This window comes from Myotis myotis, unplaced genomic scaffold (assembly GCF_014108235.1).
Source record: "Myotis myotis isolate mMyoMyo1 unplaced genomic scaffold, mMyoMyo1.p scaffold_m19_p_3, whole genome shotgun sequence".
Classification (NCBI taxonomy): domain Eukaryota; kingdom Metazoa; phylum Chordata; class Mammalia; order Chiroptera; family Vespertilionidae; genus Myotis; species Myotis myotis.
In genome coordinates, this window is record NW_023416335.1 from 141,885,544 (window position 1) to 141,948,964 (window position 63,421).

The 63,421-nt window shown below is 40.8% G+C and overlaps 1 protein-coding gene and 1 long non-coding RNA gene across 4 annotated transcripts; one reads left to right on the top strand and one right to left on the bottom strand.

The window, feature by feature from the left end:
- The first annotated feature begins 19,697 nt into the window (after nt 1-19,697).
- On the top strand, nt 19,698-26,106 carry LOC118651469. 3 transcript variants are annotated; one of them, XR_004966250.1, is made up of 6 exons: nt 19,698-19,853; nt 21,480-21,640; nt 23,007-23,137; nt 23,325-23,445; nt 23,541-23,624; nt 25,771-26,106. It is a non-coding gene; the product is annotated as an uncharacterized LOC118651469 (long non-coding RNA). The 3 variants fall into 3 exon arrangements; XR_004966252.1 differs by having other exon boundaries at nt 21,480-21,603; XR_004966251.1 differs by lacking the exon at nt 21,480-21,640 and having other exon boundaries at nt 19,711-19,853.
- Nucleotides 26,107-27,470: 1,364 nt separating this feature from the next.
- Nucleotides 27,471-45,730, bottom strand: GLIPR1 (GLI pathogenesis related 1). The gene is made up of 6 exons (XM_036299414.1): nt 45,455-45,730; nt 44,014-44,259; nt 33,121-33,230; nt 29,910-29,995; nt 27,876-27,902; nt 27,471-27,774 (listed from the first exon to the last, which is right to left on the bottom strand). The coding sequence occupies exons 1-6, from the start codon at nt 45,626-45,628 to the stop codon at nt 27,533-27,535; spliced, it is 885 nt and encodes a 294-aa protein (XP_036155307.1). The 5' UTR covers nt 45,629-45,730; the 3' UTR covers nt 27,471-27,532.
- Between the last annotated feature and the right edge of the window lie 17,691 nt (nt 45,731-63,421).

The following is a 63,421-nucleotide window of genomic DNA, read 5'->3' on the forward strand; positions in this document are numbered from 1 at the left end:
CACAACCAAGGTACATGCCCTTGACCTGAATCCAACCTGGGACCCTTGAGTCCTCAGGCTGACCCTCTATCCACTGAGCCAAGCCGGTTAGGGCTCCTTTCCTCTCCCTTTAAATAAAAACTGGAAAAGAGATCCTTGGCTACAAACTTAACCACAGTTTTGCAACTGACCACCTCAAAACTTGAGCTGGGTCTTTGCGCAGGTGAAAGAGCAATCACAGGAAGCCTGTAATTCAGACTCAGGATGTTTAGTTTCCAGTCTCTCACTTCTAACTCTTCTAATCCTAGTCTATGTGATATCCCGTGTCTGTTTCATTTTGTTTAAAAAGGGATTGTCCATACATAAGAAGCATCTCACTTAAATATGAAGGAAAAGAAAGCCACCTTAAAATACCCTTCATTGTTGTTGTTGTTTTACTAAAAGGAACATGTAAGTCAGAAAATAATTTTTATCAACATTTGGTGTCTTTTTTGGTATTATCAATAAATGCTTCAAGTAGAAAAGAAATAACCTATAAAACATTTGGGGAATACAACAAGGGATTAAGTTGACCTCTGGTATCTAGTTGAATTCCATAAATAATAGTTTCTAAAATGTGAAACCTGGGAATATTTTTAGAAAGGAGTATGCGAGAGGAATTCTGAACCACTGAAGATCATGAGCATGTCCCATGTATGGGAAACTTTGATCTATTTATGAAAACAAAGTTTCAGCTCAGCTTTTTCTTGCTGTCTCCCTGACAGTAGAACCATGAACTCTGCTAGAATCTGTTCTTATTTTATACATTTTAAACTTATTTTATATTTTTTTCTTAAAGAAAAAAATTCCCCTTCCCTTATTAAGTCATGCTAACCTGATCTGTTTCACGGCACAGGAGTATGTGCAACAGGACAATGTTGCCCTCACCAGACCAACTCTGAGCAGCAGGCTCTACTACGGGCCTCTTTCAAATGAGTCATCGGTTTCCTCTCAACAGATCATAAATTTGCTAAATTCCTTGTCGTCATGTGTGTCATTGGTTTAAGTAACTTCAGCTCATTTCTTTGACTTCTTGTCTGACTTCTCTGTTTTTCACTAACTAGAACAGAAAACACTGGCAACTTAGTGAACAATGCGAAACAAATAAGCAAACGAACAAAGAAAAAGCTGTAATTGGGCCCTGACTCAGTGTTGCTTTGCATTCATGAACAAGTTTGCTAATAGCTGATCTTATGAAACACCATAAATATTGCATCAAATTCATCCTTGTAGCGCCTCTCAATCCCCCTTTCTGTGATATTTATCCTAGTTTTGTTTAATGTGGTCTAAGGTGTTCCTATAGTTATAAATGAATAGATTAGGACATTTGTAGAAATGTTTGACCCTTACAGAAGATGAAGACACTTTGAAGCCAAAGGAATTTTTTTCTGATTTAAAGAAACAACAATTCTTTAGACAATGAACCATCAAAATAAAGTGTGGGTCTCTTAAAAACAATTTATATTTAAAAATTTCTTTACCAGTTACTACATGTCACATGGGTGCTAATAAAACGTACCTTGCCTAATGTACAGCTGTTATTATTGGGTAAGCTGAGTGAAATGAGAGAATTACGGCCAGCTGCAAAACACATTCATGAATGGCGAGGAAACTAGCAGCTGGTGTTCCGCTTGCTATAAATATTTTTAATTAAAATTTGCCTCCTGGTTTTCAATTTGTGTAATAGCAGGGATTTTTACTGAGTTACTTCAAGGCTAAAGGGATGTCTTTCCATTTAAGAACAGCTTTTTTAACTTTTCTATTGTTAATAGTAATAACTATTAACAATAATGGTGGCATCCTGCCGGTTAGAAAAATGAACAACATGATGAAACTCTCATTCTTTTCTAGATCTGCACCCAAGAGTTTTAAAGTTTTATTTATTTTTAAAACTTGTATTTCTAGATAGAATCCCTGCTATCTGCCAGGCTTCTTATAAAAAGTGAAGATAGTGAATAGATGTATCTTAGAAATACCTAAATGGGACCTGCATTAGATATTCAACACACACACACACACACACACACACACACACACACACACACACACACGCTTTCTTACTGAAATTCTTTCTTTTTGGCTTATAGGAGTCTTAACCCACTCTTCATTCATTTCAAGTTCTCTTTCATCTCACCATCAACTTGCTCTCAAACATTGCTGCTTTCTAGAACCTAGCTCCCCCAGTCATTCCTACTCTGCATGCTCTCGGATATATTAAGCTTCTTTGTGGTATTAGCCATGATCTATATACTAATGATACCAATGTCTCATTCTCTAGCCCTACCTTCCCTCCTGAGCACTGAGGTATGTCTTGGTTCCCCTAAGCACTTACAGATCATTTATGTCCCCATATCTGCTTCTTTCTCTGTCTTCTAAACTCAATCACTGGCACCAGTGCCCACTACAGCACCGAAGCCACAAGCTACGGAGTCACTTGAGATTTCTCGTCCCCTCACATTCTCAACTACAGCTGATCAGTCTCCAAACTCTTATGATTTTACTTCTTAACTATTTCTCAACTTCCTCCACCTTCATTTTCATTGCCATGGCTCTTTATCTTGACCGGGAATGTTCTTGCCTAGAATGTTAAAGTGGCCTCCTAACTGGTCTCCTTATTCTTCGATCTGAACCCTCCAATGTGTCATCTACCTAAAATGAAATCTGGCCACATCATTCCTCTGCCTAAAATCTTACAACGGCTTCACACCATTTCCAGGATAAAGTTTGAAGTTTTTAGCATGGAATTCAGGGTATTCAATGGCATGTCCCCAGCCTATTCAATGGCATGTCTCCCACCACCCCCCACTACATACTCCAGGCTGGATGGTACTGAAGAGTTCTAGTCCCTCACTGATCAGTCTCAAAAAAATGTAGCTTAAACAGAACATTCTTTCACCCTCCTTGTCTATGATCCCTTGACTCTTGTTCATGGGACTCTAGTGTAACATCTATCAAAATGCATTACAGTCATTTATTTGCATGTTTGTATCTATGATTGCATCCTTTGATCAAGGACAATGTCATTTATTCTTGTGTTCTGGAAGTGACTGGCACATAAACACAAATATTTATGATATAAAAAGAAAGGATTTTAAATAAAATTAGATCAGTATTCTTAGCAATCTTTACATAAGAAAAAACAAGTGTGAAAATTAGATTTTAAAAAGCACCCATTACTTTATTTTAATGATGTAGACACATTATTAGTGAAAGCAGGGGAAGATTTTGTCTGTCACTTACAAATGTCATTCAACCCAAACCATTTATTATCTTAGAAAATAATGACATCTTGGAAGCACTCCTTATTGACTTACTTATTACCTTCACTGACCTAAGACTAATGTTTAAAATGTCTACAATAGATAAACAGTTATTTTAATGTATGATCAATCTATTGCTACAATATAAACAATTTATTTATTAAGAAACTTTATTGGCCTTAGCCAGTTTGGCTCAGTGGATGGAGCATCAGCCTGCAGACTAAAGGGTCCTGGGTTCGATTCAAGTCAAGGGCATGAACCTTGGTTGCAGGTTCCCTGGCCCTGGTCGGGACACATGCAGGAGGCAACCAATCGATGTGTTTCTCTCACACTGATGTTTCTCTCTGTCTTTCCCTCTCCCACTCTCTCTAAAGATCAATGGGAATTTTCAGGTGAAGATTAACAACAACAACAACAAGGTTTTTTAAAAAAAGAGAAACAGTATTTGAGCCTTTCTTAGCTGAAAACAGGGTTCAGAGGTAAATCTATGTGTCTGGACAGTCATTAAGTAATAAGCACATGATTGAGAATCTGCTTGCTTGTGTAAGTTTTTTTGGCACCATGGGAATAATAGAAAAAGTTTCACAAAAAGAGTATGTTATGTAGTTTAAATTTATCTTTGTTCAAGAAGATTTTAACCTCCTACTTCTATCAAAAATGCAGACCAACCTGGTATAGAATCCCTCTTATTAAAAAGAGATGGAAATGCTAGACAAAATGTAACACAACTTGCAGACAGTTCTATGCACACACACACACAAATATCTGATATTTTTTTTAATTGAAAAAGAAATCTTAAGTTATCAGAAAGGAAAAGAAAATTTATAGCCAATGTGACTGCCTTGTAATCTGATACCACAGAAAAATCTGTTTGCAGTTGGGATAGTTAGTTAATGCCCATGTTAGGACAGCAAATTTGATCTTTGGTTGTTAACTGAGATGCCTTTACAAGTATATGGGACATTGGAAAAGCTGCTAAGTGAGTGACAAGAAAGTTTGTCTTGGTCTAAAGTTGAACAGGAAGAAAAGTCTCATTGGAAAAACAAAGGGCCTATATCATATACAGATATGGAATCTAAATAGATAACACTAGCTTTGCATAGGATTCCTTAGGTTGAAAAATAGCAATGATGTGATTCTAGAACAATGAACACCTTGAGGTAACCAGTAGAGACAAATGTAAAATTGCTTTGCACCAATAGTTCAAAACCACATAATGTTCAGGACTCTTGTAGCAGAAAACAATCCTCAATTGAAAAATGAACTCACAATAGGAAAAATAACCAACTGTACAAGTAACATTTGGTATGAGGGAAAGTTAGTATACACATTCATTAGGAGAATTAGCACTCTATAAGAACTTGAGCTAATAGAAAAATCTGAAGAAGATAGAAAATAAGTGTTTGAGGTATCCTATATAATAAAAGCCTAATATGCTAAGTGTCCAGTTGTTCATTAGACCATTCAACCAGTCACTAGGACACACACTGACAACTAGGGGGCAGATGCTCCGGCTGGTAGGTTAGCTTGCTGCTGGGGTCTGGCTGATCGGGACTGGGAGAGACAGGCCAGAATGCCCTGGAGCCCTCCTGGTGTCCCTCCCCTGCCCTGATCATGCACCAGTGGGGTCCCTCGCCTGGCCTGTGCCCTCTCACAATCCAGGACCCCTTGGGGGATGTCAGAGAGCCAGTTTTGGCCCAATCCCTGCAGGCCAGGCCAAGGGACTCCACCAGTGCATGAGTCCATGCACCGGGCCTCTAGTTCAAGATAAAAGAAGAACTAGAAACCAAGAACAAAAAAATAGGATACTTAAAAGATACAAGATAAATATGAAAAATAACCAAATAAAACTTACAGAAATTATATAAGTTAAAAAAAGGATATAGTGAATTAGAAGACAATTCTAAGCAAATGGCTTAGAATGAAGAATGGAGACATACAGAGTGGTCAAGAGAAGTGAAGTACAGAATGAGAACAACAAAACTCTAAAGGGAATTCCCAAAGGACAGAAAAGAAACAGTGGGAAAGAGGTAATATTTAAGTAAAAAAAATATACAAAGATGTTCAATGTTAATGAAAATATGAGTTTACAGACTGAAAACACACAGGTCCTAATGAAACAAAATCCACGTATAGTTACATTTTAGTGAAACTAAAAAATTCCAAAGACAAAGAGAAAAATTAAAAAACAAGAGGAAAAGCACAGGTTACCTACAGAGGAAAATTATTAGACTAATAGCTATATTGCTATCAGCAGCAATAAAGGCAGAAAGACGATTAATATCCATAAAATGATGAAAAAATGTGAATCTAGAATTCTATACCCAATAGAATTTCTTCAAGAAAGATACTAAAGCAGACATTATCTAAAGAAGGCTAGGGGAGTTAGCGTTCACACACCTATATTGGAAGAATTGTTCAGATACATTATTTCAGAGAGAAAGGAATTGAATCCATAGACAGAGAGGGGAGTAATGAACAAATGAGTAAACATATAATTAGATCTAAATAGATATTGACTTTAAAGTAAACAGACATATAGGTATGCATTGTGTGTTATATTTGGTTAATTGGAGAATATTTTTAAATAATGTGTGGCATTTCTATTCAACATTATATTGTATGTACAAACTGGCCTGGTAAGAAAAATAAATAAAAAATTAAGGATTAGAAAGAAAGAAACAATACTATCATTATATCAAGACTACATTATTGATTGTGTAAAAATTCTGCAAGAATCTACAAATAAGTATAATTATTAAGAGTGTCCTGAGCGCTTGTTACATGTAATATTAATATATAAATGTTAATTACATTAATAATTATCTACAATGCAGAAAATGCAATTTAAAATATATCATTTACTAGTAAAATGAGAACACAATTGTTTCATACCTAGGAATATTTCTTGAAATATATAGAAATGTATGAAATGTTATGAAAAGATATTTAAAAAGACCTAAATAAGTGGAAAATTATATCATGCTTATAAATAAAAAAGTTCAATATCATTAAAATGTCAACTCCTTCCAAATTGATTTAAACTTTCTTACAATCACAACCAAATTTAAAAGCCATTTCCTAGAAAGTAAAAGATATTTTCTTACTGTTTCTGAATACCTGGGGCTCTGGCTTTTAGAAACCCTGCCATGAGAACCTTCCCAAATGCTGCAAACACTGGCTGAACCCAAATCACTGGCCATTTTCCAGGGGGTCCCCGAAAGGGAACACTGGGTGCCCTAGGTCAGGCCAGCGCAGGTCATGCTACCTGTGTGAGCCCTTCCTGGGCAGCTCCAGTAGAATCCCCTCTATGTGGCAGCAAGAGGGACATGAGAGAAGGCCCACCTGAGCAAGGCTGCCGTGTGTACATAATCTGGTAGCCCAGCTTGGATCACATCCCAGAACAGGGCTTGCAGAGTGGAAGTGGGGATTGCTGATGGGCTTCTTATCGGTATGTGTTAGTGCATTGTGAGGCCCCGGACCTGTCAGGTCCCTTTCCTCTTGGGAGAACATCTGAACAGAATTGTGTGGGGGTTTTTATGAGTTTGTGTGTGTATCTTTAATTTCAGAGAGCAAGACTTATGTGTGTTGTGGATGACAGGAATCACAGCAGTGCCAGAACCATGAGCATGGTGACAGTAGGTTGACAAAAGAATGGCAGACACAGTGGGCCCTTCGAGGGGATCAGAGGTGCACCCTTGGACCTAGAGAGGATAACCACATATCAGGACAATCAGGGAGGCCAGAGTAAGTGACAGAAGGCAAAGTAGAATGGTGATTCTGGGAAACCGCTGGGCCCAGGTCTGTCCTGGCCTGAGGTGCACTGGGAAGGACAGTGTTTGTAAAGAGCCTGGCAGAGGACAAAGAGCCTCGTCTTTATGACCTCACGTCTGAACAACTTTGGAGTGTCTAAGTTTCACGTACATTGTCCACGCTGTGACCCTGCACCCCCCGTTGACTCACTGTATGAGCCACATCTTCACTCTCAGGCTCTGGGCTAGGGCCTGAAATATTCCAGAACCGAGGTGAGGGCTCGGCTCTCAGATGGCTAAGCAGTGATGAACATTTATACAGAGTGACGACCTGCTGCAGGCAGGATGCCAAGTAATTAAAAATCATAACCGTATCTCTCTTCCACAATTACAACCATTTCTTACTTTTCTGACCCTGATGCTGTATTAGAATATCAAGGACTTAATTCACATTCCCCAGGGCAAAGCAGACTGAGTGCGTGCTGGATAGTAGACAGTATGGACCCAACCTTGGCTGTGCTGAACAGACCTCCCACTTGGACAGAATTCTGCTGAGATCTCCTGCCCAACACATTCATCGCGTCTCTCTGAGATTAAGTGACATTTCCACAATCTTAGGAATGGATCACTTGCTATTCAAAGATTCATATCAGAAAGGAAGGGCCACATGATGGACCATTACCTGTAGTAGTTTACACCGAGGGTCAATTTTATTTTTCGTAGAGTTTTACACATGACCAGAGGGATGGAGAAAAAGATGGAGGTGGACACTGACAGGGGTCTGTTTTTTTCACAAGGGACATTTTCCTTTCAGTGGCTCAACCCATACTTGGTACCAGCAGTGGATTTTCATGTTCTTCCGAATGAAGTCAATGAAGTAAATATCCCGTCAAGAAATCCTCAGAGGTCAGAAAACATGTTCTGAGAAGGCCAGCTAATACAGGAAGCTTGGAGCCAGAGCAGTGTCACTGTTCCAAGCAGGCACACAGTGCCCCCTGGTGGCCCCGTGTAAAGTAGCACGAGTGCTGCAGAGCTCTCGGTTCTGCCTGCAGAAGCCAACTTTGCACTGAGACATGCTTTCAGGCTCGCCCTTAGATGGCCTCATGTTCTGTAAGATTCCATGTTTATGGGTGCGTCCCAGTGCAGGTCACTGTCTTGACATTCCCACTGTAAAAACTGAGGCCAGTTCCCAGTGCAGTATTTCAGCCACACCCAGGTCCCACCACAGCAAATAAACGGTTTGAAATAACTTGTCCACCTCCCTGCACTTGGGCCGTTTCCAGATCTTAGCTATTGTAAATTGTGCTGCTGTGAACTTAGGGGTATATATAGTCTTTCTGACTGGTGTTTCCAATTTCTAAGGATATATTCCTAGAGGTGGGATCATTGGGTCAAATGGGAGTTCCATTTTTAATTTTTTGAGGAAACTCTATACTGTTTTCCACAGAGGCTGCACCAGTCTGCATTCCCACCAGCAGTGCACGAAGGTTCCCTTTTCCACCACTAATTTTGAAAGAATAGGCTCATGGGACATTACAGAGTAACATGCTATGTACAAAAAAAGTGTTTTTCCACCTGGAATTTTCTTATAAAAATTACCCTTTACTCAGAAGGAAATCAGTAACCGAAGCTTCCAGAGGTTCTTTATTTCATTCCTAACTCAAACATTTTTTTTCAAGCACAGAAATGGCCTTGTCTCGGGCTGTGTTAATAAGCAGGGCCCGGGCCAGCACAGCACCATTCCTCCGTGGCCAGCACATTCCACCTTCACCTCCCAAGCTCATAAGGTAGGAGAAAAAGCCCTTCCTCGTCAGGTCCCTTTTAGTGTCAGCAAAGCCAAGATATGAAGTCCCAAATGGGAGGGCCCCATCCGCGCCCTGAATTGTGAGTGTATACTCATACCAAGAAACTGATCATTAGGTTGCATAATTAAACTGTGTTTCAAGCTCAGGGGGAACATTTTCTTTCTTTCTGGTTGCCAATTAGTTTACTGCTGATGCAGCAGGAAGGGACCCTTAGAAAGACTACGCTAATGCTATCACATTGCCCTCTCTCGGTTACAGTTAGTTGATATGATCTTTTTGTTGTGGTTGTTATTTGTCTTCTCCAATGAGGAGGCAAGCACCATGAGACCAGGAACCTTACCTGTCTCATTTAGCGAGATGTACTTACTCCATGCCTAGGACTGTGCTAGATGTACAATAGAGAAGAAAAAATTCAATAAATACTTACTGAGCATGAATAAGTGAGTAAATGAAGGAATACATGCTGTCTTAGCAGGACTTCTATGTAGTTAAAAACTGCATCCTCTAAAAAGGAATTACCCTCTCCACTTTCCCACACTATTTCTCATTTTATTTTTCTGAAGGAATCTTCTATTTCATTTAGCAAAGAGAGGACACCGAGAGTTATTTTAAATGACCCTATTTTAAATATTGATAGGTGTTTTGAATATCTATTGCTGTGTAACAAACACCCTGAGAACATAATGGCCTACCACCACCAAATACTTATTAATTCTCCCGCTTCTGCAATCTGGCTGAGCACCTCCTTTGTGCCATGTGGTGTCAACAGGATCTGACGTGTCTAAGTTGCTTCTTCACTCACTCATGGCCAGAATGTCAGCTGGGGTGACCGGAACCTCTGAGAGCTGGCCAGGCATGTCTCTGTCTCTCTCCACATGGCCAACTGGGGCTTCTCCCAGGGGGGCAGTGTCAGGATAGTTGCCGGGAGCCGGTCCATGCTTGCTGTTTCAAGGGACCTGGCATATATGGCATACTGTTCTTAATATGTTTGCTCACCTTCTTGGCACTATGTGTTTTAACCAAGGTCTCTGAGAAAGGTTGTTTCCCCAGGTAGGGATTTTCCCCTGAAGTTAGGGAGGGAATAAAACCTCTTAACTAGTGCCAGGTGGGTAATTAATCACTTTAACTACGAACAATCATGCTTAAGCTACATAATCTTTACTCCCTGGAATGGAGATAAGAAACGCCCTAACCTTTGTAATAGAGATTGATAGGATTGAATCAACTGGTATAAATACAGATGTAATAAGACAGTAAGACACAGAACTTAGAATACGGAACCAAGAGAGACAGAACCTAGGCACAGAACCTACACAGAACGTTCTCTAGAGACAGAAGAACTTCGCGGGAGAGAACATGGCAAAAGATCCTGGACAGAAACTGGCCTCAGAACCTAAAGACAGAACCTAGCGAGAGAACATGGCAAAAGATCCTGGACTGAACCTGACTACAGAAATTGGCAAGAGAACCTGACTAGAACCTGGTGACTGAACCTGGCTGGAGAACCTGGACAGAACCTGGCTGGAGAACCTAGCGAGGGAACATGGCTACAGAACCTGGCTGGGGAACCTAGCAAGAGAACATGGACACAGACCCTGGCAGGAGATCCTAAGCAGAACCTCTCTGGAGATCCAGACCAGAACTTGGCTGGAGATCCTGGCTGGAGATCCTGGCTAGGCTGCTGATCAACTGAACACTGTCTTCATGTCATTCCTTCTTCGCTGACTCCGTCCACACCTTTGGGGACCCCTGGACCTGCTGGGGTTGGACCCCGGCAGATAGTTGAACTTCTTGCACTGCGGTCTCTTCCAAGAGAGAGTAAGTAGAAGCTTCCAGACATTCTGAAGGCTTGACCAGGAATTAATAGTCATACTCACAGCATCCTATTGGTCTACGTAAGTCACAGAGCCAGTCCAGGTTCAAGGGGGAGGAGAAGCAGGCTCAATCTCTCGGTGTGAGGAGTGGCATGCGTGTACAGTGAGGAAAGCACATGGTGGCCATTCTTGAAGACTTTGTATCACATAATGTGGTTCTTTTAGGGCTGCCTTCCTGACTGCCTTAGAATTGCTGTGGCTATGTACCAGCTTGTGCCCGGCAGGGATGATGAACACAGCAGTCTATGCAGTAGGCAAAGATTATGTCCTCCCTGCTCTTAACTTCATGCTGCTGGCATGTGTACATTTCTTCATTGCTTTGGTGTGGCAACAACTCCAGCCAAGTCACTATTGCCAGACACCTGCCCATTTCTCCTAAATTATGACTAATTACCATTATAATGGTTCTTCAGCAGTATTAAACACCTGTCTTCTGCCAAATCCAGTAAGATTCATAAAGACTTCCTTATCAATCATCACAGCATCCCTTGTGAGCGTTTGAATGAGGTAGGTGTATTCTCATTTTAGAAAGGAGAAAGGTGAAACAAAATGAAGCTCTAGGAAGGTTAACCAAAGACATACAGCTGGTCAGCTCAAACGAAGGAAGGGAAGAGGCAATGTGTGTATATGTGAAGGTGTGAGGTGTCTGTCTCAGAGAGTCAGAGACAACGAGGGAATAAGAGAGGGAGAGAGAGGAAGAAAGCCCTCTGGGGAAAAAATGAAGAAGAAACGTCAAAATTACTTTTTGTTTCCTTTCCAATGATATATGGCAACCACATTAGTGTCTTAATATATTGAAAGATTTCTAGAAGCAACAAACTTCAAAAGCAATAATCAAAGACTGAACTGTCCTTCCCAATATGTTGTAATGAGATTTCACCTGTATCAAATTCAAATTTGTTTTTATTCTCTCTATGTCCTTGGACAAGAGCCTGGCCTTCATGTACTGATGGGAATGTTCAAAGGTCTATCATGTGCATTAAATGAAAAGAGACATAGCACATCATATATGGGAAGCACCTCAGAACAGGCATCCAATAAATAGGATCTAAAATAAGTGTCTTTAATCTTAGGAATATTAATATGTTAATTGAAATAGGGAGATTTTATAAAAGCCTTCTCTCTTTATTCCCTACCTAGTGATTTTTAAAGACAACAGAATTGATTAGCGGAGCTGCATATTAAACGCAGCTGAGTTCGTGCATTTAGACCCAAGTCTGTGTGACCTCACCCCAGTCAGGGAATGTCTCTGGGAGCTAGAATCCTCATCTGTAACTCCACGGAGCTGGACCACAGGCCCATGAGGTTTTTTGCATCTCTGGTAGCTGTGGTTCTTTACTCACGCTATCATTTGTGACCATTTTGCCCTCTAGTGGCAAGAATCAAGGAAAAAAATTCTTTCTAAGAAGTTTCATTTCCATAACTGCATTAAAATCTGATAAATGTTTTAATAAATGCTTAGATTTGTTTCGATGTTGTTTTAGTTATATCTAGGGAAAAATGATCAGTCAACATTTATATAGTTTTAGGAATTTGTGAGCACCTTAGCTGAGGCTTCTGGCTCAGGGTCTCTCAGAAGGCCAGTTGCAGTCATCCGAGCTTGCCAGCTCTCTCACCAGGCTGATGGCAAGAGGCTGCCATTCCTTCCCACGGGGACCTCTTCCTAGGACTGCTCAAGACAGGGCAGCTGGCTGCCCCCAGGGCGAGCATCTGAGGGAGAGACAGGCAGACAGACAGAGAGGCCAAGACAGAAACTGCAATGTCTTTTACAAACTAATTTCAAAAGTTACATACCATGGATGAATAAACTAGAATTGCAGAAACTCAATATGAATAAATCTCAAACAAACCATTCCACAGAAAAGCAAGTTGCACAAGTACATACAGAATATAACTTTGTGTATATATGTTTTATATGTATAAAACTAATATAAATATTTATTTAATTACATGCAAGTTTACTAATGCATAATGTGTAAGCATGTCATGAAATAGTTAAAGCCAATTTTATCTTGTTTAAAGAGTGTGTGTGTGTGTGTGTGTGTGTGTGTGTGTGTGTGTTAGCCAAACAAACAAAAATATTTATGGAAGTGATAAACACCCAACTTGCATCTGAGGGAAAAGGGAAGGAATGAAATTAGGGAGGTGTGAACAGAAGCCTTAATTAGCAATATTTTATGTCCTAAGTTTAATTATGACTACGAAAGCGTTTGTTATATTAGTCTATCTGCCTTTCTGTAAATCTGAAGGAGTTCATTTAAACATCAAATCATATAGTTATTGCCTCTAGAAGAGAACTTGGACTGTGGAGAGAGTGACTTCCTTTTGCATATGCATAAGATTACATTACGCACACCTTTACGTAAAGCTGGAGTAAAAATGACAAAATGTTAGCATTTATAAACTATAGGTGGAGGAGTCTTGGATTATGGTTGCATAGTTCTTTGCATTTTTCTTTTTTATTCTTTTTAAATTTAAGAGAAAAAAATCTAGCTACTTCCTGTAAGGAAATATGCTGCACGAGAGAATAATCATTATCAAAGGGAGATACAGCAAGTCACTGCAATTACAGCAGATCACATTCTCATTATCACCACACGTGCCTGGAGGAACATTAACCAACTTATTAGACCAATCATTGCATGTTTTAAAGCCTCACAGCAAATATGAAGAATTATTACCCCCACCTCCCCAAACAAAATGTTAGCAAGTAATTCCTCCATCTATCTTGTGACTGGGCCTACGTAACTCTTTACGTGTGTGGCTTAGTTTTAATAAAATGGTGGCATGGGAATGAGGGGTGGTGATGAATAAAACCTGAAAATGTATTAATCCCTTGGATAACTTATTATACTTACTGGGGTACACTCTGGGGTTTTGCTCCTTGGCCAGCACCCAATCCCCTTCTTTTGGCTACAGCTCCCAATTTTCCCTTAGGAATCATTCCTTCTCATTCCCACCCACATGGTTCATATGGCTGTGACCGCCTCTGAGACCGGCCACTGAGCATGTTCCGGGGACTTTTGGTGGAACTCTTAGGGAGAAAGAGGCTCCTTCTTTTGGGGATTTAAATCTGGAGCTGCCAGTAGACATCTTGCTTCAGAACACAACACAGAAAAGCAGAGCCACAACCTAGAAGGGGTGTGGCGGGAGGAGAGAAAGAGGGAGAGAAACTGAGGAAGAGCATGAATGTGTTTGACATTGTTAAGGTCCTAGATCCAATTCCCAGCTATGCAGGACAATACATTTTGTTACTCTTTTTTGTTACTTTGCATTTCAATAACTTGAAGTCAAAGGAATCTAGAGAAGTATACCTGTATGCAAGTACTCAATCATACCAAAATTCTCATTGTAAAAAGCATGTGCTTATGTATTAAGGTAACGGAGTCCCTCTGCCCCCTCAGTCTCTCTCTTGGGGGCTCTAGGAACCGCAGATTTGAGTGCTCATAGGATCAGGTCCAGGCCGATGGCACACTCCGCCCATGCTGCTTTAAGGCAAGAGTCCTCCAGGGTTTTTATGACAGATGTGTGAACCTCTCACCAAATTTTGGGTAAAATGTTATGTACCCAAATATACGTGCTTTTCTGGGGAAAAGGCCCATAGATTTCATCACAGTAGTAGAGCAACTGGTAAACCGAAAGAGGTTACAATAACTGTTAGGTGATCACAGGCACAGTGTACTGTTAAAGTCTGAATTTTCATGTCTCTGTGGTGCTAGGGTAATTAATTAGAGAATTTGAAACAAAGGATAAGCAATGTCACATTTTGAAATGGTGACATCATACAATGCCTTGTTAAATAGAAACCCATTGCATGTTTAAAACAGTTCATCTAAACAGTTCATTTCATCGCAAGCCATCTGCAGTTACCACTAGCTGAAGGATGGGAGAGGCATACAGATTTAACAATTGACTAGAAATCTGCTTTCTGCAGAAGTTCATATGTTCTCCCAGGGTCATGTCAACAAATAAAAGACTGTAGTTTTGCCTGTTCTATCTTCATAAAATAATTCTCAGCGGTATCAACACATTTCACATGCCACTGATTAAATCTTGAATATTCATGCATGCATTAAGAAGCCTTCTGTTGCTATGGTGGAACCTAATACCATAAATGTGTCCCAGCCTCTCTGTAGGGAGAAGAATAGTGTGCTAAAATTAAATCAAAGCTGTTGCTTATCAATAAGAACAACCAGGAAGAGAAAGAAGAAAGATTGCCCTGGAAATATTATATTTCCCAATGAAATATTAATGTTTCATGGGCCTGCGGCCTGGAGAGACCAACAGTCAAGCAGAATGAGTGTCTTTAGATCTCAAGCATCCACTGCATGTACAAGTGCCCTTGTTTGCTTGGGTAACGAGACAACAGGATTCCAGAATGACAGGAGCAGAGGGAAATGAAGCAAGATTGCCCACCGAGGAGGCCAGCATAAAGAATAGCAAGTGCTGCCCTAAGTAGATAAACACAGCGGAAAAGAGCTGTGCTTTCATGGTGGGCCTGGTTAGAAGGGAAGCACTTACTGACCCTTTAGAGTAGAATCACAGAAATTAAGAACAGCTATAGGTGGACGTTTCTCCATCTTGGCACTCTCAACACATTTGAGTTGGATAAATCTTTTTTGTTGGGGCTGCAAATTCTCAGGCCCTACTCCAGACCTACGGAACTATAAAGTGAGAATTGGGCCATCCCCCCACCTGATTCTGAGGTTGGCTAAAGTTTGAGAAATAGTAACCTACTCAGCTCCCCCATTTTACAATTCAAGAACCACAAGATTGGTGAAGTAGTGCCTACCCAAGACCCAACTGCTGATTACCAGCCAAAGCAGTTCACCATATCTCCTTCTCCAGAGAGTTTACTACGAGTGGCCTGGCAGGACGAGGTGGATATTCTGCAGGGATAGTTCATCCCAGCACCAACCATGGGAATGACATGGGAAACATCCTGTTGCACAGCTGGAAACAGTCCAAGGCTGGCTGAATATGCTCCTCAAATGTGGTCTCCTAGATTCCCACATTCCCTAAGCTTTCATGCAGAACACGTCACTTTTATTGACATCATTTTTCTAAATACATGTTAATAAACGGTTAGTTTAGAATGAGACTGCGTTAGTGTGTTGTGTCTTCTTGACTGTTATCACTAGATCCCTATTTTATTAGGCAATCACTTGGAGTTAGAAGGGGCCTTATTTTTACAAGCATGCTGTTATTGATGTGGGTAGATATATGTTGATTTAAGATTTTAAACCTTCCTGTGAGGTTGACTGGAGTAGCAAGCAGTTTGCATATGTTAGAAGATAAAAAAATGTTCAAACCTACGTATTGGAGAGATCTTTTCTTAATTGCTTATTTAAAAAAAAAAAATACGTTCCTGTGCAAAAATAATTTTTATGCTAGTAAATGAATACAAAAATATCAAATGAAAAGTAAACCGTGCTTATTTGCCCAGTGTTTTTGCTCTTTTTAATAAAAGATAGGTGCAACCTCCCCCCCTCACCCCCCACATTTCTCTGCCCATAACATCTGGGTTAATTCTGTGGGAATGAAGGCCTCTAAGTCCAAAGGAGCATTGTGAGGCCAAGTTGCTTTGCATGGGAAAGTGAATGAGCAGGGCAAGGCTGGTGAGGCACATCTGTAGGAGGACTGTATGTGGGTCCAGATTGCCTGAGGGGCCCACGAAGGGGAAAGTCACAGTCAAAACAGGTCTGCCTGCTGTTGCTGTGACCCACAGAGGACGTTCCAGGCCGGATTTATGCCAAGAAACTCTTTAGAGATTATATATTTTATTTCCCCTCTTAGTCTTATTTGTGCAATTTCTGGGAATAACCCTGCAGATATGAGTACCTATTTGTACTCAGGTACTCAAGCATGTTAAAATAAAATGATACGGTTGTAATTGATTTATGGCTATTGTTATTTAAATGACCATCCTTTGAAATGTCACTGCACTGAGAGGTAATAGTCAACATTTTGTTGACTGTCATTTTACAGCTCTCCCTATGCAGGCACACACACGTAGACAGTTTTACATGAACAAAGTCATATGCCTGATGATTCATAATGAACACCTATCATCCATCTCTAGTCTTTTTTCCTACTTGCATTTTCTTTCTAATCACCCTCATCCCTAAGATAGGCAGCCTTGAAAGTTTAATGTATTTCCTTCCAAATAGTTTTTCTACTGTAAGCAATAAAAAAAAATAGTTTTTCATTGTAGGAATATATATATATATATATATATATATATATATATATATTAGTAAAGTAATGTATAAAGTAAAATAATAATTATGTATAATTATTATTATATCCAACACATAGAACATGACCAAGTATTTGGAAGAGCACCTGAAACATAGATGCTCAATAAATACTTGTTGAATTAATTACTGATTTGCTTTATAAAATGGGATAATTAAATATGTATATATAACTATTATATAATTTTTAATGTAATTATAGTTATGTATATAATTATCCCATCTTTCTGTATCTGGCTTTCATCACTCAATGCCCCTAGGTAATCTCTCCATATATATTTAATTCTTATGAATAGTTGCATAATATCTCACAATCATGAAGGTCACATCAATTTACTTAACTGTATCTCTAATTGATAGTCAAGATGCTTTTATTTTTTGCCATATAATATAAATAGCTAATATCTACCAAGTGTGTTCCATATGTAAATCACTTTTTTAAAGCAATTTACATGTATAAAGTCACTGAGTTAAAGTTATTCTCTCCATTGTAGGAAACTGAATAGGGGTGGGTGAAAATTTGCCCAGGCCTACATAGCCAGGAGGCTCTAAACTATCAGTGTGGCTCCAAAGTACCTTTCACTGAACTACTTCTTTTTGTTGTTGTTGTTAACCTTCAACTGAGGATATTTTTTCATCGAGAGAGAGAGAGAGAGAGAGAGAGAGAGAGAGAGAGAGAGAGAGAGAGAAACATTGAGTGAAAGAGACATATGGATTAGTTGCCCCCCACATGAGCCTGGACCAGAACTGGGGATTGAGCCTGAAACTGAGGTACATGCCCTTGACCAGAATCAAACCTTGCACCCTTCAGTCTGTGGCTGATGCTCTATCCCCTGAACCAAACCAACTAGGGCCTGAACTACTTCTATACAAGACAGAAATCAACAAAATTGTATATACGTCCTAATGGAATGGTGCTTTATTTCTAGTTGACAGTTTTCCAGCAACAACATGATTATGGAAGGATATATATATTTTTATATTGATAGATTACTTTGCAAAAAGACAGTAACAGTTTACATTTCTACCAGACTGTCTAAGGCTTCTCTTTCCGCCAGCAGATTATCATTAAAAAATATTTTTATTATTTCTTTTTTGCCAATCTGGTGGGTGAAAAGTGGTGTTGTTATATCTCTATGCTTTTCTGACAGTGTAATATGTTTATCAACCATTTGGATTTGCTCTTTATTGGTCAGGGTTCTCCAGAGAAACAATAGAGAGAGAGTATATTCACATGATTATGGGGCCTGGAAAGTTCAAAATCTGCAGGGTGGGCCAGCAGGCTGGAGACCCAGAGACCTGGTGCTGTTGCAGCTGAAATCCCAAAACTATGAGGCTAAACACCCAGCCCTCCTTGTACCAGAGCTACTAATGGTCAGACTGCCTGGATTTGAAGTCTATCTCACTACTAGGTTTTTCTGGGAACATTGAAGGAATTGCTTCTCACTTTATAACTTTCATCTGCTATTTGTTCTATTATAGGGATTTGTAATTTTTTTTTTTTTTAGCAAATTGTAAGAATATTGGGATAAAATCACTGTCTATAAGATACAGGATAAAAGCAAAAATCTTAACATAATCATGTCTTGGGATCTTCTGTCCCTAAGTAACAATTTGTTTTCTACACATACCGCCTAAGAATCTTTTATAGACGATAAAATCCACAAGGGTGGATTTCAGACCATTCTTTTCCCATTTCACTGAAGAGAGGAATTCAGCCTATCAAAGACTTCTTCTATTTGTGCTGCACAAAACATTTTAAATGGCGAGCAACAAGACCAATCATCAAAAGAATGGTCTTATCTGTAGCGAGTCTAAGAACTTTTAGATTCCTCGAAGCGTAAAGATTTGTAGTAGTGATGAACCTCACCTCTTGAAGTCAGCTAATATGCAGTGTAGGGGTAGCCTGGGGTCAGTGTGGGAAATCTTCCAGTGGTTCTCAACCTTCCTAATGCTGCGACCCTTTAATACAGTTCCTCATGTTGTGGTGACCACCAACCACAAAATTATTTTCGTTGCTACTTCATAACTGTAATTTTGCTACTGTTATGAATCGTAATGTAAATATCTGATATGCAGGATGTATTTTCAGGGGCAGCGACCCCAGATTGAGAACCGCTGGGCTGAAGTGAATACTTCAGACGTGATTCGTAGTTACTGTCCTGTTGACTTAGAGATATATCAAGACCCTAGAAAATCACCATCAGAAACAAGGACTTTGAAAACTTACCTTCCATAAAAAGTATCAATCTTGCTTTGTTTTAACTTTAGTTTCTCACTTTATAACATTGGATTTAAGGACTAGATATATGCACATAACATACCTTGTACAAAATAATCTCATAATAAGTGCGAGTTATTACTGTCACTTCCTGCCATTGAGATCCATATATTCTCATATTAGTACCTTCTCCTCGCCAAACACCTATGAGACTATCATATATTTATCAGAGGAGTGACATCAGTGATAGTCACTTAGCACTCTGCGGCCAAACCCTGGAGTCCGTCCTCTGGGGTGGGACTCTGAGGCCGTGGGAAAAATACAGAAGGAACCCGTCTCCAACTTACAATGCTAAACTACAATTCCCAGCATGCAGGCAAACTCCGTGGTTTCGGTGCACCCTGAAAAAGAAGTCCCTGACTCTCCATTGGCAGCATGAGAAGCGCTATAGTTTACACAAATCCGCGGGTTCTAGCGAGGGCACGCAGGGAGACTGCGCAGATCTCCTCGTCTGAGTTCTATGGCACTCATTGTGAGTACCGGGACTTTAGCCGGAAGGATTTAAGAACCGTTCCACTTCCGGTAACGCCGGAAGCAGTTCCAAGATGGCGACCTCCATAGCGCCTGGGAAGAGTGGATTTCGTAACCAGAAGCAGAAGAACCGAGGTAAGGTGGTGTGAGCACCGTAGCCCGGTGTGGAGGTTCAGTTGCGATGGTGTGACGCCGCCTCGGGTCTGTTCTCTGAAGTTGAGTCGCTATTAAGAGCTGCTTTTTAGGGGTATTGGCCGGGCCTGCGGAACCGTCTGGCGCAGGGGTCCTCAAACTACGGCCCGCGGGCCACATGCAAATACAAATATTGTATTTGTTCCCGTTTTGTTTTTTTACTTCAAAATAAGATATGTGCAGTGTGCATAGGAATTTGTTCATAGTTTTTTTAAAACTATAGTCCGGCCCTCCAACGGTCTGAGGGACAGTGAACTGGCCCCCTGTTTAAAAAGTTTGAGGACCCCTGCTCTATGGTGTCGGTCACGTGTTCCTAATCGCTTCTGCTAAAGGCTCCCAGAGCGCAGGTGTTGCGGACTTCTCTTTGGTAAAATGATGACTAAGAAATTGCGGAGGGCACACCTTAGACGCAGCGATGGCCAAATGAGGGATGCCGTGGGTGTAGGAGAGCGTTTGTATTTGAGTTAGGGCTGATGGTAAAGGACACAGACATGGGTGAGGACATTCAGATTCAGCAGGTCTGGGCTGGAGGCCAACAACTGCATTTCTAACACCTGCAGTTTATGCTCATGCCTATGAACCATATCTTTGAGTCGTATGGATATAAGTTATAGCTATTGGATTTAAGAGGTTCCTAACACCCAGGAGTTTTAATAAATGATATGAAAGATAATTTGTGGCCCGTCAGAAGCATTTTGTTTTAATGAAAGGAGTACCTTTATGTCCCCTTAGGCAACTCACTAATCTTTTTAGACTGAATGTCTTCTATAAAGTGGGAAAAATAATAGTGGTTCTTCCTACCTTTCATAGTTGTTATGAAGAGTATACAGAAATAAGGCTCATGAAAACGATATAGGAAACCTGAAACCCTATGCCAGTGATTATTAACTGAAAGTGTACACCAGGGTATCAGCTTTTTTAAAAATATATATATTTTTTAAATTGATGTCAGAGAGGAAAGGAGAGAGAGGTAGAAACATCAGTGATGAAAAAGAATCATTGATCAGCTGCCTCCCGCAGGGGGATCCAGCCTGCAACCGGGTATGTGCCCTGACCGGAATCGAACTGTGACCTTCTGGTTCATGGGTTGATGCTCAACCACTGAGCCAAGCCAGCCAGGCCAGAGAATTAGCTTTTAAAAATTTTATGCACCTGCATAAACATGCAAACATAGTATATACACACACATACTCAATCTTCACTGCAGGAAAAGTTGAAAGGTTACTTACATTTAGAATCGCCTTGTAAACAAAATGGTATTTGAGTCTTCAGCTCTGACATGGTGTGGTGCAGTGGGAGTTACTTGAGTACCACTGTCAGGTGTATACTAATTAGTGTGGATCCAAGTTGGGTCCTCGCCCTTCAGGCACTTTGCTTTATGCAGCCACGGAAATGTGTACAAGTAGTTTTAATAGTGTGTTGGTAATGATGGAGGCCTGTTCTTTGACTGCTGAGTAATCTAAAAAGCATAGGAAAAGGAAATGCAAAGGGAACTTTGGAAGCTTGTAAATGTATGCGTATAAATGTCCAAAAGTAGGCTAAAATATGATGTGTAATTTTTTCCTGTAGATGAGTCAGAGCTCCTCACTGTACCTGATGGTTGGGGGGATCCAGCTTTTTCCAGAGGACAAACGCAGAGGACTCTTGGGAAGCAGTTTTGCATCTCTGTTCCCAAATACAGAGATTGGCAAAAGTAGGCTCACGGTTTTCATATGGAAAAAGACATGCAGGTTATGATTATTACAATAGCTTTATTAACTCAAAAGAATGTCACAATGAACTGTAAACTTACCCCTGTATAGAGAGGCTTACTTGAAAGAGTGCTGGCCGTTGGTACAGAAAGCCTTGACTGAACATGTATGCACATTTTATGTATTTCTTTGAGATTTTGCTCTGCTGATACCTTTACTTTTAAGTAAGTATTGTATGCTGGTAGATTTTTTTAAAATATATTTTTTATTGATTTCAGAGAGGAAGGGGGAGGGAGGGGGGGGGGGGGAGAGAGAGAGAGAGAGAGAGAGAGAGAGAGAGAGAGAGAGATGAGAGAATCATTGATCAGTTGCCTCCTGCTTGCCCCGTACTGGGGATAGAGCCTGCAACCTGGGCATGTGTCCTGACTGGAATTGAACCATGATTTCTTGGTTCATAGGTTGATGCTCATCTGGCTGGGCTCTCTCTCTCTCTCTCTCTCTCTCTCTCTCTCTCTCTCTCTCTCTCTCTCTTTGGTAAACTCATAGTGATCCAGCCTTATGTTGAATAGTTTATCACTCAGTATATTGAAATATTCTTCAGAATATGTTCACATGTCAAAAAATAGCATTTTTATTTGCTTTCTTGAAATCTGGTTCTTTGTACTGAGAGTTGATGCATAATTTTCCAATTATTGCTTCTTTTCGAACTTATGATAATTTGTTTTTACTTTGTATTTAGCTAACAGAAACCAGCTTGAAAAAAAGTTGGAAAGGGAAGTCTATTCTCACCCTAAGGATAAGATGGTGGATTTGAGTTAGGTCCAGGATAGGGAAGCCATATAGCTTTGCATTTTTACCTTAGATGTTAAATATGGCCTCATATGGATATGGAGATATATATATATTTTAACTAGAGATAATATTTATTGCCCTAACCAGTTTGGCTCAGTGGATAGAGTGTCGGCCTGCGGACTGAAGGGTCCCAGGTTCGATTCCAGTCAAGGGCATGTACCTTGGTTGCGGGCACATCCCCAGTAGGGGGCATGCAGGAGGCAGCTGATCGATGTTTCTCTCTCATCGATGTTTCTAACTATCCCTCTCCTTTCCTCTCTGTAAAAAAATCAATAAAATATATATTTTAAAAATATATTTATTATGTTAAGTACAAAGTATTCTAAAATCAAGTAAGTATAATGGTTTCAATTGCCTGACTTTCTATATTCTCGTATGAAGATAATCAAGCATTCTTTATATTAACTGCCCAGCTTCTTCAACGAGGGAGTTGATAGAATTTTAGAGAGAGATTAATCCATAGTAATTAATGGTTAGATTGGGATAGGCTATATAAGTATCTAAACTGAATTCATTTTTAGGCGGTTGCTTGTTTGCTCTTTTCTTTTTGTAGCATGTTAATGCAACCCTGGACCTGATCAAGGGCCTCATGACTGTACAACAAAGAAGACTTTTGATCCATACATCATCACTAGGGTCAGAGACCTAATAAAACTATTAGCAAGGAGTGTTTCATTTGAGCAGGTAAATTTACAGTTACAGAGATTCTGCTTTATTTGTGCCATTAGAGATGATATAGCACTGCTTCTATCCATCCCTTCCCTTCCTCCATAGAGTTTTCATTATTCTGCTTAGATATCAGTGTGGGCTTTGAAAAAAAAAGTATTTGTAAAGACTATCGGTTGAATATTTCTTTGTTTTTTTTCAAAAGGCAGTATGAATTCTTCAGAATGGGGTTGCATGCGATATCATTAAGTTGTTTAGTAAGAAGTAAAAAAAGATTTGTAAAAAGAGGATCATGGCTTATTGGTCCCAAAGGATCTACAGTGAAGGTACTTTTTATCAGTAGAAAACTTGAGTATCTTCTTTGTCATTAGTTTTTCAGTGTATTTCAACTGAATTTCAACTTATTGTTCTTTTGATGTAGGCATTGGAACTCTTAACAAACTGTTGAATTATGGTTCAAAGAAACACGGTATCAGCCATTGGACTTTTTAGTGTCTTTAAAGAGGTGAGAACGACTTACTATATTTAGTTAATTTTTAGCAGAGAACAAATTAAATAACTTGGTTATTTTTTTTTAATGATTGTATTGTTTTAGAATGTGCTTTGCTTGATTTCTCATTAGTAAATGCTTTATACTTCATGGAATTTGAGGGAGCCATTGCTCCTGGACCCTAACATATTATGGCCAACCTTTGACAATTACAGACATCCATTTCTCAATTAGAGTCTGTACATCATCACTCCTTCCACTACACATTTTAGTTACATGTGCTCAAATATAGTGACTGAACAGATGATGTTATTTGCAGGAATGTATACAGCCAGTTGAGGTCAAATTCAAATTTTCTTTTGTTTGAATTTATTATAATGTTTTCATGAACATTTATTTTAACTTGTTATGAGGAAATCTGCCGAGCAGATACTGTTCTAATTGGCTCCCTTTGATGCTGCTGTCTGGATCTGGCTGTGAGGTCTTGCTTCTTCCTTTCCAGGGCCTTTAATAGAACTCTCTTGGACTTCCTTCTTAGAAATGGTCTGCCCTTTTCTTGTGGGACAACAATAACTTAAATACATTGAATACGTTGTAATTCTATAAAGTGTAAATACGTTACTCAGTTCTTACAACAAATCCTTGAGGTATCTTCATTTCTGCAATGCAAATGAGAAAGCTGGAAGAGGAAAATTAAGTGTCTTTTCCATATAAAGTGGCAGTCCCATTATTTGAGCCCACATATTCTGACTCTGAATCCTGCTCTCTTCCCTCTAAATTGCAGTTGCAGAGTGTTACACTCGTTCTATATGTCACATTTTCGCAGTACAATTGAGTAACATCATTGTACTCAAGGTTGACTATTATGAAAGATCTAGCAGCCACTAAAAGCAGTTGAAGGAACTATTATATTCAATTGGCAGCCACTGCCTGGTTTGTAGGATATTTTGCAATATAGTAATCCCTTTCTACCTTCTGCCTGGCTAATTAAAATCTTTAAAAGTGACTACTTCATTTTTCTTTGCAAATTTCCGGTTTATTTTAGATTATATTGAACCTTTTCTTTTTTTAATTTAACACTCAGATTATTTATGTTAGCCTTTTGAGAGAAATATATCCCTGTGTGCAAAGTTCATGACTGTTTTTGGAAATGTAACCATGGTATACTGAGCTGTTTTATTTATGACAGGTATTTGTTGAACAGTCCAGTTAAATTAGATGATGTTATGGTAAGTTTAAAAGTCTCTATTAGACTGATGTGAAAAAACAATTTTGAGTTACTTTGGTATATTAAAGATAAAGAGAGCTAGTCATGCATCTGATGCCTGTTTTGCATCCTCTTGTGTACCAATGTCTATAAAATTCAAATGGCATTGATTAGGTGGTTGAGTTCTGTTAAAAGGACCTGTAAATACTATCAGATTATTATTTTTATTACCATTTTTATGGGGTATTAAGTGAAGTATATTTTGACCTATAATTTCCTGATTAGTTAATTAAATTAATGAAGCTGGAAAGACTATATGTAATATTCTTCATGAAATGTAATTTTGCCCTGGCCAGGTAGCTCAGTTTTTAGAGCATCATCCCGATAACACCAAAGTTATGGGTTCAAATCCCAGTCAGGGTACATACATATAAGAATCAACCAATGAATGCATAAATAAGTGGAACACCAAATAGATGTTTCTCTCTATATATCTCTGTCTCTATCCCTTTCTCTATCTCTCTCATCAATAATAAACATTTTTAAAAATTTAATTTTTAATTATTTTAGCATGCGAGATGGAAAATTGGCATATTAATGAGTACGTTAAGGTACCAAAATGTAGAAAAGAATATAAGTAAAAATAATATGATTTCAAGTGTGATTTAAGGGGAAAAATGTAGTTGAATCCAGTTAAATCCAGTAGTTGGTTCAGGTAGCTAAATTATAATGCCATTTTTATGTATATGTTCACTAATGTATTTTTAAAGTATTATTATTATTTTCTCTTAAAGACATTTCTAACTTTAGGCTGATGGCAAGTGCTTTATATTTTATAACACTAACTTCCAATTATATCAGTATTCTGAAATTAATTGTACTAAATATATATTCCTTATGTTTCACTTGGTTAAATCTAAAGAAATACACATATTGTGTTTTTTATTTGTCTAGCTTCTATTGAAACTAAAATTGACGTGGCTGCCATCAAGGAAAAGGTTAAGAAAGCAAAGATTAAGAAACTGTGAGCTCTCACAGCTGAAGAAGTTAAGCTTAAGATGGAAGCAGATGAGAAGAAAGAAAAGTAATACACACACACACATACACACACAACCTGAACTAGAACCTACTAAGCTATCTCTTTTTATAAAGGACTTTGAGATACTAGGGCATTAGTTGTCTTATGTGTAAGAAGTAATATTCTAATTATTTTTTTTCTGAATGTGTTTTTCTTTATGAGAGTATTTATATGTATGGCTATTCTTTATAAATATAAATTATTGTATTCTCCATGTGCTTTTTGAACAATGTACTAGAGAGCGGTATATATGTCTTTATGTACATTGCACCTAATCTGTTCTAGGCAGGCTTTGTCTAGCATGATTTTAGGAGTAATTAAAAAAAATTCTTTTTTTCTTTCATTTTTTTAATCCTTACCCAAGGATACTTTTCCATTGATTTTTAGGAAGAATGTAAGAGAGAGGGAAAGACAGAGAGAAACATCGATGTGAGAGAAACACATCGATTGGTTGCCTCCTGCAGGAGCTCTGACCAGGGCTCTGGCCGGGGAGGAGCCTGCAAGGGAGGTATGTTTCCTTGACTGGAATCGAACCTGGGACCCTTTGGTCTATAGGCCAAACCGGCCAGGGCTAGGAATAATTCTTTCGTTTGATGTAAATATTTTTGAAATGTGACTGTTGTAATTATCCAACAAATCGAATATCTGATTTGGTTAAATACCTACAACTATGTCCCAGGAAAACAAACCTGTCCCAGGTTTTGAGGAAAACAAATGCAGAGTTTTCAGTGCTCTCTCTGCAGATAACAAACATTTAGGCTTATTCCTTTCTGTAATCTCATTTTATGTTGTGTTCCAAGATTAAACAACTCATAAGCAAAAATAAAAGCAAGGCCTCTTTAAGTCAAATTCCTTAATTACTACTCTATTCTGAATCCAGAAAAGTGATAAACCAAAAATACCTCAAATTGCAACTGGGTAAACAGATTATTTAGAGTTGAATCAGCATGCAGGAGTTATGAAGAAATGTTTATACTCATGAAGGCCTGTTGACTTATTTAGAATTACTGAAATCTAGCTCCCTCATTTTATTTTATTTTTAATATTTTATTGATTTTTTTACAGAGAAGAAGGGAGAGGGATAGAGAGTTAGAAACATCAATGGGAAACATTGATCAGCTGCCTCCTGCACACCCCCTACTGGGGATGTGCCTGCAACCAAGGTACATGCCCTTGACCGGAATCAAACCTGGGACCCTTCAGTCTGCAGGCCGACGCTCTATCCACTGAGCCAAACTGGTTAGGGCTAGCTCCCTCATTTTAGGTTACTTACTCAAAGTCACTGTGGCAGCCTGAAAACAGTGCTTTTTCATAGAAACATGGAAAGTAAAGGTGAGTTTATCCTGTAGAGTGAGGACTTTGAACATTTTGGTTATGGCTTTACTGAAGCAATGTAATTTTTTCTGGAATGTTTTAAACTTAGAATTATACCCAATTGTTATTTTTAAAACATCTTATACAGATGAGTTTTTAAACTTTTTTTAAAAAAATATTTATTTTATTGATTTCAAAGAGGAAGGGAGAGGGAAGGAGGGATAGAAACATCATTGATGAAGGAGAATCACCGATTGGCTGCCTTCTGCACACCCCCTACTGGGGATTGAGCCTGCAACCCCGGGCATGGACCCTGACCAGGAATCAGAACAGTGACCTCTTGGTTGATAGGTCAATGCTTAACCGCCGAGCAACACTGGCCGGGCAAGTCTGTGAACTGTATTTTTCTGGGTTGTATTTGTCCAAAAGAACTAAATGTTTGTACTTGACCAAGATGGTAATAATAGCAGCCAGGATTAATACTAGTGGACTAACAATGAGAAAGAGAGATAGGGCTCTATTACGTAAATATATCGGCCAGTCTGGATACACAATAGAGTAGTAACCTGTGAAACAAACAGAAAATATCCTCTTAAATGTTGTTTTCATAATGCAGTAACACAATTCACAAAGACTTTAATGAAACAGTTAAGATTTATATACATACGTGTGAGTTTGTCTCGCTGTGTGCTAACTGTAAAATCAGAGAGAAAAAAAAATTAAAAGAGTAGGTACTGGGGAGGCTTTTGTTTTATTTTTAAAAACCAAGTTTCTAATTATAACTGCTAACTGTTGCTTTGACTTTATTGCAGTGATTTTCAAAGGTTACTTTTTAAAGATTTTATTGTACTAACTACTCACTTGATATTTTTAAAGCAACTTTTATATAAACTAAAGTTTTTATGTACCACTACTGTAAATGGAAAATCATTTTACATATTATATCTAACAGATAATGAATCCAATTAAAATAAATATTAAAACATTAAATTTTTAAAATAAAAAATATTAGTAATATTGAGTATGAGCAATTTATTAAAATATTTTCCTGAAAATAAGTTCCTCCTTTAGAAAAATGATGCTGTTTATGATCAGTCAGTAAAAGAGAGACAGTTGCCTCTCTCATCCATTTCATTATGTTGGTAAATTACATATAGGAGCATTTGGCAGTCATAGTCATATCTACTCCTCTCTCTTCACTGAGCTTTATTCAGAATTTGACACTGGAGCACTACGAAGAAAACTTTGCATTTGCCTTAGCCTTCTTGATGCTTTTTTTATAGTCAAGACACCTGTTGACACCAATCCCACTCCAGCTGCTATTGGATTCCTGTGGTAGAACCAAAAAGGATCTGGCCCTCTGGGTACCTGTGAGCATCCCTGGTCATCACACCTGGGCTTTTTCTGTGTTCAGTTACTGTGAAGCTGCTAGACTTCACACAGTTTTCAATAGTGGTGGTTCTGAAGTTTAGTTGTAATTTGATGTGGTTGTGGGAGGAAGTGCATATAGCATTTACCTATGCCTTCATCTTGGCTGGAAGCCTGGGCATATTGTTCTAAAATCTATGGTTTTAACTCCTATGCTATACAACCTAACTTGTAAAACATAATAATTTGCTTTGTAGTGTTGTAGCAACATGAAAGGGAAAATTCAGTAAATATATTGATACTCTGAGAAGAGGTTTGTTGCACTTGGACTACACCTTACCAAGTTCTCCTAACAAAACTGATATGAGTAAAATAAAGAATGCTTGAACCAGGGAGAAAGGACTGGCTCAGAAACCTGGTCAATAAAGTGTTACTGTTCTTGGAGGGAAGATGAGAGTTAACTGTTTACATCAGGAGAAAAGGAACGGGCAGTTTAAAATAATTTTGTAATTTTAGACCTGGAAGGGGCCTTAGAAAACATGTAAGCAGCGGAATGCTTTTGCCAAACAAAATTTATGCAGTTAAACTCGGTCCACTCTGCCCTGCCTCTACTAAGAACCTCACCCCAGCCCTGGAACTCTGGGAGTTCAGTGGGTTACAGATGTGGACACTAAAGTACTACACAAAAGGATTTGCACAACTTCAACAGCTTAATTGAGTTTTCCTTTCTTCACATTATAGGAAAAAGAAATGTGTCTGCAAGAGGAACTTATAAATAAACTCTTGGCCAGTTATGAATTATTTCAAAATTACAAAGCAGAATTTTGCTAGGATGTTTAGTAAAACATCCTTGCAGTTATCTTCATTGGCTTTCTACACCATCCTCATTAAAATATTGTTGTTTTGCTCATTTAAGAAGTGCCCCATTACAGCTTCTTTCATTTATTCTACAGACGAAAATGCAGCCTTGAGTGCCTCGAACAAGTAGTATCACAAAATTCAGAATACTGTTCATTTGGATAGTTTCATTATACAAATTTTTGATCTTGCTGAAATTAGCAAATTTTGGGTCTATAGTTTTCAACACCATAGTCATTTTTGTGTTGTACTAATTAGAGCTAAATAAACAGGATACTAATTGCTTCTTTAAATTTATATTAAACATATAGTGCTAAGACAATAATAAGCCATTGGTTTGATTGCAACCTAATAGCTATTCCTGAAAATAGCTATTAGGATAAAACAAAGGTTTGCATTCTTAACTGTAGAAAGTTACAATCGTTTAAACACATTGTATTATGGGTAGATTGTTTAGATTGTTTCTTTTACTCACCGCACAGATTGTCCAAACAATTGTCATTTTGGGGGCAAGCACTGCAAGTGGATCCTTTTTTATATGGCCAAGTGGGGTAATTTCCTCTATAAAGAAGAAGAAAACTGTCCATTAGGAGAGGTTTGTTGTTGTTGTTGTATTACAATTACAATTTACTATGAATCCTTGACTAAACCCATAAGATAGAAGTCCAGATTCAGAGGGTTGATAAGAGAAGTGGAGAGAAGAAAGCAGAACTGGAAGCCTGTTCACATATAGAATTTACTCTGTGTGCCTGTGTCGTTAACCTGTGTCTTGGTCTACATTATTTAATTCTTAACACTACTCAGGGAGGAAAGTATTTTTATTTCTATTTTATAGATAAGGAAACTAAAGCTCTAAGGATTAAGTAGTTTGCAAAAAAAAACACTATATATATGTATGTGTGTGTATACACACCCACACACAAACACACACATCACAATATATGTCAGAGTCAGAACAAAACCCAGATCGCTCTGGCTCCAGGGCAGTGCTCCCTCTGACTGCCTGGCCCATGTGATCACTGTCATCCAAGCAACTGTCCATCTTAGAAAGAGTGGTGTGACCCACATTGACTCCTCCATCCACAAGCCGCCCTGGTGTTTACTGGATGGGAGCCATTTGGCTAGATAAGCACCTAACAAAAGAAAAGACATGGGGGAATTTCTAAGGGGCAGTTTGTTTTTACATAAAAGATGTGATAGGAATAATAGATAATAATTACTGAGTCTTCCTTGTGAGCTAGACACTGTTCTAAGTCCTAATGAATTAACCTCAGCCCGATGAGGAAGATACAGTTATTTATCCCCATTATATAGCTAGAGGCTGAGCACAGAGTGCAAGTAATTGACCGAGGTCACAGAAAGTGAGAGACTATCCAAACATTTTCTATCCCCGTGAAGATCTGCAGAGAAGCAGTGAGGGGCTGTGCGTTTATTTCAGTGAACTTGAAGGTACACTAGACCTTTTTGGAACTCTGCTTTTAGAAAGAAGTTCTTAACTTTTTATGCCTGGGACCCTTTGGTTGCCTGGTGGGGTCTGTGGACTCTCTTAAAATAGTTGTTTTTTAAATGCATAAAATGTTATAGGACTAGTATAAAGGAAACCAATTAAATTGAAAGTTGTCAAAATGGTAAACATTTGTGATATAGTAAAATATACTTCTCTATTAAATATTAGATAAGATCAAGCAGGGAGCTTAATAGTTATATTAATTTCAAAGTAGTGATGAATAAAAGCTATTTTGAGATGATCTACAGCAACCAGAATAGGATATGAAATATCTGTGATATTTACAAAGATATTGCCAATAGAACGCACAGGTGTTGCTGGTGAAACTGGAGTGTTCCCTTCATTCGTAATGAAATGTTACTTTCAGTAGAGGTTAGTGAAAATAAGATGTTACTTTTTCTAATCCAAGTTCAGGGACTCCCTTCCCCTAATACTATACTTTTACCTCTGAAGTTAACACCCCCTCCTTAGAAACATATTAACATCTTATTTCCCACCCAAAAATATATGTTCTAATTTCGTTGGGCTCCACATTAATTTAGGTTGTTTTGGAAATTAAATTTACCCTCATGCTTACTCTACGCCATGGAAATTAATCAAAGGAATGTAGTAGAAATTCTGATAACAATTATAAAAGATGTCCAAAATGGACATTAATCATCGGAATATCTTTCATCGTTAACACAATACTCATTGAGTGGTTACGTTCTTAATTAAAATCATTTAGTAAAATCATTTATGCTACATTTTTGGTCTAATTGTGCATTACACATGATAAAGGATAGGGGGAAATAGCTGCTTCAAAAATAAGCTAAAAATGAGGCAGTTGCTATTCTAGGGAAGTGGCAGAATTCATCTTGGGAGAAACATGCTGGCAAGGCCTGGATTTGACTAGTTGGGGAGAGATTAAGACAAAGCAACCTAAAGTACTCTGCCCAATAAAGAAGCAGGACGTTTTCCTGTTTCCCTTGGTAGCCTGAGAGATAAAGGATCAGGGCCCTGGGGCTTTGCAAAAGAACAAGATTAACATGAGCAAGGGTCCCCAAAGAAGTGGTGGCTCAAGTATACTGGGTACTATACTGTTTGATAGTCAACATTGTCATGTCCTCTACTGTATTATAATCCTCTCTTCCACAGTCCACTGAGGGAAGTTCTGTTACTCAGCATACCCTTGCTCAGTGCGGCCCAGGGGGGTGAAGGAGAGCGTTGTGTCTGTGTTTGGGATAATACAGATGAGAGAGACCTGAAGCTGCCAGGAGGAGAGAGGGGTCAAAACTGTCCTGAGCAATGGGAAGGAGGTGAGGGTGTGCCTCAGAGCGGGAGGACAGGCGTGGCTGTGAGGAGCAGGGACTCTGGAACAGCACAGACTCCGGAGCCAGACGGCCAGGGCAGAGCCTGGCTCTGACACTCCCTAACTGAGGGACCTCAGCTGGCGGTTCACCCTTCGGTGCCTCAGTTTTCTTAACTGCAAAGGGGGTGGTAACAAGCTGCCTCACAGTCTGTGAAGATTACATGGTTACTTAGAGCAGTGCTCAGAGCATGAGGAGCAGAGTGCAAGCACAATGACCTGGGACACGCGCATGGTATCTCTTTAAGTAAAAAAATAGCAAGCATGTATTTCCACAATCTCAGTTTTCTAAATAGGTGTATGACGCATACACAGGCATACTTAAACTTTAAAGGAAGTCAGGGGAGAGGTCATGTGTCTTACGTTTTCTAAAAGAAGACATTGTAATCATTTTAAAGAAGAATTGTCAAAAGTAAATGAAATAAGTTATGTACGTTGAGACATTCAAATCAGAGTTATTTTTATTTTGACAATTGTGCAAAATTTCCAAGTTTTAAATAAACCAATAAATATAAAGTAACACCAATCCTCTTATTTTGTGGTGCTATTACCATATCCAATTAATCTGTGTCCCTGAAAGCATTTTAGTCTTGCAACTGTTAAAAATGTACATATGTATTTATGTAGTATTTATAAAGGGTGTATACACACCCCACAAAATGTACCAGAATGTGAATGCAGTAGATTTCTAGGCAGAGGAATTAAGGTTAATATTACTATCTTTCTATACACTTATTTCAATTTTCTTAAAGTGAAAATAAATACTTTTTTAAAATAGAATTAATTTTTTTTTTTTTTTTTTTTTAGAAAGAGGTTGATTTGAGCACTTACGCTGGTCCGTAGTTGCATATAAAATGTGCAGCATTAGAAAACTGTAAGCCGGTAATTTTAGGACAGAATTGTACTGCACAGCCAACTTTGTAACTGTCTGCCCACACAACCTGAAAGAGAGTGAGAGAGATAGAAAGCAAACATTTGATTGTGATTAGGCCTTCATAAACGTGGTGAGGTATAGTCACTCTAGTAAGGTAGAACATTTATACCACCACGGAAGTTGTAGGTGCTCAGAACTCAGGTGGAAACAAGAATTGTAAATTATTATTATTCGGGGGGGGGGGGGTGTCTGTGTGTGAAATATATAAAGAATAACATCATTTTTGACAGTTGGCGCAATGAAGAAATAAAGGGTCACAGGATAGGGAGTGACTGAGGGAGGAGGAGGCTGCTTTAACTTGGGTGTTCAGGGCAATGTCTGGGTGGTGGCATTCCAGCTGAGACCCGAGGAGGAGGAGGAGGCAGCCCTGAGGAGGACCATGCAGGCCAGCTGTGCGAGGAGGAAGAGGCCCTGTGCAGGAGGAGCTCGCAGGGCGAGGCCCTGAGTGGAGAGCGGCTGGGAGAGAACAGCTGGGAACTAATGGTGAGGGGGAGGGGGGAGGGGGGAGGAGCTGCAGAGGCAGCGAAGGCAGAGGCAGAAGAGCAGGTCACGGGGAGTCTTGTATGTATGTGAGTCATGGGCCTTTTTCATGTCCTGGAAAGATCCCTTTGGTTGTTCTGAAGTAAATGGACTGAGAAGAGCGAGGGAAGTAGGCGGGCGGGAATGTGGGAGGCTATCTCGGTGGTACAGAAAAGAGAAGTTCACACTTGGATTGTGGAGTGGAGTTCCTGAGAACCGATCAGGCTCATGGTTCCGGTTAGATGGAAAGCTGATAGGATTTCCTTTTGCTTTGAGTGTGGGGTTAAGAGGAAAAGACACAAATCAAGTTAATGTTTTAGGCCCGAGCAGCATTTACTGAGATGGGGAGAATCACCAAGGAGGAGGATGGGTGGTTGCACGGGTGGGGTTCTGTCCATGTCATGGGAGTGTTCAGAAGCCTATCAAATGTCTGAGTGCAAACTGAGTCTCTGCTGGATAGAACCATCTGCAGCGCAGAGACGCAAATCTGGAAGACATGTGACTGGATCAGACCACACAGACCAAGGTAACAGAAAAACAAGTGAGAGCTGGGATCAAGCACAGCCGCCAGCCAGGAGGTTGAAAGGAGAGGTCAGTAACACAGGGAACCAAGAACAGAGCCAGCTTCAGGGAGAGGGGGCCCTGTGACCAGAGGGCTGCATTCTTGGTTTAATTCAATGCTGTCACACGTTTTAGTACCTTTCCTGATACTTCCCCCCTTATTTTTGAACAAGGACTTCACAGATTCATTTTGTACTGGGTCCCACAAATTCCATAGCTCATCTTACCATAGTGTTTGGTGTCCCAGAACCTAAAGAAAAAAGGTATCTGGAGCCAAGCCAGCCATTAAAAGTACTTTTTTTTTTTTTTTTTTACAGTGATACCATATTGCATTTTAAATTACTTTTACTCAAAAATTTTCAAACTCTGTGACAAGAGCTGTGCTGAATATGGGGGATGCAAAAGTGAATGGGCTGGAGCCAGTGGGAGCCTTCACAAAATGCCAAGGAAAGCCGTCATCACATAGGGTTTCATGCTGTGCAGGGGAAGCAGAGGGTGCTCAGGGGGTATATAGCATGGGGCCCTGCCACTCCCCCCCCCCCCCCCTCATTAGTGAGGTGGAGCTGGAGCTGAAGCTGGAGGAGTGGGTCTGAGAGAGCCGGGAGAAGTCTTCCAGCAGAGGGCAGCATCCCTGTGAACCCAAGGTGAGAAAGACAAGGCCATTGAGGCTGCAGAAAAAGATCAAGTTTAGGTGAAAAAAATCAATAATAAAAACCACTCCCTGGGGAGCGAGTATAGGGTGAGGGAAGAGGGGAGCTGAGAATGGAGTCTGAGCTTCGCCAAGGTTCAGTGGTGGGGTAGGAGGCTCATAGGGCCTTCCTTTACCTCTATAACTTGTTTCTTAAGCCCATTTCTTCTACAAATAACTTCTTCTCCCTCTGTGATTTTCCAAATAAATGTTCTCTTATAGTTTGTAAAGAAAAAGGGGTGCTGGATTTTATCAAATGCTTTTTCTGCATCTATTGATATGATCCTGTGGGTTCTATACTTCAATTTCTTTATGTGATATCACGTTTATTGATTTGTGAATAGTGTACCAACCTTGCATCCCCAGAATAAATCCCACTTGACTGTGGTTTATGATCTTTTTAATATGTTTCTGGATCTGGTTTGCTAACATTTTCTTTTTTAAAAAATTTTTATTTTATTGTTTAAAGTATTACAGATGGTAGTACATATGTACTCACCGGCACATGCCCCCCCCCCCCACCCCGCCCAGTGTCTTGTGTCCATTGGTTATGCTTATATGCATGCATACAAGTCCTTCAGTTGATCTCTTACCTGCCCCCCCACCCCCCGCCCCGCACAGCACTCAACACTCCCCAGCCTTCCCGCTGTAATTTGACAGTCTTGCTAACATTTTCTTGAGGATTTTAGCATCTATGCTCATCAGATATATTGGCCTATAATTTTCTTTCTTTGTTGTGTCTTCATCTGGTTTTGAAATTAGGATAATGCTGGCCTTGTAAAATGAGCATGGGAGGTCCTCCTTTTCTTGAATTTTTTGGAATAGTCTGAAAAGGATGGTTGTTAGCTCTTCTTTGAATGTTTGGTGAAATTAACCTGTGAAGCCATCTGGTCCAGGACTTTTATTTGTAGGGAGTTTTCGATCACTACTTCAATTTCACTGGTTGTAAGCTGTCTGTCTATTCAGACTTTTGTATTCTTCCTGATTAAGTTTGGAAGGATGTATTTTTCTAGGAATTTATCCATTCTGCCTAGGTTGTCCAGTTTGTTGGCATATAGTTAGTTGTCATAATATTTTCTTACAGTCCCTTGTATGTCTTTGGTATCAGTTGTTACTTCTCGTTCATTTCTGATTTTATTTATTTGGGTTCTCTCTCTCTTTTTGTTTTTTCTTGATGAATCTGGTTAAAGGTTTATCAATCTTGTTTATTTTTTTCAAAGAACCACCTCTTGGTTTCATTGATTCTTGTATTTTTTACCCTTTGGTCTTGGAGAAATTTCTTCCAGGGTTTTTGTATGTCAAGTATTCCTAATCTTTGGGTCTTCCCCTCTTTTCCTCCCCCCCCCCGCCCCCCAGTATCTTTAATGCTTTAAGCCAGCAGTTCTCAACCTGTGGGTTGCATCCCCTTTGGGGGTCGAACGACCCTTTCACAGGGGTCGCCTAAGACCATCGGAAAACACATATATAATTGCATATTGTTTTTGTGATTAACCACTATGCTTTAATTATGTTCAATTTGTAACAATGAAATTGGGGTCACCACAACATGAGGAACTGTATTAAAAGGTCACGGCATTAGGAAGGTTGAGAACCACTGCTTTAAGCTATTCTTTATTCTACTTTCTTTTATATTTCGGTTATATTTTTTCTAGGAGTATACAAATGTCAGTTAGTATTTATTTTGTGTTTTAGATGGTCTCTTTTTTAAAAAGTCAGGTTGTAATGAGCATGTAGTAAGAGCCATCCTTTTTATGTGTACAGTTCCAAGAATTTTGTCAAAAGTATATATTCATATAGAAGATCTAGAACATTTCCATCACCCCAAAAAGTTTCCCTGTGCCCTTTATAGTGAGGCACTATCCCACCCTCCATCCCTAGCAACCACTAATTTGTTTTTTTGCCTATGTGTTTTTGCTTTTTCCAGAATTTTACACAAATTGGATCATTTTGAATGTAGCTATTGAATCAGGCTTCTTTCATTTAGCGTAAGCTAAATTTCCAGATTCATTCATGTTGTTGAGTCCATTAGTAGCCACTCCCTTTCATTGCTGAGTAATATTTGTTGAATGGACACACCACAGTTAGTGTGTCCATTCAAGTTGGTCTTTTAATAAAAGCTTCCTGGGCATCCAGATTCTGGGCTTAATTTCTGGAGCGACAAAGTCCAAGTTCATCTTCCAGCTCATACACTCACTGTGTGCTTAGCTTCCTCATCAATTAAATGAGAATAGCACCACTTCACAGGCTTATTTTGACATTTTAAATGGGCTAATAAGAAAATGCTTAGAACAGCTTCTGGTACATAGCAAGCACTCAGCAAATGTTCATTTTTAATTCTCTTATAACTAATTTTTTCTGCTTTAAAATTTCTGAAACTTTTTTATTGTCAGATTCCTATTGCATGCTTTTTTTTTTTGTCTTTTAATATGGCAGACAAAAAAAATAACTATAAAAAAAAATAAAGCTACTCATTGAGAATTTACCCAGTGCCAGGGTAATGTTAAGCACTTTACATGCAACATCATGTTTAACCTCGTAACCAGTCAATAAATAGGTACTGCCCTGATTTCTATAGATGAGCATTGACCTAATTTGCTTGACCTGGCAGTACTGTGAGGACAGTCCATGCCCCAAGCAAAAGGCCTTCAGTGTGCTTCCCCTTTTAGCAGAACCAGGAAGGACTCTCTTACCTTTCTTACAAAAACACGGCATTTGGGGAACTAAGTAGGGGCAGGCATGTCTCTCCCTTCTGGCTAACAACCCCTTCCCACCACCCTCCCCTTTCAATTCTCAATATGAGTCCATCTGGCTCATTACCAGGGGTACGGTAACCTTGTAACATATGAAAAGCTAGAAAAACTGGGAAACATGTCACAGTTCCTTTGTTTCTGTGAGAGTAAAAAATGACAAAAATTTCTAGAGGGTTGGGGTGGGGTGGGGAAGGACATAAAAACAAAAATGAGACCAATAGAGGGCATCCTCCGCACTGTCAAACCTAAGCTGCTGCCCTGCCCAGATACGGAAGTCAAACTATTTTCAGACTTTACAAAGCTGAACTGTCAGCAACAAAATATATAATGTAAATACTCTGCCATATTATTATGCCAAAATTCTTCCACAAGACAAATCATCTTTCATGAAGACAGCTAACGTGGTTAGCATTTTAAGAAGTATCATACCTTTGTGAGGTAATAATGGGTCTGAATCTATTGTCTTTATACAATCACCCTCCACAAGCCCAAATCTGAAAATAGCTTGCTTTTTATTAATAGAAGATGACAATAAGTGGGAGGTTATAATATCCACTTGAGGTCGTTCCAAGCATGAATTTAAAATGGCAACTGAGTAGTCTTGACTCTCCCAGCGAGGTTTTGTGAAGCTGAGCCTTCTTCCAATATAATTGGTGGAAACCGTCTCATGGAAGAAATGCACGCTTTGTTCAGTGCATACTAAATACTAGTACCTTACTAGATAATTTACAGGCATTGTATTATTTAATCTTTACAACATACCTGGTATTTGAATCCCAGCTCTTCTTCTGACTAAATGACATTGGGAAAACAATTTCTTAACCTTTCTGAGGCTGTGTATTCATATATGGAGATTAGTGTTTCTCTCATAGGTTTGTAGTGAGAATTGAATGAATGAGATCTTAGACATAGAGAACTAAGCACCACGCTCACTTAAAAAGTAATTGCTGCCTGGCTGACATGGCTCAGTGGTTGAGTATTGACCTATGAACCAGGAGGTCACGGTTCGATTCCTGACCAGGGCACATGCCCAGGTTGGGGGTTTGATCCCCAGTGTGGGGTGTGCAAGAGGCAGCCGATCAATGATTCTCTCTCATCATTGATGTTTCTATCTCTCTCTCTCCCTCTCCCTTCCTCTCTGAAATCAATAAAAAATATATTTTTAAAAAGAGTAATTGCTGGTGGTGCATCTTCCCAGACCCAGGGGGTTCCTGGACATGCTTCCCAGAATGAGGGTCCCTCTTCTGAAGAGGGGGTAGGATGTCTCTTACAGAGAACAGGTTAGGATCACTCAGCTTGGGCTCTGACACCTGTATGCAATGGAGTGGGTTTTAGTGTGTCCAAAATATTAGCCATTCTTTCTCCCCCTGGATGTAAAGGGAAAATTTACAAGTAAGCTCAGTTAATTTGGGGAGGGCCATCTCTAAAATCTCAGGTCTATATGATATGAAATCAAGTTTTGACTTTCTGGGATGATAGACATGGAGTGTCTTACCTTGCATTGTTTAAGAGTCTTTTGCCAATATATCAGCCTTTTGATCTCTAAATATTTGGTGTGCTAAGCTACTGGCCCTTCTTTTGAAGTACCAGGCTCATTAGTACAGATTGTCCACCTTCCATACCTTCTTAATATTGCTTGGTGTTCTCTTCCCTCTCCTCTCACTTAGTTTTCAAGAATGAGCTTATATGTTTCCTGCTGTGTGAACAACTCCTGTGTCTCCACACCTCCCTTTGGCCAGATAAGCTGCTCTGTCCTCTTTGCTCAAGGGCACTCTGTCAGTTTCTCCAAATTGCACTAGCTGCACACTGTTTGTTATATGTCCATTTACACATATGCCTCTCTTCAAAGAAGGTCAACTCCTAAGGGTCAGGGCCATTCCCTGCTGAGTCCTTCACTCCCTAGCTCACTCCCCAGTTCTCCTCATTCCTACTTCTGCCTAGTAAAGCATTAGCACATAAGTTGTTGTCTCAGGTTCTGTTTTTTAGGAACTTGGACTAAAACATATGACCAGTGCCTTACAAAGTGCCTGGTGTAGGGTAAAAGCTTAAACACTGCTTGAAAGAGAATTGGCATCCTCAAACTGACAATTATTTCTGGAGATTTAAATACTATCATGCACCCTGGCTGGTGTTGTTCAGTGGTTAGGTTCCCTATCTAAGGCTTTACCTGGGTTGTAGGCATGATCCCTGTCCCTGGTCAGGGAGCGTGTGGGAGGCAACCAATTGATGTATCTCTCACATCAAAGTCTCTCCCTCCCTCCCTTCTACTTTCTCTAAAACTCAATGGCAAAAATATCCTCAGGTGAGGATGAATTAGATAAATAAATAACTAAACAAACAAATACAAACACCATAATGCATAATGTTACCAAGTACCACTTGTAGGCAATCTGGATTTAGCTTTCTTGTCCTGTAGGACTTGTAGGAACCCAACAAAATTAATTCCCTGGTTAATTTTATTTGTAAACATAAACCAAAATTGACTTCAAAAAAAACAACTAAAAGACAAAACGGACATCATCCAGAACCACAGGAAGGCTAGCCAAGTGGAAATTCTACAACTAGAAAGAAAGAGAAAAGCTCACTGAGACTCAGAGGAGGTGTGGAAGTAAAGTGCAGAGGTATGGAGGTGCACGCGAAAAGGGCTGGCAGCTGAGGACGCGGCTGTCTTTTTCAATCGGGAGGGAGACACAAGCTCCCGACTGCTCTGAACTCCACTTCTGGGCGAGTCTCTGGGGACCCGGACTCATATGGGAAGAAACTGGACTTCTGGCAGCGGGCAGAACTCAAGGACGGCTTTCTCTCAGAGGTGCTTGCAGCGATTACCTCGGAAGAGTGAGACCCGGGTCCTCTTAGGGCAAGGCTGAGGATCAGCCATAGCTGTTTGCTCTGCCCTGTTGATTCCCTGAGACCCCACCCCATCCAAGCTGTGTGCAGAGGCTTTTGCATATGAATGGCCTGGCCTTTTGCAATCTAAAATTACCTAACTAACTGCAGCTGGGTCTGAGACCCAGAACATCCAAAAAGAAGGCCCAAGGCCCCACAGCAGCTTGCATTGCTTCACAGCTGGGCCTCATCTAGGCACCTCCAAACTCCAAACAAAGAAAAGGAATTAGCACCTCCTTAGAGAGCCAAGAGCCAGTGGACCCAGTGGTCAGAGTGGGACCATCCAGATTACAACTCCTCAGATCCATAAGGGACACACTCAGGGGGCAGACTCAGTGAGCACCAAAGCCCCACTGAAGCAAGTCTTGCCCCTAAGGGTGTCTCCAGCACAGAAGTCCTCCCACTGTAGGCACAGCGGATTCTCACAGCCAGTTAGCCTCGAAGTCAATTCCTCCCAATGATACCAACAACAATCAAGGCTTAACTACAACAAGACTGTGCACAAAGCCCACAAAGGGGTGCACCAAGAGTGTCTACCTCAGGTAATTGGGGAGGCTGAGCCACTGGGCCCTATAGGACACCTAGCACACAAAGCCACTCTGTCAACACAGGGAAGCAGCCAAAATGCAGAGACAAAGAAACAGGTCACAAATGACAGAAATGGAGGAAAGCAAGCTACTGGATATAGAGTTCAAAATCATGGTTATAAGGTTTTTCAAGAATTTTCTAGAAACCACTGATAAATTTAGTGAGACCCTCGAGGATATGAAAAAGAACCACCTAGAAATTAAGCATACACTGACTGAAATAAAGAATATTATACAGAGTTCCAACAGCAGACTAGAGGATCGCAAAAATCAAGTCAAAGGTTTGAAATACGAAGAAGCAAAAAACACCCAACCGGAAAAACAAAAAGAAAAAAGAATCCAAAAATATGAAGATAGTGTAAGGAGCCTCTGGGACAACTTCAAGCGTACCAACATCTGAATTATGGGGGTGCCAGAAGAAGAGAGAGAGCAAGATATTGAAAACCTATTTGAAGAAATAACGACAGAAAACTTCCCCTACCTGGTCAAAGAAATAGGCTTATAAGTCCAGGATGTGCAGAGAACCCCAAACAAAAAGAATCCAAAGAGGACCACACCAAGACAAATCATAATTAAAATGCCAAGAGCAAAATACAAAAGGAGAATCGTAAAAGCAGCAAGAGAAAAACAGTTAGTTACCTACAAGGGAGTACCCACCCATACGGCTGTCAGCTGATTTCTCAACAGAAACTATGCAGGCCAGAAGGGAGTGACAAGAAATATTCAAAATGATGAATACCAAGAACCTACAACCAAGATTACTTTACCCAGCAAAGCTATCATTCAGAATTGAAGGTCAGATAATGAGCTTCACAGATAAGAAAAAGCTAAAGGAGTTCATCACCACCAAACCAGTATTATATGAAATGCTGAAAGGTATCCTTTAAGAAGATAAATAATTGATGAGCAGAATAAACTGGTGAATATAACAGAATCAGGGGCATAGAAAGGGAGTGGACTGACAATTCTTAGGGGGGAAGGGGTGTGGGGGTGCGGGAAGAGACTGGACAAAAATCATACACCTATGGATGAGGACAATGGCAGGGGTAAGGGCAGAAGGTGGTGTGGGAACTGGGTGGAGGGGAGCTATGGGGGGAAAAAGAGGAACAACTAATAATCTGAACAATAAAGATTTAATTAAAAATAATAAATAAATAAATAAATATAAACCAAAATTGATGGTTTATGGAATAAATTTAGGGGAACCTTACTTATTTTCCAAGAAATGGACTTAATGCTACTGATGACTTCATAGCCCCTCTTTGCTTACAGTATGAAAATCTCACTGAAATCTGTCCTGTCCTTCTCATCACACAATCATAACCTCTTTGTAACTGTGCTTAACTTGTTTTACCTATAACAATACCAGTGAAGTCAAAGGCTTTATGGAGCTGAACTGTATTAAGAGTTTTTCTAATAACATTTGCTCTTTAAAAACTCTTGCTAGGGCCCTAACCGGTTTGGCTCAGTGGACAGAGCATTGGTCTGTGGACTGAAAGGTCCCAGGTTCGATTCTGGTCAAGGGCATGTACCTTAGTTGCGGGTATATCTCCAGTAGGGGGTGTGCAGGAGGCAGCTGATCGATGTTTCTAACTCTCTATCCTTCTCCCTTCCTCTCTGTAAAAAATCAATAAAATACATTAAAAAAAGAAAAACTCTTGTTAGGAATGTTTTTGCCATCACACCTCATTTCAACACATTCTTGCTCATTCAAACCTGTCCAACATAGATTAAGTCCCTTTAGTTCTGGCTGAACAAGGACTGCCAGGAAATAGATATAAGTAAACAGAACATGTCCAGCAGGCAGACAGCTTGAGTGGAGTGGGGTGGGGTGGGGTGCGGTGCGGTGGGGTGTGGTGGGGGTGGAGGGTTTGAGCATAAAAGAAAAAAAGAGAGAGAACTCATGAACATGGACAACAGTGTGGTTATTGTGGCAGGGGGAGGGGTGTAGAAGAGAGCATAGAGGGAATAAATGGTGATGGAAAAGTAAAATAAAAAAGAAACACACACACACACACACACACACACACACACACACACACACGTGTCCAGTCCAGAAAGTAGCCTATGGAGAAGACTTCGGAAGACGCTACCTAGGAACTTCTTCCCATAAAGTTGCCAACTGGAGTTAGGGTTAGGGAGCTAAAACCAGCTTGAGTGAAAAACGGAACAAAACAAAAAAATCTCAGTGGGAGGCTCTGAATGTCTCTTTGGGACTAATACTATCGATTTGGGGGCAGAAAAGACACAGCATTGTTTATCCTGTGGCTTTTGGTTTGCATGTTGGTGTCTCTCTAGGGGCTGTAACTTGTTTTTTTCTCCTTTTGTGACACTTGATAAGCTCTCGATCCACGTTTGAAAGAATTGGAGGATACAAAAGCATCAATTCTCATTGATGCTTCTGTCTGAGAGGCTCATTTCTCCCAATTTTGTAGTTCCAAAACAACGGTCTCACCTTTCACAGAGCTCTCGTACTTGACCATCCACTCTTAAGGCCCTGTGATTGCTTACAAATGGGATAAAGCCGCACGGGAAGAGAGCTGTTATCAAAATTATTCCAAGCCAGGGTGGGCCTGCCCATGTCACGAAACTGTCCAACAGTGTCCACGAAACTGCTCAACCACCAACTCTGCTATTGGACTCTGTTCCATTTATTTATTTTTAAGAGGAAACCTGTAACCCCGACTCTGTCATATTGACAGCTGTACTAGCTTCCTGTATATTTTCTTAACACTTGGTTCCAGTTTTGTCCTCACCCATGAAAAGATGGTCTCAAGAGAACACAGCGCAGATCCTTACCTGAGTGTAATGGCCACAGACCTTGCTGCACCTCCGAGTCTTGAAGTCATAGTATTCAACTTCATTGTACCAGCTTGTGATGGCTGAAGACACAGAAAAGATGGACTGAGTCCCACTCCAGATGTTTTCTCCCAGTGAAGTGAAATTTGGGTGCAGCAGGTGGGGTGTCTTCAGCTGTACGTTATGTGAAAACTGGCATTTTCTTGCCCACGCTTTCGCCGTTTGGGCTAGTACTGGGTCCCAGGTCTGCGAAAACAAATATGAAACAACAAGAGGGTCAAGAATGGAACCTATTTATGTAAGAATGTAACTGGAGTGAGCAAAGGGGGAATTTAAATGGGGAATGAGGTGTGAGGACAGGAATAGAGAAGGAACCACTGCACATGGTCCTCTATAGAAGCATGGTCTTCAAGTAATAACTAGGGCTACTAGGAAACACGAGCATCTAATTTTGTGGAATTTAGCATCTGGGTGATTGACACAGACCAACATCTCACTGAAGATCTATTACAGGTTGCCCTGGCTATCCGAAAGTAGGGCAGACCTATGGACACTTCGGTTAGCCAAAATCGGTGTAGAGCGAAAAAGCAATGACCTTGGGACACATCTTGCTAATGATGCACCAAGTAAGTGGAAATAAAGCACAAATGCCCACAGACACAGGTCAAACCTTGACGCTGTGACGCTGATGTCGCTCCTGGGAGGGGCTTGCTCAGGGTGCAGCGGCCTCTGAACAGCTGGGAAACCAACACTGAACACTCCTTCTGCTTTTCACTTGTTTTTCATAGAAGGGAAGACCCTCTTCAGGTATCTTTCAGTTGGAGAAAACAGGTAGGGATGTAGGTCTTTTTGTAAAGCAAAGTGGCATAAAGAGAACTTTCTAAAAGCAAGAAGTATCCGTAGGTGCAAAATATTGTGTGCTGTTTGACGTCTTTTAGAAAATGTAATAACCTCAATATTTGACATCTTAAGAGCTCAGAAAGGTTAAAAACCAGCTCAAAGCCACAGAACTGGGATTCAAACCCAAACCAGTGAATCAAAATCTGATGTGTCCCCATATTCCATTTGCTGTTTTCCTGAGAAAGTCAGTACTCTGCTGGCCACAAACAGTTACACTTAGAGCCCAAAACAAACACAAAACCCTCACGAAAATTAAAAGGGAACAAAAGACAAAAAGAGAAGTGCAATCTATCCATGCCCTGAGGAAAGGAAGTGACCAAAGAGAACTGAAATGTATTTGCCCAGTTGTTGACAGACAGCTACACCGAGTTTGTTTTGATCACAGACTGTAAATTTACTGAGCACATTAATGACAATGAAAAAAACACACAACACAAACAAACAACAACAGCCAGGGTGACCAAGGATTCCCCCTCCAAAAATTAGCGCACATCAGTTGTTTTTGACTGACTTACGCCACAAACACTGATATTTGCCTTACCATGTACAGCATGTCACTGGCTGCCGGCTTCACCTCTGATCGGAGCTTGTTATGAATGCGAACACAGTCTTTGATAAATGCTTCATTGTCGATATCTGGTAAACTGTTTGCTGAATACGAGTAACTGGAGACCACAGAAACCGTCCAGGCTGTCAGAGCAAGGGTGACTCGCATGCTCGGGCATCTGGCGCGGAGCCACCGCAGGTTCTGCCTGTGCGCGTCTGGGTTTTGCAAAGCACAGCCCACTCCCGCTTGGGGAAGTGGCAAAGCAGAACACGAGTGACAAGTTTGAAGATATGGGTTTCTCCATATATGGCTTGCTGCTTTTAACCCTGTTTTCAGTGGTTCTCAGTGCACCTATTACAACACAGATTTTTATGAGGCTGAGTCAGACTTTTGTCTGAGTTGGGGGATATTTCCAAAGGAAACTCTGGAATCTCCAGAAATAACAGTTTCAGTTTTTACAGAGGTTCTGCCGGTTAAATAAAAACATATCTCTTACTTGTAGAAATGTTTTTTAAAAACTTTTCTGGGGGGCCCTGGCCAGTGTGGCTTAGTAGGTTGAACATCATCCCTTGCACCAAGAAAGAGGTCCCCAGTTCAATTCCTGGTGGGGGAACATGCCAAGGTTTCAGGTTCGATCCCCAGTAGGGGGCGTGCAGGAGGCGGCTGATGGATGTTTCTCCCTCTCCTTTCCCCTCCCTCTCTTATAAAACATATTTTTTTAAAAACAACTTTTTTTGGAGTATCTAGGTAACATCATAACTTGACCTAGATTTGTCCTTTTAAATACATGATGAGCTCTCTTATTTCTCGGGGAGAAATGATGTGTAATTCTTTATACCCTGTTTATTCCTCTCTGATTGTATTCTCCCAGTATAAACACTTAGGCTCCAAAAGGTTCTAGTCACCCATTACATTGAGAACAAGGATGCCTGGGTGGGAATGGACAAAGACAAAGAATCCAGAAAGGGAGAAAGACTATGCTATTTACCAACCAAATGCAAAACACATGACTGCCATGGTGTCTGTGTGGTAATGCTTCATACCAGAATAACTGGAGATAAGCCAGTTGTATACATGCCAGGGTACACAAGTTAACTCTATCTAATTCACATCCTCTGAACAATCAGAAACCCACACTCCAAAGGCAGGAAAGCTATAGAAATAGACGCCAGAGTTTGTTCGGTAGATTAGGGAATGTTCAAGAGTGATTTCCTTTGGCAAAATGAGTAGTGCTCAACGATGATTTGTAGGAAGATGGAACATGCCTTCCCACCGTTGGGTAAATGAGGTAAAGAAAAAGCCAAGCACAGCACTCCAGAGATCCGTCTCAGAGGCCCCTGTCCCGGCCTTGACTCAGACCTGACTTCAGACCTGGCCAGTCCTGGCTTCGGAATGGATCTCAAGTGAGCCTCTCATAGAATTGTATGATTGGAGTGTCCCAGGACAGAGATGACTGTGTTCTGTTTGCTAATGAATGTTTATATATTTAGCAGCACTTGTCCAAGACTTGCTTTCATACTAGCATACCATCAAATATTGAGTTTGTGGGGGCGGGGAAATAGCCTTTGATAGACCAGCTCCACTGCATAAGGCTCCTCCTTCTATGAAAGGAGCCCAACTTTGGAGGCCATGTCAGTTCAGGTCAGTTGGCAGCAGCGATGACAAGCAACGAGCTGGGGCGTTTTTATTTTCATATTCATGATCTCACTATCTCTCACAGTAACTGTGTGCAATACACATTATTATTTCCACAGATGGCAATACTGAGACAAAGGGAGGTTAAATAATTGGACCAAGAGCATGACACTAGTAAGAGGCTAACATAGGGTCTGTCTGATTGCAAATCTTGTCTCCCGTTGGTAAGAGCACAAGTTCTTTAAGTTGTCTGGGTTTGAATCAAGTCCTGTGTATTGGCAGTATGACTTTGGGCTTTTTACATCTCTGGGCCTTGGCTTCCCTTTCTGTAAAACTGGGATAATAAAAGTACCTCCTTATTGGGTAGATAAGAAATTATTTGTAAGGAACCTTAGAAAGTGCCCTGACACACAGTAAGTATTGTACAGATTAACTATTATTATCATTGCTTTCCTTTAATTACCCCAGTTATAAGTAGGCACAGTTCATAGGTACACTGAGAGTACATTTAACATGGAACATAAGCTCATTGCTAGAAAAATAGATCTTGACACCATAAAAATTATTGCTCTAGATTCACAATGGACTTTGATGCAAATTATATCACACATGCTGATATTTATTTGCTAAATGAGACCACAATTTTATATAATCCTGATTTTTTTCTACTTACCATCATTTCATAAGTATGTTTTTGGTTACTATGACACTTAATAAACACTTTGAGGATTGCACCATGCTTCCTCAAAGGCATACATTATAATTTACATAACAAATTAGTGTTGGATATTCAGGTTTCTTTATTATAAATAATGCTACTATGGATATCTTTATACATAAGGTATATTCCATATTTAGTAGGATTGATTCCTAAAAAGAGAATTACTAGATAATAAAGCAGTGTTTTAAATATTTCAAATATAGAGTACCCAATTACCCTCTTAGAACTTGAACTAATTTCTATTGCTATCACCATCATAAGGGCATTAAGACTATATATTATTTTAAACATCAGAACTCTGTGTATATATATGTATCAGGTTTTGCATATTATCAGAGAACCAGAGCCAGATAAGAGTTAAAGCAACAAAGATAGATTTTATTCAGAAACTATTGCAATAGGAAAAAGAGACCTCAGCATAAACTGTGCTCAATTCCTAATACAATGAAGACAGCTGGAGATTTACAGCCAAGGGGTGGAGTTGGAGTTGGGGGATGTGGGGGGGAAATGAGTGGATGGAAAATTACTAAGAACAGTCCAGAGTGATCAGATATCAAGGGTGGGGACTGAAGAATTTGGTAACATATTGAGAGTGATCAGATATCAAGGGTGGAAGATATTTTCTCTAAACTGACATGGCAGGATTCTTGCTGACACTGGTCTATTTAGATCTGGCAAGGATGGGGGAGGGAGCAAGACTGAGGCCTGGTCCAGAATAGGGCTTAGAGAAATCTGACTAAAGTTTGCTCAAAGAGAGTGTTTTGTCCATATACGTAATTAAGTACTTCCTCCTTTTTCTCCCTTTGCATTCTAGAATTAGTTTATAGCATCTTAACTTTAGCTGACCTCAAGGTGTAGTTTCTCCAAAGAAGCAGTCACTGATGGTGGGAATGCAGACTGGTGCAGCTATTATGGAAAACAGTACGGAGTTTCCTCAAAGCATAAGTGATAGACACAGACAACAGGGGGTGAGGGTGAGGGCAAGACTGGGCGGATAAGGAGACAATGGGGGGGGAATAAAGACACATTTGTAATACCTTAATCAATAAAAAGTTAAAAAAATTAAATATGGAACTGCTATTGGACCCAGTGATCCCACTTCTAGGAATATAGTCTAAGATACCCAAAACACCAATCAGAAAGAATGCATGCACCCCTATGTTCATAGCAGCACAATTTACAATAGCTAAGATCTGGAAACAGCCCAGGTGCCCATCAGTAGATGAATGGGTAAAAAAGCTCTGGTATATTTACACCATGGAATACTATCTATACTAATAAAAGGGTAATATGCTAATTAGACCAGGAGACTGACCAGAGAGGGCAGTTGGGGGCCATGAGGCTGGCAGGGGAGGGTGTTGGGGGCTATGAGGCTAGCAGGGGAGGGCAGTTGGGGGCCATGGGGCCAGCAGGGGAGGGCAGTTGGTGGCCATGAGGCCAGCAGGCTCCATGAGGCGGGCCAGGGAGGGCAGTTGGGGGCCATGAGGTGGGCCAGGGAGGGCAGTTGGAGGCCATGAGGCCAGCAGGGGAAGGCATTGGGGGCGAGAAGGCCGACAGGGGGCGGGGGGGGGGGGGTGGCAAGTTGTTGGTGAGCAGGCCTGCAGGCAGAGTTGTTAGGGGAGATCGGGCAGGCAGGCAGGTGAGTGGTTAGGAGCCAGTGGTCCCAGATTGCTAGAGGGATGTCTGACTGCCTGTTTAAGCTCGATCCCTGTCAGGCCTAAACTGGCAGTTGGACATCCCCCGAGAGGTCCCAGATTGAAGAGGGTGCAGGCTGGGCTAAGGGACACCTCCCCCTCTTGTACGAATTCCATGCATCGGGCCACTAGTGCAGCTATAAAAAAGAAGGATCTCTTACCCTTTGAGACAGCATGGAGGGACTTGGAGAGCATTATTGAAAGGACAAAGCAGAAACATACTCCCCTCCCTCTCCCCTATCTTGCCTTGTAGGGCTGGGCCCTCAGCCCAAGCCCCCTCCTTTTCTGAGTGACCACAAGAATGCCGGTATTGTCCTAACTCCCCCAACCACCACCTGAGTGGACCAATGAAGCTCCAGGAATGCAGCTAAGGTCCTGATAAGGCTATAGTGGGGGACGGCCCAAGCCTCAGAATGTGCTGGTCACTTCCTGACCTTTGTGCTGTAAGACCCTGATGAAAAACCCTGACCTAAATGACCAATCTCTGTAACCCACGTCACCCACTAAGCCCACCCAAATAACTAGCCCTATATAACTTTTGTTCTCCTGGGACACGGTCTCTCGCCTTACCACTGCGTCGGACAGAGGCTGGGAGCCAATCCTAGGATTGATTAGTAAATAAAGACTCCTTGCTTTTGCATCGGAAGAGGCTCCCTGGTGGTGGATTATTGGGGACCCCGAACTCTGGGCACAACATTATGTACATGAATTAAGCCAATCAGAGAAAGATAAATATCACATGATCTCACTCATCTGTGGACTCTAGAGAACAAAATAAATTCTTGGAACAAAGAAGCAGTCACAGTGGAATTCCTAAATGTTGCCCTTGATTTGCTGTATGGTTTAACAGGAGAACGAGCATCCAAACCAAATTTACAAAAACGGGTATCAATTCTGCTTTATTCTTAAACAGAGTAGTCACTTATTAAAATATGAATTCAAAGGTAATGTTAAATGAGAACTGAGTACCCGACATTTCTAAACTCTTAAACATTGCTGTATCTCTCCTACAAATAATTCTCAAAACTTTCTTTAGCATAGACATGTTTCAGAGAGAGGTATCTACTGAAGGTTCACATGCTCTTTGCTGTGTTTCTTAATTTGTAATGGTCCAAATACGATTAGCTCAATTTCAGCATAAAATCTGCCTGGGGTTCCCTTTTCTGCTTCTCCATGGAGTCACACTGTTCTGATTTGAGTAAGTCCTTGCTATGCACCCTCTCAAGTTCCTGCAGCGCCTCTCTGCTGGGGTGATTCAGAGGGTGACTCACAGTCTTCAGCAGTCACACCAGCAGCCACTCGGAAGCTGTACAAAGATCTTTGTACAAATTGTACAGGAAAATCAGATCTTTTGTAGACAGACCCAGGGAGCTGGTGTGCTGTTACCAACAGCAACATGCCTTCCCCTTCTGCCGGTTAGCTTCTACTCTGTCCAAGACTGAGGAAGTCCAATGGTTGTATGCCACACTATGCCACCTACTCAGTGGGCAGCTATCTTTTGCCAGTCCCCACGACAGCGATCCATGGCCTTACACTTTTCATCTCATGGTAGAGCACGGCCCAGCATGTTCTCAGTTACTGTTTACTTCGTTGTAATCCTAGAGAGTATGTGTTGTAATGCTGCATTTTTGATGAGGAAATTGAGGGCCAGCATTAAGTAATTTGTTCAAGTTCACACAGTTAGTAAAGAAGTGAATTAAACTCAGGGTTATCTTTCTTCTTTATACCAATGACTCACACAGCTTGTGCATTAGAATTTCCACCCTTTACAACCCATCAGTGCTTTTAAGCAGCCCTCCACAGTGTTTCTCAGATATGGCCAAAGTTTGAGGACCGATTTTACACCATGATGTTTCTCTTGGCCCTGATGACATCTGCTCTGTGGCTACCTGCTTAGGCCGAAGGCACTCAATCACTCTCATTCACTGTATCTTAGGATGTTGGGACCCAAATCCGCCCAGCTTTGTACTGCTGCTTCTAGACCATTGCTGCACAGCCTTTCCTCTGTTTCTTTGAGGGCTATGATATTCATTTATACTGAATTCTACTTTTGCCATCATCATCCTCAGACCTCCCGTGCAACTGTCTTTGTCTCTGTTTGAATTATCTAACACTCTGCCCACAATTCGACTTCATTGATTTGAATAAATAATTCACATGGACATATCCTGGGCTTTACCAGCTGGAGTTGTAGGCAGTTAGACAGACATGAGCAGAGCCAGGTGCAGAAGGTCTTCGGGATGAAAAGCCCCAGGGGCCTAGCATAGGACAATTGTAGGGTGGGACCTCTCTCCCCCTTCCCGCCCCCAGGGTGACTTTTCCTCCCCTAGCATATCACTGGTAAGGAGGTTTGGAACCCCTGACTTTCCTCCCTAGAGATAACATCTAAGCCTCAATTGTATTTCAGCACCAGGCCCAAATAAGCAACAAAACCAGCCTCAGGACCAACTGCATTGAATAAAGACACCCCTGCCACACACACACACACACACACACACACACACACACACACACACACACACAGACACTCGTAGTGCGAACCAATCAGTGGAGACCACAACCCTGAAAGGACACACCTGGAAAACTGCTGAACGTTCTATTGAGAACTTCTACTGAGACCTCCCATAAAGTCTCTGCCCTTAAAACCCTTAGGACCTAAGACCCAGCTTGCTCTCCCTCCTTGGAACACACCCTTGCCTGTCCCCCTTTTCCCTTCCCCACTCCCCTCCAGTCACATTACCATCAGCTTCCTCACTCCCAAGCTGCAAGGGCCCTTCCTTTAGCTCTATAACTTGTGTCTTAAGCCCATTTCTTCCAGCAATTACTTTTTCTACCTGCACAATTTACCCAGTAAATGTTCTCTTACAGTTTGGGTCTTGCTCTGAATTCTTTCCTAGGCAGATACCCAGTACTGAGGTTGCTGAACCCAGGTTTGGTCTGACCCCCCTGGTCAGACACCTGGTGCTGTTCCTAAAGCCCACAACAGAGTCTGGCTACCTCCAAACTCCATCGGGAAGTGCTCTACCTCCAAATTCTCACTCTTTGGCCAAAGTGTTCTCCCTTCCATCTCTCAAGCACTGGCCCTGCTGCTGCTTCCACATCCGCTCTCCTTATTCCTGGTGCTCACAAGCCTCTCACCTGGTGCTGTGTCCGCAGCCTACAACAGGGCTACTGAACACTGGAAATGTAGCTGGTCTAAATTGGAATGTGCTCTAAGTGTAAAACATACACTGGCATTTAGATTTGATATGAAACAAAGAATGCAAAATACCTCCTCAATACTTTTAATATTGATTACATGTTGAAATGATAATATTTGTGATATGTTGGATTAAATAAGATCTATTATAAAAATTCATTTCACCTGCTTCTTTTTACTTTTATAATGTAGCTACAACAAAATTTAAAATAAGTGGGAAATGTGCAGGAGGCGGCTGATCGATGTTTCTCTCTCATCGATGTTTCTAACTCTCTATCTCTCTCCCTTCCTCTCTGTGAAAAATCAATAAAAAAATATTTTAAAAAAAGATTTAAGATTTTAGAAATTTTTTAAAAAGCTGTCGACATCCCTGGCTGGTGTGTTCAGTGGTTAGAGCATCGGCACATGAGGGAGGCAACCAATCAGATGTGTCAGTCTCCCATCAATGTTTTTTTTCTCCCTCTCTCCCCTTCCCTCCCTCCTTTCCACTCTCTCTAAAAGTCAGTGGAAAAATATTGGGTGAGGATTAAAAAAAGAAAAAAGCTGTTGACAAGTAAAATGTTGAGTAGAATTAAATTGGTTAAAAAATTTTGGGGGGTTAATCCTCACCCGAGGATATTTTTCCTATTGAGATTTTTTTTCTTTACATTTTATTTTTAATTTTTGGTCCTCATTTAAAGTATATTTTCTTGAAACAGTCCTCTTCTAATACCAATTATCCTAAGATAATTGTGATAGGTAAATTTTAAACATCATTATACATTTAAGCGAGATAAATGTACTTTCTAAGTAAATAAAAATTCAGAAATGAATAAATATTAATAGGTTAGTGCTTATGTTTATGAAGTGTTTACATCATATTGAATAATGCTGCTAGTCAGTCATTCATAAGCAAAACTTGTTAGTGCGTCTGAACATAACTCAAATGTTTATAGGTAGAAACACAAGATATAAATGGACAAAGAGGTGATGTAACCAATATAATCTTACAGCATTGAGACTTACCCAATCAGTGTTTACACTGTTCAATTGGCTACACATTTTTAGCATAGTTAATGTCTCACTTCTAAGAAGAAAATTCTTTTCCACTTGGTCAACGCAGAGGAAATGTGGTTTCAACCGCAATTTTGCTGTTTCCTTTGGACATTTTAGTTCTCCACTTTCTTTTTCTGTTTTTTGCAGTTTCTTTGCTAAAGCATCTTCTAAAACATGTTCTTCCGGCTGTGGTTCTGAAGTAGGCAGTTAGAGAGGAAAAAAAAAATTAAATGGGGTTTTCTTTTGAAAAATAAAAGTAAAAATTTGGAAATTATTTTCTTTCTTTCTCATATTCAACAAATGTTTAACTGAGATGTGCAACCATGGACTAATTCTGAGAAACACTAAAGAATAAAATGAGTGTTGATTGAGGGGATAGGCCTAAGCAGAGCAGGAGGGTGGGTCAGGTGCTGAGGATCATCTGAGCAAAGAGCCCAGCTGCCTAGCAACCCGTAAAACTACAAAACCCTTGAGCAGTCACTCCCTTAAGCGTTAACCACTGGAGATATGTGTAGGCCTCAACTGTATTTCAGCTCCAGGCCCAGAAAAGCAGCAAAACCAGGCAGAGCTATGCCATGGCTGACATCAGGACCCGCCTCAATGACTGGAGACCCCTTGGGAAAGCTGGTGAATATTCTATTTAGATCCTCCCCTGAGACCTCAGATCAAAGCCCTCGGGATGAAGGACCCAGCTCAGCTCAGTCTGCGGAGCAGTTCCACCCTTTTCCCCACTCCCTCCTCCTGGATGCGTTTTCCTTGCCTTTCTCTTCTTCTAAGCTCCAAGGACCCTTCTTTTGCTTCTGTAACTTGTTTCCAGAGCCCATTTCTTCTAGGCTCACTTCTTCTCCTGTGACTTTCTAAATAAACTTTCGGCTCTGAATTCTTAGACCTTGGTTCTTGTCTTTTTAAAAAAAATATATGTTTTTATTGATTTCAGAGAGAGGAAGCGAGAGGGAGAGAGAGAGAGAAACATCAATGATGAGAAAGAATCATTAATCAGCTGCCTCCTGCACGCCCCCCACTGGGGATCGAGCCAGCAACCCGGGCATGTGCCCTGACTAGGAATGAACCTGTGACCTCTTGGTGCCTGGGTTGATGCTTAGCTGCTGAGCCACACTGGCCAGGCTTGAGCATCTTTTCATATGTCTACTAGAGGCCAGTTGCACAAAATTTGTGCATGGGGGATGGGGGGGTGTCCCTCAAACCAGCCTGCACCCTCTCCAATCTGGGACCCCTTGGGGGATGTCCGATTGCCAGTTTAGGCCGGATCCCACTGGCATTAAGACATCCCTCTTACAAACCAGGACTGTTGGCTCCCAACCTCTCGCCTGCCTGCCTGCCTGATTGCCCCTAACCGCTTCTGCCTGCCAGCCTGATCGCCCCCTAACCACTCCCCTGCCACCTGATTGATGCCTAACTGCTCCCCTGCTGGCCTGATTGCCCCCAACTGCCCTCCCCTGCCGGCCTGGTTGCCCCCAACTGCCCTCCCCTGCCGGCCTGGTTGCCCCCAACTGCCCTCTCCTGCCAGCCCTCTTGTGGCGGCCATCTTGTGATGACATGAGGGCGGCCATCTTGTGATGACATGAGGGCGGCCATCTTGTGATGATGTCACAACACCACTTAGGCTTTTATTATATGGGATTGGCCATCTGTATGTCCTTTTTGGAGAAGTGTCTATTCAGATCTTTAGCTCATTTTTAAATTGGATTGTGTTTTGTTTTTGGTGTTTTGTAAGTTCTTTATAAATATTGGATATTAACCCCTTATCAGATGTGTCATTGGCAAATATGTTCTCCCATTCAGTGGGTTGTCTGTTCATTTTGTTGATGGTTTTCTTTGTTGTTCAAAAACTCTTTAGTGTGATAGCCCTCTTCCATCCTCCACACGTCTCTATTTTACTTGGTAGTTCAGTTTGTTTATTAAATTCCATAGCCAGGCTGGTGTGGCTCAGAAGTTGCGCGCCAATCCAGGAACCAAGATGTCTCCAGTTAGATTTCCAGTCAGGGCATATGCTTGGGTTGTGGGCTTGATCCCCAGAAGGGGGCCTGCAGGAGGTAGCCAATCAATGTTTCTCTCTCATTGATGTCTCTGTCACTCTCTCCCTTCCTCCTCTCTAAAATAAATAAAATTTAAAAAAATATAATTTCCATATATGAGTGAAATTTTATGGTACTAGTCTTTATGCGACTGGTTTATTTCTGATTGAAGAGTCTGAGATTACCTCAGACTCTTTAATCAGAGTTCTCCAGGTCCATCCATGCTGTTGAAAAGGGAAAATTTTTCTTTCTTTTTACAGCAGAGTAGTATCCCATTATGTAAAAAGTAGTATCCCTTGTCTGTGTCCATGGGTTATGCATATATGCATATAAATTTTTTGGTTAATCTCTTTCCACCACCCCCTGCCCTCTGAGATTCGTTAGTCTGTTCCATGCTTCCATGTCTCTGGATCTATTTTGTTCATCAGCTTATTTTGTTCATTAGATTCCACATATGAGTGAGATCATGTGATACTTATCTTTCTCTGACTCACTTATTTTGCTTAGCATAGTGCTCTCCAGGTCCCTCCATGCTGTCTCAAAGGGTAAGAGATCCTTCTTTTTTACAGCTGCATAGTACTCCCTTGTGTAAATGTACTGCAGCTTTTTCTCCACTCATGTAATGGTGGGCACTTGTCTTGCTTCCAAATCTTGGCTATTGTAAATAATGCTGCAATGAACATAGGGGTGAATTTTTTAGAGGAGCATATTATTCTTTTGAATTAGTGTTTAATGAATAGCTCGGTTTAAGGGTCATTAGGTCTAAAAACCCAATGTTCTGCCTTGTAGCACTTCCCTTCTTTCAGGAGTACAATTTCCTTTTGTGCCACACATGGGGGAGGTGGGGTCTGTATTGTTAAAACTTCCTATGTCTTTCAGCTTTGATTACTCCAGATTCCTACCTAATGGAGCTTTCCTTACTTTCAGTGGCAGCAGCAGATTTCCTACTCACTCATACCATTCATACCAACAAAGGGCGCTCATATTCAGCATTTGTTACTGATTTACTAATCTAGCACCTTTCACTCTTTCACCATTGCATCTTTCTCTCCCCTCAGTATTGATTATATGGTCCTAGGTAGGACCAGGGTTACATTGTACATCAAACCCAGTACGCTGAAACTCTGATCCTCAGGCCATTATACTGTAGGAAATTGTTTATTGCCTTCAGTATCTGATAAGCATAGACAGAGCACTCCCCGAAACCCCCCAAAGGCTGGGTGCCTTTGAAGCCCTAGCAAAGCCCGGAGCTAGGCCCCACCTCTGTTTGTCCAGACAGTGGTAGCTGAAACTACTCCCCCATTTATTATTATGTAAATCCTTGCTGATGGGCTAGTCTGCCTGTTAATGGGGGGTCACCTGCCTAAGGGCTACTCCAGATCAATAAAAGATTGGAGCAGCCTGAGCATGGGTGGAAGTCCCTCTCCTTGAGTTGGACTTGCCCGCCTGGAACTCCAATATTGCAAAATTATCTCGTGTCTTTTCTCTCATTTGTTGTGCGGCTCCTCTTTCAGGTACCGAACCCTACTCCACACGGGTCGTGGAAGGAAAAACACTCAACATTATACCATGACCTCATCATACAGATTCAGCCTGCCGGTCAGTTGGGATTTTTATCTCATCCTTCAGAAATTATTTTTCTCATAGAGGAGAGTTTAATCTCAGACTCTTTAGTAACTAGAATCCTGCCACCCCTTTTTGCAATTATTTTCCCCTTGTTGACATAAGAAACATCCAAATCTGTAGATAATTTTTATGAGTTTATTTGAGCCAAATTGACAACTGCCAGGAAGTTTCTCAATGGATTGAGAAAATGCTCCAGAGAATGGCAGTTCTGCAGTTTATTTTAAACATTAGAATCAAAGCAGGAGACATAAGGAGGTTTACATGAAATCTATTGCTGGTAGATTAAGGGGGCTGATGAAAGCAAAGTGGGGACATCCCTGGGATTGGATCAAGAGCAACATGGAGAGAGACACATGCTTCTTTCACACTGGTGCGTACAGGACAGCCAGCATTTACAGTCCATAGAAATGGACTCTCTGGTGAAGGGGATTGTGCTTCAGGGGTCTAGAAAAGAAGATTGCTCTGGCATTTCAAAGGTATGTTAGGTGCTAAAAGACAATAGGCAGGCTCACATGAGGTAAGGACTGACTTCTGTCAAGGAAGCTATAGGTCCAGGTGTGACTGCCTACCATCATCCACCTTTAGTTAGGAATTTTTATGTTCAGACCATCCTGTGTGGTTACTTTTGGTCTCTGAGTTTGTTAGGCCCACCATGCAGGCCTCCCCTGAGCTTGTCAGATTCAGTAGGTGGCCCCTTTTTTGTCACCCTCATCTCCTCCTTGGAAGCTGTAATCCAGTGGTTCTCAACTTTTCCTAATGCCATGACCCTTTAATACAGTTCCTCATGTTGTGGTGACCCCCAATTTCATTGTTACAAATTGAACATAATTAAAGCATAGTGATTAATCACAAAAACAATATGTAATTATATATGTGTTTTCCGATGGTCTTAGGCGACCCCTGTGAAAGGGTCGTTCGACCCCCAAAGGGGTCGCGACCCACAGGTTGAGAACCGCTGCTGTAATCTATGCTGCATATTTGCATTGACACATGTGAAGTGTCAATTACTGTAGGCAGGTCCCCTTTACCCACCGTGGCAATATGGAGACACATCCCTCACATTTCCCTCCAAGACTGAAACTGCCTGGAGGAGTGCAGTACTGAGAGCCCCCGCTGCCCCGCCTTTGGGGTCTTCTATAGCACCTTAGCCAAGCTACACTCTCCCCCTGTCAGTGACTGAGCATGACAGCCCTACAAGCCATCTCTGCTCAATGCATACTTCCAACTTGAAAGATCTCCATGGAGGGTGTAGGCACCACAGCTCTTCCCCCTTGTGTGGGCTGAGCTTTTCTGAGTTGTATTGCACTCTGAGCCTCTTCCGACTGCATTTCACAGGTGCTTTGCAGTCTGAAGGCTTTCCCTATCTACTCCTGCTCTCCCAGTGAAACAGGAATTTTTAGGGATGAAAAAGACAGGTTTTAGAAATTTTTAGAAATTAAGGGGACCATGGAGGAAGCACAGGGCTGCAGAGCAGCAGAAGGTATATTTCCATAGAATAGGGAAGCTGAAAAGCTGCAACAGGTACATCTCCATAGAATGAGGGAGCTGGGAACAGCAAAAGGTCTATATTTACAAAATAAAGAGAAGGAAGACCTTCATCCAGAAGAAGAAGAAGAAAGCCCAAAGGGAATAGGAAAACAATAAGGAGGGAGGTAGCGGGGAGAACCTCACATGTCCCATGTGAGTTAGATCTTTGAGTCTAGGAGTTACTACAGTAACCAGCCTAAGGGAATAGTGACTAATCAGAGGGGATATCAGGGCACCAGGATCTGCAGCCTTTATAAGCCTTAGAGAAAAGGAACTCAGTGGGACCCTTTCCCCTTCCCCATGTGGGAGTCCATTCTGTGAGACTCTTTCCCTCTCCCCATGTGGGTTTCTATACTTGTTCTTCAATAATAATACCCTCTGTCCATGGATCCATTCTTTGACTCCGACGGACAAAGAATCCGGATTCCAGTCGAAAAATTCCGTATGACCAGCCTTTTGTGTGTGTTTGTGTTCCAGTAAAATTTTATTCAAAGACACCGTATTTTGAATTTTATATAATTTTCATGTGCCACAAAATATAGTTTTTATTTTCACCAAAAACTTTAAATTTTATAACAATTTTAGATTTACAGAAAAATTTGGGAAGATAAAACGGAGAGTTTCCACATACCCCAAAGTTTCCACTTCCCCTTATTAACATTTTACAGGACACTTGTCACAAATAATAAACCAATATTGACACATTGTCATTAACTAAAATCCACATTTTATTCAGGACCTAATGTCCTTTCACCTAATGCCCATTTTATGTTCCAGGACCCCATTCAGAATATCATATTACATTTAGTAGTCATGTGTCTAAGCTTAGACTCTTCTTAGTTTTGATGGGTTCTTAGGTTTTTCTTGTTTTTTTGATGACCTTGACAGTTTTAAGGAGCATTGATCAGTGAAAGGGCGAGGGCTACGCCCTCCATCTTACCCTGGATCCTCCATGTTGGGGCAGAGGCCATGTGCTCAGAAAAGTACCTTCTTCCCGAGCCCAGGCCCCTGCTGGCCACGCCCAGGATTTCTTTGAACTAACCAATGACAAGCGAGGGATGTGCGCGCCATAGAGATGACCACATCCTGTGTAACAAGACCCAACTTGTGCCTGGCCAATCGGCAGGGCCACAGCCAGCTCCCCTCCCCTCACTATGAAAGCCCGGATTTTCACATGGGTCTCACTCGGTTTCCGGTCGCTGCGTCGACTGGAGGTCCGGGTCGGGTTAGCTAACTCAATAAAGGACCTTCTGCTTTTGCATCGGACTGACTCCCTGGCATGGTTTCTTGGGGATCTTGAATTCTGGGCATAACAATCAGAATCTTATAAAATGTCCTTTAATTGGGATTTGTTTTTCTCATGATTAGACTGGGATTATATGTTATTGGGAAGAAGACCACAGGGGTCAATGCCATTTTCATCAGATCATATTAAGGATGCATGCTATTCAACATACCTTATCACTATTGATGTTGACCCTGAGCTCCTGGCTGAGGTAGCATTTATCAGATTTCTCCACTGTAAAGTTACTCTTTTTTCTCCCTTCCCATACTGTATTCTTTGAAACCTCAATTTTTACAGGCACCAACTAATAAGTTGCTTGTATTTCTAATTCTGTTGCCATTGCCATCAGGAGATTCTGCACTGGCACAGTTGATTTTAGTAGACATCCAGGAAAGCAACCGGTAAGAAATCATATTCCCTAGCTCAGTTACTAGAGCTGAGCCAGTTTTCACACCTGGAAAGCACTGACTAAAGAGGTGGCTGAGTGCCCAGGAGAAAGCCACTAGCGTACACTTGAAAGATTTCCCTAGTACTTTGCAAAAGGGACCCATGGGCATTTACTTGAGTGAATATATACTTGAAAATAGGAATGTTCATACACGTGGGGAACTGTTGGACAAAGTATCTGAGTTGACATCATCATGGTACCAAATCCAAGCAAGACCAGAGGGCATGAGTAAGCTATATGAGCAGACAACCTAGACCTCCGTTTCACTCGCCACCATTATACCAACGTCCTTTTTCAGTTCACGCCTATGACTATATTGAGTGGGGTCCTGTACCGCTATATAAAGGTAATGGGAGAAAACCAAATCCTAATTTATAAATTGGTTGGTTTGACATATGAGTACAAGCTAAACATGGACAATGTCCTCAGGAGTGGCCTTGAAAGAGCAGTGAGAGAAAAATCTTCAAGATGGAGCTTTGAGTGGCACACCTGGTCATCCACTTTGTATGGAAGCATAAGTGGCCTGAGATGAAAATATGGACACATGGACAGTAACAAACGCTTCACCAAAGCTTAGGAGTTAGAAAGAAAAGGATTGAAAGACTGGAAATATGAGGATCTGGGGCAGAGGCAGGTGAATGGAGACATGGGAATGGGAATGGTGTGTAAAGATTTTGCACGGGTTAATGTGCACCAGAGGCATTGACCAACCAAGAGGACAAAATGACTCCGTCAGTTGACATTAGCCAGCCTTTGTCCTTTGTCCACTGGAAAATTAGCATGATGGGTAAATGGGATTCATGAATGCCACACATAGGTTCGTTTGCATGGATTTTGACTTATCAGTGCTGATCTAGGTACCTCTGTATGTACAATCTACCAATAATAGAGATGAATGCTGAATCCCTGATATAGCACTATTGTTTACAGAGACAAACTGGCAGTTGGTGGCAAGTTCCTTCCACCCTGGAAGATCCAGTGGTTCATTTTCTTTGGAATAGACACCTATTTTAACATCTTTTCTGGGTATGAATTTGACTTTTCTGCCCTCAAATTTTTAGCCAAAACCCCCATGTGTGGGTTTCCTGGGTGCCTGGTCCACAGAAATAAGTTACCACACAAGCTAGCATTCCATCGGAAGTCTCACTTCACAATGAAGGATTTTCAGAAGGGAAGTTCTGAATATAAAATCCACTGGTTGGTTGTATTATATACATTACACAGTGTAGAAACTTCTGACCTGAGAAAGCTTGGGGCGGTCTTTTGGAGGTACAATTAACATGCCACGTTAGAGGCAATACTTTGTAGGTATATGTCACCAATAGGAAGATTACATGAGACCAGGAACCAAGGTTTGAAAGCTGGAGTAGCTTAAATACCATCACTCCCAGTGATCCATTGTGTGACTTTGTGCTCTGCAAACTTTGTGGTCCTGTTTCCCTAAACTGGCACATTCTTGCCAGGACACATAGCAAGGGTTCCTTTAGCCTATGAGTTATAGCTGTGCAATTTTATTTTCTGCATTGGTTAGTGCTGTGTGGGACAGACTAGTCACCAAAGCTGCACTGTCCCAACTGGAATCAATCAGAGGTTATTGATTACAGTTTTCTCTAATGATGAGGTCTGTGAAATCTGTTTAATAAAGGGAATATCATTAATACTGTTCAGATTTTAAATATTTTTAGGAATTTTGTCTAGCACTGCCCATAATCACATTTCCCTCACTCACGTGGTACTTTGAATTTGAGTGGGCATGTGATTTTGGCAATTTTCACTTTTAGGACAAAAACGTTGAATTTCTGCTAGGAAAGGGAGGGAAGGGTCACAATGCCCACTCCACCCCAGCTCACCATAGCTGACCAAACTGGTTTCCCTGAAACATAATGTTGAATGATGTAGAAAAGGTTCATGACTATGCTAAATAATTGCAGGTCTTACCACCTCTAGAGTCACTAAACATTTATGACCCTAGTTGGATATGGAGTCTTTGTGTCATTTCCATTGGCTGTCACTATGCATGACTGCTATATTGGCAATGTAAATGGTTTGATGTGTAGACAAAGCACAAACACTTGAAAACATCAAACAAGTTTTACTCTCATAAAGAACACAAAAAAATGTCAGGATAAATGGCAGAAAGGCCAGTAACATTCTCCAGGACCAAGAGGGTGCAAACCTCCTAGTACTGAACCTCACTAGCAGATATATGGTTGCAGAGGTTACGGTATAAGTGAATGAAGGCCTAGAAGCATATCTGTCTTCCTCTGGACAGTTATATGCTGAAGTATTCCTACATGTATGTAGTATAGACATTTGCTGGAGGTTACCCTACCAGGGCCAGGAGCAAGCATTTCAAGTTTCAGAGTTTTACAATGCAGAATAGAATACATGTCAAGGAATGAACCAAATGCTCACCTATCATTCCAGACTATCGAGGCCAGAATATCCTGGTCCAAGTACATTCCTGATCTCAATGCCATGGAAACAGAATAAGAGTAATTTTCCCTGACATCTCCAAGATTCATGCTAATAATCCCTTATGCTAGCTGAAGGAGTCAACCTGTGATTTGTGTAATAAATATAAAAATAAAAATTCTAAGCACATAGGGTGTGTGGTTCTGAGAGAGCTGGAGATGATACTGAGAACAAATTGGAACAAATTTTATTGGGAAATAAAACTTAAGCAGACATTCTATTCCTTTGATCACATGATGATATGAAAGACATCCATAGACTGAGTTTTAGTGCCATTATT

Excerpts from the sequence above, each read along its gene's own strand:
- GLIPR1 (XM_036299414.1), bottom strand. The coding sequence starts at position 45,628 with ATGCGAGTCACCCTTGCTCTGACAGCCTGGACGGTTTCTGTGGTCTCC. Across the intron at positions 44,260-45,454 it reads CCAGTGACATGCTGTACATG|ACCTGGGACCCAGTACTAGC; the intron begins GTAAGGCAAATA and ends TTGTTTTCGCAG. Across the intron at positions 33,231-44,013 it reads TCTGTGGCCATTACACTCAG|GTTGTGTGGGCAGACAGTTA; the intron begins GTAAGGATCTGC and ends ACTCTCTTTCAG.